Source organism: Sorex fumeus, unplaced genomic scaffold, assembly GCF_029834395.1.
Source record: "Sorex fumeus unplaced genomic scaffold, SorFum_2.1 ptg000030l, whole genome shotgun sequence".
Lineage (NCBI taxonomy): Eukaryota > Metazoa > Chordata > Mammalia > Eulipotyphla > Soricidae > Sorex > Sorex fumeus.
In genome coordinates this window covers 13,399,878-13,471,966 of record NW_026606087.1, presented here as the reverse complement: position 1 = coordinate 13,471,966, position 72,089 = coordinate 13,399,878, and the positions used below count along the sequence as shown (strand labels likewise).

The 72,089-nt window shown below is 38.5% G+C and overlaps 4 protein-coding genes and 1 pseudogene across 4 annotated transcripts; all 5 read left to right on the top strand.

The window, feature by feature from the left end:
- The first annotated feature begins 5,191 nt into the window (after positions 1-5,191).
- Positions 5,192-6,142, top strand: LOC130025283 (olfactory receptor 52H1-like). Its single transcript, XM_056116239.1, has one exon. The coding sequence runs from the start codon at positions 5,192-5,194 to the stop codon at positions 6,140-6,142; it is 951 nt and encodes a 316-aa protein (XP_055972214.1).
- Positions 6,143-23,433: 17,291 nt separating this feature from the next.
- Positions 23,434-24,384, top strand: LOC130025288 (olfactory receptor 52H1-like). Its single transcript, XM_056116243.1, has one exon. The coding sequence runs from the start codon at positions 23,434-23,436 to the stop codon at positions 24,382-24,384; it is 951 nt and encodes a 316-aa protein (XP_055972218.1).
- Positions 24,385-37,013: 12,629 nt separating this feature from the next.
- Positions 37,014-37,859, top strand: LOC130025311 (olfactory receptor 52H1-like). Its single transcript, XM_056116269.1, has one exon. The coding sequence runs from the start codon at positions 37,014-37,016 to the stop codon at positions 37,857-37,859; it is 846 nt and encodes a 281-aa protein (XP_055972244.1).
- An 11,677-nt stretch (positions 37,860-49,536) lies between these two features.
- On the top strand, positions 49,537-50,511 carry LOC130025302 (olfactory receptor 52H1-like). Its single transcript, XM_056116259.1, has one exon. It carries the CDS (start codon positions 49,537-49,539, stop codon positions 50,509-50,511), a length of 975 nt encoding a protein of 324 aa, XP_055972234.1.
- Positions 50,512-65,528: 15,017 nt separating this feature from the next.
- On the top strand, positions 65,529-66,482 carry LOC130025429 (olfactory receptor 52H1-like; annotated as a pseudogene).
- Positions 66,483-72,089: the final 5,607 nt, after the last annotated feature.

The window sequence follows — 72,089 nt, the reverse complement described above, 5'->3', positions numbered from 1 at the left end:
GTGTCTTTGGGGATTTAGACATCATTATGTAGAAATCTATAAACTAGTACATATAAAGTACTTATAACATAGTACCATCAAGTCACAGAAGTGTGAATTATCAGAAAACATCTGACCTGGAATATAGCTGTCTAGTCCTGCCTCTTGCTTGCTAGCTGCTTAACTCTTTCCTTTCCTGTTAAATAAAGTGAAGGGATTAAGATCCTTTTAATTCTGTGATTTTCAAAGGTAATCAAACAGTATTATTTGATAATTATTATGCATTTGTTCTAGATGACAGGGATACACTTTCTGGAGCAAATGATATGGTGAAAATCATTTAAAAACTGATGAGTTCAACAAATGGAGAGGTAAAAACAGAAAAAGCATGAGTAGAAGTTTGGGTAGGAAAATGCTAGATTTGTTTTAGTGTGTAGTACCTAGCTGGAAAAAGGAATTTTTTGTGTTTATAATAGAGAGGTCAGGAAAAGAAGCAATCATTTAAAACCTATCACGTGCTCAACATGTTACATATTACTTTAACACATATGGCCATGCCCTTCGAGATGTTATCTTCATTTTATTTTATTTATTTATTTTTTTTTACTTTGCCCTGACTGGATTATTTTTTTTTTATAATTTATTTATTTATTGAATCACTATGGGAAAAGTTACAGAGCTTTCAGGTTTAGGTCTCAGTCATGTAAATATCAAACACATTTCCCTTTACCAATACTTATTTTTAACCGCGAACCCCAATAGAACCCCACCTCCCACCCCTCCCAATTCCTGTGAGGCAGATAAGTTCTAGTTAACACTCTATCTACTTTGACTAGATTCATTGTTTCGATAAAAGATGCACCATTATTATTTAGAGTTTACAGGCCCCCCGCCCCCAAATCAGACATGCTGAAAAAGCGTTGTGAAATGATTTGCTTTCTACAGCTGGGTTTTAAGAATTAAATGATGTCACCCGGCCACAATAGTGGCTGTGTGGTTTTGGATTTCTGCTATTTTACTTATTAACCCTGGAAGTATTTCTATTAAAAGTTAGATAGTTAAGAGTTTGGTTTCTGTGCTCTGGAGTCATGGCTGTGCTGGAGAGCTGCTCGTGGGGGGCAACTGGTGACCTCGGTAGGGCGTGAAGGACGGACTGGAACGCCCCCCTTCCCATGGGGTCCCTGCCGCCCCCACCCCCGGCTCAAACCTGCTATCCACAAGGCTCCCGTGCGGCCACCATCTTTCTTTCCAGAGAGGAGAGGGCGACTGGGGCAACACCCTTTCCCCTCCAGGCAGGCATGATGGCGTGGTTTAACACATAGTCCAATCGCTTTTCTGCTCCAAACGGCTGGTTTTCTGTGTTAAGTCCTTCCCAAGCTCTAATTTTTAAAAGTATTTAAATATCTCTTCTCTAAAAGGAAAACGAAGGCAAATTTGCTGAAGAACTAATTGTTAGAGAAGTCATAGATGAGAATTTCCCAGAATTTAGAAATCAGGCCTCCCAAAATGTTGTGAAGAGTCCTGAGTTCCTTTTAGTGATTCTAGGCCAACCATCTGTGCTTCAATGTGAAATGGCCCTGAAGATACAAAGCTTCCAGATATTGTAGTGCTAGGGTTTACCCAGAATGGGTGGGATTCAGTGACTGTGGAATATACCTGGCATGCTCTAGGAACCATCTGGTGCCACTGATCAATTCACTGTCAGCTATATGTAGGTGTGTAACTTTGTTCTCTCTGGCCCCTTCCCAGGATTCCGATCTACACTTAGAACCGTATAGGTTTATTCATGAGTGATATGTGATGATTCTCTATAGAGCACTGTTTCAGATATTTGGACAAGATGAAACAGAACCTGCACAAAAAGCACTCTGTTGAGAGCAAGTGGGAGAGGCATGTAGGTCAAATGACTAAGCAAGTTAGGTCATTACTAGCAATTAATGAGATAACTCTGGATCTAAAAGTAATGAGAAACCCATAACACGAGCAATGTAAATGTATAAGCTGTCAAAATATTACTCTGGTTGACTACTTTTTAACTTCCTAAAAAATCAAGGGCCCTGGGACCTGAGTAGCATAGGTCTTTATGGCTCAGAGGCCCTCTGCTACATACTTGTCTCTAGTCTCTGGAGGAAACAAGAGAAGTACATTTAAACCCTCTCTTTTGTGTTCTGTTTTTGTTCTTCCCGGTATGAACAGGAATCCATGTGTGTCTCTTGGTTTTATATCTGTCCTTAGTGACCCTGGACAGCTTCTTTCTTTCTTTGGTCTTTTCCTGATTGCTACGTCTGCACTCTCAGGTTCTTGAATGCACCTTCAACATGTTAACTGAACAAGGACTTTCATGGTATGAGCCTGTTATGTGGTACACAAGGAGCTTTCTAAAAGGCAACACCTGAAAGGAGAAGAGTCAATGAGATATAGAGGTGATAGAGAGGTGAGAAGAAGGTGGGCAAAATGTGAGCTCCAGTAACTGAGACATTTAATGATGAGAACTGTGAGTATCGTTGAAACTGATACTCATGATGTAAATATGGGTAATGTGTAAATGAGGTGTGTCTATTATTAAAGCCTCTCTCATTGCTCTTTACAAAATATTAGTAGTATATCATAGGAAATGTCTAGCAAGATAACCTATAATATTTATAATTTTATGGCAATGCAGGGAAAACTGATTCCTGAGTCCAAAATTATAGTTAAAGCTTCTCTACATTGATTTTTCACTGTAATAAGTTTACATTAAGCACTTTTAAAATGAGACAGACCCTACTGTTCTTGTAGTAGCCATATGATTTTTATGAAGTACCAAACAACCTATTTCTTCTTACTTGGAATTATATATTTGTTTCCCCGTGCCCTCCCTTGGATTAGGTAATAATGCTTCACAAAGTCTTTCTTTAGTTACACAATGAGAATAAGTGCCCTTGAAAAATGAATCTAACTAGAGGTCCTGGTTAAAGATAAAGGCGTGCAGCATAGAACAATCAATGAATTGATAGCTACAAGTGGCTGGAGTAGAGTGATATATAGAAGGTGAATGCCTTAATAAGAGAAGTGTTCGCAACACAGATTGGATGATTGCAAGTGAAGGAGATTTGATAAATGTAAAAAATCTTCTACATTACTATAGACTGAACATGATTGCCACTCAATTCCTGTTTTGCAAATCACAGCACCCAAAAGGAGAGAGAGAACAAAAGGGAGTGCCCTGCCACAGAGGGAGGAGGGGTGAGCGCTGGGATGTGGAGGGATACTGGGATTAGTGGTGGTGGAGAATGGGCACTGGTGGAGGGATGGGCACTAGATCATTGTATAAGTGAAACCCAAGCACAAAATTTGTAAGTCTACAACGGTACCTCATGGTCTCATGGTGTTTCACTAATAATAATTTTAAAAAATCTTCTACTTTAAGAAACTCAGTATGATACACTATTATCAATTGTGTGGAAAACATTTTGGGAGAATTTGTTGGGGAAACGAAATGAGAATTGTGGTATTTTGGGACATGCTAAGTTGGATGCACCTGAATGCGTTCTATGTGAATTTACTAGGCATAAGATGACTAATAACTATATAATTCCAAAGCCAAGAATTGAGGAATATATTCATTACATATATTTCAGAATATTTATAAGGCTATCCAGTGTATGAGGAAAATTAGCATACATGGATGTCTCACTTTCAAACTCAAACATTCATGTGGTTAGAAAGATAAGTGTCTAATGATGTGAGAAAGAATATGAGTATTATATCAAAACACAGAAGAATTATGTTTTAAAAAAGTCTCAAATAGAGTTCTCAAATAGATTAGCCAGTGATAGTCGCTTTTAAAAATGTTAGTTGAACATTGCGTATGCTACTTTTACTGAACTTTATATTTATATGTTAGAGAAGGATCTCATTTCTAAGACTCTGACATAGGAATGATAAAGAATATATTCTTTTTTATTGCTTAGAAGCATCATTTAGTTTACTTACTAATTTTTTAAATATTTGAAACTTTTCTTAAACATCATGATTTACAAAGATTTATCATAATACAGTAAATGTAATATTCAGTGTTGCCACATCAATCCCACTGCCAGTGTGACCGTCCCTGTCCATCAATGACCCATCCCCACACACATCAATGGCTCTCCTTTTAGCAGGCATGACATAATTTTCTGTACATTGCTTGTTAACACATTTCTCACAATGTGCTACTAGAGTCATTTTCTGATGATGTACTATGACTTCTATTTTGTTTTCATCCATTGATCTTAATGGTCGTCTACATACTACCATCTGATTTTCTCTGCTCCCTCTAGGCTGTCAGGACAGTGAAATATAGAGATGTACCAGGAGCTGTGGAACTGGGATCATATGGTAGCTTGGCATGTCTTTAGATTAGTTATGGAATTAGAACATTTATATGCCAACAAAGTCAAAGGTGGGGAGAGCTCTGGGTCTTCCCATCAGGTAAGGGCTCAGCCTACCCCAATTCCTAGAAGATCCAGATATCTCACTCTGGAGACCAGGCCTACATGGAGGACTAACTTTGTACATTTCTCTGAAAATATATTCTTAAAAATAAATCCAACATGGGAAAATCTTAAAGTGTCATCTTTGACAAAAGAGATAAGTATTTCTTTTAGAGAATACCACTGGTATCCTCTTTATGTGAACAATTGTTGTTATTAATAGAGGTAGATGGAGATGAAAAATAAGATGAATGTTATTTTCATTTTTCCTTTTCATACTTCAGCTTTGGTAGTGCTAGAATTAATGTTCTATCCTTGAGACACAAAAAAAACTTAAAAGAAAATGCATGATATGCCTTGATGTTTGAGACTGACCTGTGAAGGCCATGTGATCCCCCAGGTGTCATTTAAAGTTTAAAGTATCTAAAAAGAAAAACTTTGTTCAAAGTTCCTACTTAGTGTTTTGCTGCAAAAATAATTCCATTATTTGGCTTATTAAATTTTTGCCATGATTACTGGGAGCTGGATTAAACACATACATTGGTAAGTTTGATATCGCTGAGAAATCTTTTAATGTGATCATATTTTGTCAGATTCCCCCCAAAATTAAAAAAGGAGCAGTTTGTCATTTTCGAAAGCTGAAATAAATTTATACTGAAGAAGGATAAAAGGCTGAGCCTTTAAATTGTTGCTCATAGTGAACAATGGAGTTTATTTTTTATTTATAGTGAAAGATTTCTCTCTTGCACAAGACCATGATGGCAAACTTCAACTTGAGCAGCTACAATCCAGAAGCCTTCATCCTACTGGGAATCCCAGGGCTGGAGCACTTTCACATCTGGATCAGCATTCCATTCTTCATTATCTACCTTGTGGCTGTCCTGGGCAATGGTGCCCTTATCTATCTTATCTCCACAGAGCGAAGCCTGCATGAGCCCATGTTCTTTTTCCTCTCCATCCTGTCTGCTACAGATCTCGTCCTGTCTAATACATGTGTACCCAAAGCAATGAGCATCTACTGGCTTGGTCCCCAGAAAATTACCTTTCCTGGATGTCTTACTCAGATGTTTTTTCTCCACTGTAGCTTTGGTGTGGAATCTGCCATTCTTTTAGCCATGGCATTTGATCGCTATGTTGCCATTTGCTTCCCTCTCAGGTATACCACTATTCTAACACACCAAATGATTACTAAGATTGTAATAGGCATTCTCAGCAGGAGCTTTGTTATCGTCTTCCCAATGGTGTTTTTATTAAAGAGACTGCCTTACTGCGGAACTCTCCACATGCCCCATACCTACTGTGAGCACATAGGGGTTGCTCGACTCTCCTGTGCAGACATCTCCATCAACAAATGGTATGGGTTTTCAGTTCCTATAATGACTATTCTCTCAGACATGATCCTTATTGGTGTTTCCTACGGTCTCATTCTTCATGCCATTTTTAACCTCCCATCAAAGGATGCCCACCAGAAAGCCCTCAACACTTGTGGTTCTCATGTTTGTGTCATTCTTATATTTTATACTCCTTTCCTGTTTTCTGTCCTTTCTCACCGTTTTGGCCACAATATTCCTCTCTCCTTCCACATTATGGTTGCCAACTTCTACATAGTTATCCCTCCTGCACTCAATCCAATTATCTATGGGGTGAAGACCAAGCAGATTCGGGAAAAATTCATTCACATCTTCCTCCTTAAAGAGATACAATGAGTAGAACTTAAAGCGTGGAAAGGAAAAGAAAGAGGTGATCATGTTGACTTTGGAATTTATTTTATTTTATAATATCTATAATGGTGACAAATCAACATGAACTCCTAGAATTTGTTTCTAAGTTGTAACTCCATGAAATGGATTAAATATTTAGATATAATTTGAAGTGACAAAATCTTCAATGAACATCGATTTTTTTCAATAGATTGTTCAGCGGGAAATTTCATATTATTTTTGAGATAGCCAAGACTTATGGGATAGCAAGGTAAGAATATAAAACATAATCTATGCTTGACAGGTATATAACAAGTCTCAGAGTTTGGGATTCAGTAAATCGAACATGACCAGATGAAAGTTGGTAAAAGTAACAAGAAAATGATTTCTTATTGAAGAGAAACTGAGGGGGGAGTAATGATCCTGGGGTATGAATGGATGTGCCCTCTCCCCACCAAAAAAAGAAAACAAAAACAGAACCTAAAAACATCAACAAAAAAATTAATCACTCATGGTTCAGTAACTCTCTCATCAATAGTGTAAATGTGTCATATATGAGGCTTTAATTCCTTTTCCCTCTTATAAAGGCAGAAAATAGAAAAGATTTCCTTACAAAATTAGTGATCTCTATTTTTTCTAACTGCAAAAGAATTGATAGCTATGAAAATCAATTGGTGACCTGATAAAATGTGCCTTAACTCTCTCGTAATTCAGTTAGTCTCTGTATTCTCTAAAAGGGGCTGGAGCGATAGCACAGTGGGTACGGCGTTTGCCTTGCACGCAGTTGACCTTGGTTCAATTCCTACACCCATCTCGGAAAGCATGGCAAGCTACCAAGAGTAACTTGCCTGCAGAGCAATGTCTGGCAAGCTACCCGTGATGTATTCAATACGCCAAACAGAGTAACAAGTCTCACAATGGAGACGTTACTGGGCCCGCTTGAGCAAATGGGTGAACAATGAGAGGTCAGTTCAGTGCAGTACTATTCTCGAGAAGATAAGTAGGAGATTTAATAAGAAATCTTGGGTTCTTTGTGAAATTTGCTAGTTCTGGAAGCAACATAGCTCTCCCTAAATGGCAGACAAAATGCCTGTTGTATGGTAGATTTATTAATCTTAATCTTAATGTTCCACCAATAAAACCCCACTTTATCAAAATACCTATTTTCTCTAATTATTGTGGCTATTGAAGAATTTTGGTTTTAGTATAAAATTATTTCTGCACATTATTTTGTAAGTTTAATTTTCATAGAAACCAAGTTTTGGGGCAGGAGAAAAGCACAAACTTTAAAGCACTAGTCTTGTATAGGGCAATCAGATTTATCCCTGGTACTGTGTATGGCTCCCAGACTATCACCAGGAGTGACCTATGAGCCCAGAGCTAAGTGTTAGCCCTAAGTACGACTGTCCTACCACTCCAACCACAAACATACTGTATCTCCAACACTATATAAATTTTTTATAATATTTCCCAGAGACCACAACTTAGATAAAATGATCCTGGAAGTAATCTCGATGATATTTTGGGCTATATTTGTGTGTAATGTACAAAATCTTTAAAAAGTAACAAAGAAAACATTCTTTCAGAGAAATCTATTCAGAGGCCCTCATACTTATTTGTTTCACTACTGCTTTTTTCTGGAAAAAAATGCTCAGGTCCTCCTGGAAATCTCTCTTCTTTCAGATGGCAAACAAAACTGCCCTCTAAATGCACTGAGATCTCTACTACGTCTTGAATCACGTCAGTGGATCTTAGTGGGTGATAATGCCATCTTTGGGAGACATTTGGACAGATGTTAACAAATTCCGTTGAAGTAAAAAGAACAGAATCAGTCCAAAATAAAGAGACTTGGCTTGGAGGCCAGCCGCACACTCTAGGGGTAAAGGCAGCGCAGATAGAGAAGGGAGCACCAAATAAACGGTGTTGGGAAGATCCGCCCAGGATGGGAGATGCATGCTGAAAGTAGACTATAGACCGAACATGATTGCCACTCAATTCCTCTTTTGCAAACCAAAGCACCCAAAAGGAGAGAGAGAGAACAAGAGGGACTGCACTGCCACAGAAGCAGGGTGGGATGGAGGATGGGGGGTGGGATTAGTGGTGGTGGAGAATGGGCACTAGTGGAAGGATGGGTACTCGATCATTGTATAAGTAAAACCCAAGCACAAAAATCTGTAAGTCTGCAACTGTACCTCATGGTGTTTCACTAATAAAAATTTTTTAAAAAGGACACTTGGATTTAATCTTATTGTACAGAAAGCTGACTGAAAAGCATGCTCAGTCATTTCTTTTTGAGAAGCAAATAATTATTGTCTGAAAAATATCCGGAACCCCGGGGATTTAATCCCAGAAATCACACTGGGGTTCTAATTTAAAAAACTGTATTATCGCAAGGCATTGAATGCACTCTATTATCCAGGTATGTCGGATATGTGACTGTAGTCTCCAGGCTTCTGGAGTCGGGAATGGGCTCTGCTTTCATCTCCCTGTGTTTTGGTTTTCCTGGCAATCAAGCCCATGAACCACCTTGGGAGCAATTTAAGGGCATTACTGGCCATGATCCAGACCCACAAATGAATCTCAAAAGAGAGCAGCACGGTGCAGAGATTTTTCCAGTCTCCTAAATAACCATCCAGTTGAAAACTTATTTAACCCTATGGAAAATTTGTAGACTACCTTGAGCACAGGACCATTTTTGCGGCTATGTGACATTTCATACAATTACACCACTGATATACCAAGAGAAGTACTCAACCTTGATGAGGTGTAATGAAGAAGAAAACTAATCTTGATAAAAAATATATATACACAATAATGTACATATATGTGTATATATATTCAGCACACAAAACTCAAAGTCTAACCACACTTAATAATCTGTTACTCAGGGGTTTAATTGTTCCAAGATTAGATTCAACCCTTTCCTCTAAGGAAAGAGTTTTGGATAATTTTAGTCAATTATTCATAAGAGGCAATACAAAATAAATTATTTAGCATCTGCCTCTGGGGTAGTCTTGGATGGTGTGGGAAAATTGGAAATAAAGTTAGTATAAAGGTGTAATGATGGTGTTATTGGTGTTGACATATTTAATGTGATCAAATGCTGTGAACCAGTCTTTTAAAATAAAAACAATATGTTCATCTATTTATAAAAAAATCGATGACTTCATTTTCCTGGTGGCTGTGTATTATTCCACTGTGCAGATGTACAATAGTTTCTTTATCTAGTGATCTGTCTCAGGTACTTGGTTGTTTCCAGATTGGACCTATTGTAAATAGTACTTTAATAAACATAAAAGTTCAGATGACTTTTCTCCCTTGTGTTTTGAGGTCCCCAGAATATACTCCTAGAAGTGCTATTGCTCGGTCCTATGGAAGCTCAATTTCTAGCTTTTTGAGAAATGCCCATATTGTTTTCCAAAGACTGCACCAGTTGACATTCTTACTAACAGTAAATGAGGGTCCTTTTCTCCTCAGATAGTCTCTAGGACTGGTTTTTCTTGTTTTTTTGATGTGTGCCAGCCAATGTGGTAAAAGATGATATGTCATTGTTGTTTTAATTTGTATTTCCCTGATGGGCATTTATTCATGTGCCTTTTGGTTGTTTGTTTTTCTTTTTTGAGGAAGTATCTATTGATATCTTCTTCCCATTTTTTGATGGAGTTGAGTATTTTTCTTGTTAAGTTCTACCAGTGCCTTAAATATCTTTGATATTAAACCCTTGTCATATGGGTGTTGTGTAAATAATTTTCCAATAGGGTGGGGTGTTTTCACATCTTGTTCACTTTTTCCTTTGACATGCAGAAGCTTTTTAATGTAAACTTTAAACTTCTTATTTGTTAGTCTTCGCTTTAACATGCTTGTTAGAGGTTGTTTTGTATTTGAAGATGCCTTTAACTCATTGTTGTGGGGGGGGGGGTTCTACCTCCATCTTTTGTTCTATGTAGCTTATGGATTCAGGTCTCATAAGGAGGTATTTAATTCATTTGGATCTGACTTTTGTGCATCGCATTAGAAGGACTTCTGGGCGGGACGGGATCCGAGCCCACCTCCCAGCAACAAAGCTGAATGTCTCTGCGAACTCTCTCCCCTTCCATTCAGTTACAGCCCACCCCCAAGGCCTGGGACTTTCTCTGGGCATGCGCAGCTAGCTCGATCTCATAGGACAGCCGGTTTTTTCCACTGATCTGTGCAGGATGGGAACCGAGCCCACCACCCAGCAACAAAGCTGAAGGTCTTCGCGAACTCTCTCCCCTTCCATTCAGGTACAGCCCTCGCCCAAAGCCTGGGACTTTCTCTGGGCATGCGCAGCTAGCTCAATATCATAGGACAGCCGGTTTTTTCCCCTGATCTGCGCGGGACAGGAACCGAGCCCTCCTCCCAGCAACAAAGCTGAAGATCTCTGGGAACTCTCTCCCCTTCCATTCAGGTACAGCCCGCCCCCAACGCCTGGGACTTTCTCTGGGCATGTGCAGCTAGCTCAATCTCATAGGACAGCCGTTTTTTTCCCCTGATCTGCACGGGACCAGCGCAGGGACCCTTTCCAGAGCCGCGGCTGCTAACATGGCCGCGAAATATTCTCCCACTACATATGCCCTAGGAACCATAAGCTACCTTCTTAGATTGAATCTTCTCTATTTTAGCTCAGCCACTAGAAACTCAGTAGCCAATAGCTCATAAGCCTATCTCAACTCACACTGCATCTCAAGCAGAATAGTAACAGTGAACGTGAAGGATTAAACCACACTTGTCACAATGGTAAAGCAACGCAAAAGCCCACCAAACTTTCTTATTGAAGAGGCTAGCCCAGAAGACATCAACAGTACTGTAGTGTTAGACAACCTCTCTGACAAGGAATTCAGAAGGGAGCTACTTAGGATGCTTAGGGAACTAAAAGAAACAATGGAAAGCAATGCCAATAAAAGACAAGAGGATTTGAAGGCAGAAATGAGGAAAATGCAATAGGAAATGTCAGACCAAAAAAACCTGGTAGGCGAATTGAAAAACTCAGTGGAAGGCCTCAGCAGCAGAGTAACAGCCGCTGAGAACAGAATCAGTGAGCTCGAAGAGGAAGTTCAGAGACTTTCCAGGAAAGAGCAGAAAATGGAAAAGGGACTCACTATTCAGGAAGAGATGGCAAGAGAAGATTGTGACGAAGCCAAGAGGACTAACGTAAGAATTATTGGAGTTCCAGAGGGACAGGAAGAATACCTTGATGAAGAAGAAACTGTCAAAGACATCATTGCTACAACATTTCCAGAGCTGAAGAAAATAGACTGTCTTTGTATTTTGGTCACTGTTTCTTTTGAGGTGCAGAAGCTTTTTAGTTTAAGATAGTCCCATTTATCTATCTCTGTTTTCACTTGCTCGGCCAGTGGTGTGGCATCTTTGAAGATAGAATTAGCTTCAATGTCATGGAGGGTTTTGCCAACTTTGTCTTCAATGTACATAATGGTTTCTGGTCTGTTGTTGAGGTCTTTAATCCACTTTGATCTTACTTTTGTACATGGTGTTAGGCAGAGTTCTGAGCCCATTTATTTGCAAGTAGCCAACCAGTGATGCCAGCACAATTTGTTAAAGAGGCTTTACTTACTCCACTTCACATTGCATGCACCTTTATCAAAGATTAGATGATCATATGATTGAGGGGAGATGTCAGTGTATTCAACCCTGTTCCATTGGTCTGCAGTTCTGCCTTTGTTCCAGTACCATGCTGTTTTAATTATTACTGCTTTGTAGTAGAGTTTGAAGTTAGGGAGGATGATTCCCCCCATTTTCTTTTTCCCAAGAATTGCTTTAGCTATTCGTGGGGGTTTGTTGTTCCATATAAATTTCAGAAGTGTTTGCTCCATTTCTTTGAAGAATGTCATGGGTATCCTTATAGGGATTGCATTGAATTTATACAATGCTTTCGGTAGTTTTGCCATTTTGACAATGTCAAGTCTCCCGACCCATGAGCACGAGATATCTTTCCATTTCCTCATGTACTCTTTTATTTCCTGAAGTAGTGTTTTGTAGTTTTCTTTGTACAGGTCCTTTACTTCCTTAGTTAAGCTGATTCCTAGGTACTTGATTTTCTGGGGCACAATTGTGAACTGGATTGTTTTTTTCATGTAGCTTTCTTCTCTCTCACTGTTTGTGTATAGGAAAGCCATGGACTTTTGGGTATTGATTTTATAGCCTGGAACTTTACTATACAAGTCTATTGTTTATAGGAGTTTTCTAGTGGAGGTTATTGGGTTATTTAGTATAGTATCATATCATCTGCGAATAGTGAGAGCTTGATTTCTTCCTTTCCTACCTGAATACCTTTAATATCTTTTTCTTGCCTAATCGCTATTGCAAGTAGTTCCAGTACTATACTGAATAGCAGTGGAGAGAGTGTGCATCCTTGTCTCATCCCTGATCTTAGAGGGAAGGCTCTCAGTTTTTCCCCATTGAGGATGATGCTTGCTGTAGGCTTGTGGTAGATGGCTTTAACTATGTTGAGGAAGGTTCCCTCTATACCCATTTTGGCTAGTGTTTTCATCATAAAGGGGTGCTGGATCTTGTCAAATGCTTTCTCTACATCTATTGATATGATCATATGCTTTTTATCTTTTCTTTTGTTGATATGATGGATTATGTTGATTGATTTCCGAACGTTAAACCATCCTTGCATCCCTGGGATGAATCCTAGTTGGTCATGGTGTATGATCTTTTTGATGAGTAGTTGGATTCTATTTTCTAGTATTTTTTTGAGGATCTTTGCATCGCATCTGTGTTCATCAGGGATATCGGCCTGTAATTCTCTTTCTTTGTGGTATTCTGTCTGCTTTTGGTATCAGGGTGATATTTGCTTCATAGAAACTGTTCGGAAGTGTTTTTGATATGTCAATTTCGTGAAAAGCTTAAAGAGGATTGGGAGTAAATCCTCTTTAAAGATTTGGAAGAATTCACTAGTGAATCCATCCAGGCCAGGACTTTTGTGCTTGGGGAGACTTTTTATTACCATTTCAATTTCCTTGATGGTGATCGGTATTCCAGGTTCAGGTATTCCAGGTCTTCTTGGTTCAGTCTTGGGAGTCTGTAGGAGTCTAGGAATTCATCCATTTCCTCGAGGTTTTGATGTTCCGTGGCATAAAGCTTCTCAAAGTACTCCCTGAGGATCCTTTGAATTTCTGTAGTTTCTGTTGTAATGACCCCCTTTTCATTTCTGATTCGGTTTATTAGTGTTTTCTCTCTCCCTTTCTTTGTGAGTTTTGCTAGAGGCTTATCGATCTTGTTACTTTTCTCGAAGAACCAGCTCTTGGTTTCATTGATCTTTCGGATTGTTTTTTGGGTTTCCTTCTCATTAATCTCTGCTCTGAGTCCTTTTCTTCCCTTTCTTCCATTTTTCCCTCAGATGAAGTATGTCCTTGCTAAGCTTGAGTCTGGTTGATCTATCAAGAGGTGACAAAGCAGTGTTGAAGTCTCTCACTAGTATTGTGTTGCTATTGATGTCTTTTTCCAAATCTATGAGTAGTTGTTTTAAGTGCTTTGCTGGTCTCTCATTAGGTGGATATACATTAATTATTGTATGTTTTTCCTGTTGTACAGATACTTTGATCAACAAGAGATGCCCTTCACTGTCTCTTGTGACCTTCTTCACTCTGAAATCGATGTATTCTTATATTAGGATGGCTACCCCAGCTTTTTTATGGGAGCTGTTTGCCTGTAGGATTGTTTTCTAGCCTTTGACTCTGAGTCTGTGTTTGCTTTGACTATTGAGGTGTGTTTCTTGCAGTCAGCAGAATGTTGGGTTCAATTTTCTAATCCGTCCTTCCACTCTATGTCTTTTATTTGGTGCGTTTAGCCCATTGACATTGAGCGAAAATATTCTTATGGGATTTTGTCCCATTGTTCTGTTGACATTTAGTGTATTTGAGGGGCCCATCTTGCCTTAAAGTAGCCCATTTAGTTCTTGTAACCATGGTTTTGAGTCTGTGAAGTTCCTGAGCTGTTGTTTGTCTGTGAAACTGTATGTTGTTCCCTCTATTATGAATGAGAGTCTCGCTGGGTAAAGTATTTTTGGAGAGGCATTTATTTCATTGAGTTTTTTCACTATGTCCCACCACTGTTTTCGGGCAATGAGGGTTTCATCAGAAAAATCAGCTTTGAATTTTAAGGATGCTCCTTTGTAGGAGATTTCTTTCTTCGATCTTGCTGCTTTCAGAATTTTGTCTCTGTCGAAGGTTTTGGTCATTTTGATCAGGATGTGTCTTGGGGTATTTTTATTGGGATTTCTTCTAGCTGGTACCCTTCGGGCCTCCTGAATGTGGTCACAAGTTTTCTTCAGCTCTGGAAACGTTGTAGCAATGATGTCTTTTACAGTTTCTTCTTCATCAAGGTTTTCTTCCTGTCCCTCTGGAACTCCAATAATTCTTATGTTACCCCTCTTGGCTTCATCACAATCTTCTCTTGCCATCTGTTTCCGAATTGTGAGTTTCTTTTCCATTTTCTTCTCTTTTCTGGAGAGTCTCTGAACTTCATCTTCGAGATCATTGATTCTGTTCTCAGCAGCTGTTACTCTGCTGCTGAGGCCTTCCACTGAGTTTTTCAATTCGCCTACCAGGTTTTTCAGGTCTGACATTTCCGATTGCATTTTCCTCATTTCTGCCTTCAAATCCTCTTGTCTTTTATTGGCATTGCTTTCCATTGTTTCTTTTAGTTCCCTAAGCATCCTAAGTAGCTCCCTTCTGAATTCCTTGTCAGAGGAGAAAGTACCCCGAGACGTTCAGCTTTGTTGCCAAGAGATGGGGTGGGCTTCAATTCCAGTCCCGCACAGATCAAGTGAGAAAACCGGCTGTTCTAGGGGATCGAGCTAGCTGCTCATGCCCAGAGAGACTCCCAAGTCCTGGGGACAGGCTGTACCTGGTTGGATGAGGACGCTATACCTATTTTATAATGAATTTCTTGGAGACAAAATTTAGGCCCTCTTAAATTTTGCATTTTTACATATTATAAAAATACTTTATAATCCTGTGTTCACAGTAAAGAATTCATACAGAATCAAACTTCATCAAATGTCCCTTTTCAATGCCTTCAACTGTCAACTGCTTCTTTTTTTCCTGCGCTACCTAATTTAGATTCTATAGTAAATTCCTTACAACATTGATTCCTTTATTCTAAACTCAATTTGTATGAACTGAAATATCTTTTTTATATCAGTAAGCAAATAGACTTATTTCAATTGAATCATTTTGTGATACAGGGTTATAAAGTTGTTGATGATTGAGTTTCCTCATACAAAGTTCCATCACCCATACCTTTATCAGTGTATATTTCTCACCAACAGTGCTCCCAGTTTTCCTTCCTCCATCAACCCTTCACCCTTCTTCACTGAAAGGTTTTCATGTATGTCCCTTTACCTCCTTTCAGTACTTGGTTCTTTTCTAGAGTGATGATTTCCAGCTATCATTGTCATAGTGGTCCTTCTCTGTCCTAATTGCCTTCTCCCTGACCCCACCACTGGTGGAAAGTTTCCAACGATGGCCTACAATTCCACTATTGCTAGATATTAGTCTCATACTATGCGGGTTTTTTTTTGTATCCCACAAATGAGTGCACTAAATCTGTATCTGTCTCTTCCCTCTGACTCATTTGCTTATCATGATACTCTCCATGCTCATCTATTTATAAAAAAATTGATGACTTCATTGTCCTGGTGGCTGTGTACTATTCCATTGTGCAGATACACCATAGTTTCTTTATCCAGTGATCAATTCTCAGGTACTTTGTTGTTTCCAGATCCTGGGTATTGTATATAGTCCTTCAATAAACATGAAAGTACAGATGGTTTTTCTTCCTTGTGTCTTGAAGCCAACACAATATATTCCTAGAAGTGCTATTGCTTGGTCTTGTGGAAGCTCAATTTCTACCTTTTTGAGAAATACCCATGTTGTTTACCAAATACTGGACCAGTTGACATTCCCACCAATAGTGAATGATGGTGCCTTTCTCCCCACATCGACTCCAGAACTGGTTGTTATTTTCTTGTTGATGTGTGCCAGTTTTTGTGGTATAAGATGATATCTCACTGTTGTTTTAATTTGTATTTCCCTGATAGAGCATTTTTTTATGTACCTTTTGGCTATTTGTTTTTCTTTTTTGAGGAAGTACCTATTCATTTCTTCTTCCCATTTTTTGATGAAGTTGGGTATTTTTCTTGATAAGTTCTATCATTGCCTTATATATCTTTGATATTAACCCCTTATCATATAGATATTGGGTAAATAAATTTCTAATAGCATGAGATGTTTTCGCATCTTGTTCACTTTTTTCCTTGATATGCAGAAACTTCTTAGTTTAATGTAGTCCCATTTGTTACTCTTTGCTTCAACATGCTTGGTAGGTGTTGTTTTATCTTTGAAGTTGCCTTTGCTTAAATGTCATGGGGAGTTCTGCTTCCATCTTTTGTTCTGTGTACCTTATCGATTCAGGTCTCATATTGAGGAATTTAATCCATTTGGACCTGACTTTTGTGCATTAGAAAGAGGTCTGTGAGTTACATAATCAATAAATAAATATTCAAGGCCTTTTTATACAAGAAATGATAGAGAGAAAGGGGAAACAAACCAATGCAGTTCACAGTTGTGTGTCAGAAAATCAAGTACGTCAAGATCAGCTTACCCCAGGAGGTAAAGGACTAATACAAAGAAAACTACAAGTCCTACAGCAAGAAATTAAAATTTTCTTTTTTCTTCAATTTAATTCTCTGAAAACATTTTAACTACGGTTGGGCCATACGTTATAGGTTAATATACTTAACCAACACTTTATGAGATTGATATGTATTTACCTAGCAGATAGGAATTTATTTAGCTTATTAATATAAGGTGACTTATTAGATATTCAAAGACAGTTGTAGGTTTATGTAGTTTCTGGTTTGTCAGATTCTAAATATTTTTATTTATTTAATTTATTTTTAAGATTTATCAGGGTGGTATTTATTTTAAATTCCTCAGTCAGTTCCTTCCCAGTTAAATATTCACAAACTTCCTTTATCCAGCATGAGCTGGAAAATCAATATTTACCACCATGTAAGTGCTTTTCAATTATTTGTCTTTCTTCATAGTAAATAACTATAGCACAAACATTGCTTCCAAAGCCTATGTGTTTCCAATAAAGAATTTATGCATATTCAAGTGTTATTATAATTACTTGGTTCAATGCTGTTTGCTCTCAGTGGTTCTTTTCTTCCATCTCTAGCCAGTTTAAATACGTTTGTTCAGTCACTGGCAAACTTTATTCTAAACTTAATTCATCTTAAATTTAAATGTCCCTTCTAAAGACATAGAAGAATAGAGCTTTATTGATTTATTTTGTTTGAAGGCCATACCCTGTGGTACTCAGATGGCTTACTTTTCACTCGGCGCTTAAGGGTCAGTCGTGGCAGGTTCAAGAGACCAAATGAGGTGCTTCAGATCAGGACCTAGATTTTCTGTGTAGAGTGCAAAATCCTTATGTACTGTCCATTATCTTTGGACCCCAAAGAATAGAATTTTTATCATATTGAAGATCTAGATAATATTATGACTATGTTTGGGGAACTTGCATAAAAGTTTTCACAAAATTAATGCACTGTTAATAAAAGTAGTACTTGACTTTTTAAAACCAAATTCATACATATTTTATTGAATATGATTCTTGTGTCTTCTGCTTATTGCCTACTTAACAAATAATATTTAGACTTCATTATAAATTTTTTTTTCAGAGTCAAAGAGATAGCTCAGCAGGCAATGCAGTTATATTACAAATAGCAGAGCTGGGTTCAGTTCCCCAAAACACAGAAGCTTGAACATATTTACATTATTATTAATATTATTATTGCTTATTGTGTCACACCCACTTATGCTCAGGATTTCCTCCTACCTCCGTACTCAGGGATCATTCCTGGTGACTTGTGGGACGCTATAGGGTGCAGAAATTGAGCCTCAGAAGTACTTGCTTTGTTCCTTACCCTCTGTACTGTGTCTCTGGCCTCACTAACTTTAATTTTTATAAAATGAGATAACACTGAGTATTATAAAAGGAAAAGAGAACCCCGTGTCAATACTAATCCTTCAGTGTGAGTGGTGTACAAATGAACTAAAATAAGTAGACATGTATGAAAATAAATGGAAATTAAATTCCAAGCTATATATTTTTAAAAGTATTTAAATATTTCTTCTCTACAACAAACACGTAGGCAAATTTGATGAAGAAATAACTGTTAGAGAAATCATAGATAGGAATTTCCCAGATTTTAGAAATTAGACCTTCCAAGTTTGTCAAGAGTCCCTGGATCCCTTCCAGTGATTCTAGAACAACCATCTGAGCATCAACGTGAAACGACCCTGAAGATACAGAGCTGCTGGGTATGTAGTGCTAGGGTTTACCCACAATGGGGGGACACAGTGACCTCAGAATATACCTGGCATGCTCTGGGGACCATCTGGTACCATGTGATCAGTTCAATGTAAGCTATATGTAAGGCATGTACCTTTGTTCTCTCCGGCCCCTCCCAAGGATTCTAATCTACACTTAGAGCCATATATGTTTATTAAAGAGTGATATGCTGATGATTATGCTCTATAGAACACTCTTTCAGATATTTAGAAAACAAGAAATGGAACCTACACAAGAAGCATTCTGTTGAAGGCGAGCAGGAGAGACATGGTAGTTATTACTGAAACCCGAGTTTCTCTATAAAATGACTGAGCAAGTTAAGTCATGATCCTGGAATTAATGAGATAACTCTGGATCTATAAGTAATGAGAAACCAACCCACTAACATGCACTGCACTGTAGCACTGTCCTCCCATTGTTCATCGATTTGCTGGAATGGGCCCAGTAATGTCTGCATCATGAAACTTGTTACTGTGTTTGGCATATAGAATACGTCATGGGTAGCTTGCCAGGCTTTGCAGTGTGGGCGAGATACTCTCGGTATCTTGCCCACCTCTCCAAGAGTGGCAAGGAATCGAATTCGGCTTGGCCAGGTTGTCTTCATGCAAGGCAAATGCCCTACCCTTTGTGCTATTGCTCCAGCCCACCCACTAACATGAGCAATGTAAATGTCTAAGCTGGCAAAATATTAACCTGGTTGAGAACTTTTTCACTTTCTAAACAGTCAAGGGCCCTGGGACCTGAGTTGCATAGGTCTTTCTGGCTCAGAGGCCCTCTGCTATAAATATTCTCTAGTCTCTGGAGAAATCAAGAGAAATACATTTTAACCGGCTCTTCAGTGTCCTGTGTCTGTTCTTCCGAATATGAACATGAATCTATGTATGTCTCTTACTTTTATGTCTGTCCTTAGTGATCCTGGGACAGCTTCTTTCTTTCTTTGGTCCTTCCTGATTGCTGTGTCAGCACTCTCAGGTCCTTGAATGCACCTTCAAAATGCTAACTGAACAAGGGCCTTCAAGGTAGGAGCCTGTGATTTGGTAAACAAAGAGATTTATAAAAGGCGAAACCAGAAAGGAGAAGAGCCAATGAGATATAGAGGTAACAAGAGGTGAGAAGAAGGTGGGGAAAATGTGGGGTCCAGTATATAAGACATTTAATGATAAGAACTATGAATATTGTTGAAACTGATACTCATGGTGTGAATATGAGTATTGTGTAAATGAGGAGTGTCTATTATTTGAGATTCTCTCATTACTCCCAACAAAGCATTTGTAGTATATTATAGGAAATGTGTAGGGAAATAACATAACATTTATAATTTTATGACAATGGCTGGGAACACTAATTCTTGATTCCAAAACTATAAAGCTTCTCTTCACTGATTTTCACTGTAATAATTTTACATTAAACATTTTTAAATGGGATAAACCCTATTGTTCTTTGAGTACTCTTGTTATTTCTATGAAGTAACAAACATTCTATTTCTTCATACTTGGACTTATACATTTGTCCCCCCTCTCCTCTTGGAGTATTTATTAATACTATTCAATGTCTTCTTTTAGTTACTCAATGAGAATAATGAACCTAATTTGAAGTCCTGGTGAACGATAAAAGCATGCAGCATGGAGCAACCAATGCATTGATAGATATAATTGGCTGGAGTAGAGCTATCTATAGAAGGTGAATGTCCTAATAAGAGAATTGTTTGAAGTATTAATTAGATGACTGGAAGTGAAGGAGGTATAATTAAGTTAATATCAAGTTTTGTATTTTAAAAACTGATCATGCTATATTGTTACTAATTGTATTGTAAAACATTTTGGGAGAATTTGTTGGGGAAATGGAAAGATTTTTTTTCAATTCATTTCATCATCCTGTTATTCGTCGATTGCCTCGAGCAGGCCCCAGTAACGTCTCTTTCATGGGACATGCTAAGTTGGATGCACCTGAATGCTTTCATTGTGAATTACTAGGCATAAGATGACAAATAACTATATAATTCCAAAGCCAAAAATTGAGGAATATATTCATTATATATATTCCAGAATATCAGGCTCTCCAGTGTATGATTGAAATAAACATACATCAGTGACCCACTCTAAAACTCAAATATTCAAGTGGTTAGAAATATGTGTTTAATGATGTGAGAAACAATATGAGTATTATGTCACAACACAGAAGAATTATATTTTAATAAAATCTTAATGGATGTGTTCTTAAATAAATTAGCTGATGATACATTCCCTTAAAATATTACAACACCCAATAGGATAGAGAGAACAAAAGGGAATGCCCTGCCACAGAGGTAGGGTGGGAGGGGAGGATGGGGAGTGGGTGAGAAACTGGTATCTGTGGTGGTTGGAAATGGGCACTGATGGAGGGATGGGTATTTGATCATTGTATAATTTAAACCTAAGCACAAAAATTTGTAAATCTACAACTGTACCTCATGGTGTCTCACTAATAAAAATAAAATATATATGTATATATTTTAAGACCAAAAAATATTAATTAATTTGCATAAGAGGCATTGAGTGGCAATCATATTTGCTCTATAGTCTACTTTCAGCATACTTCCCCCATCCTGGGAGGGTCCTCCAAACACCCTTTATTTTGTGCTCTCTTCTCTATCTGAGCTGCCTTTTCCCCTAGCATGTGTGGCTAACCTCCAAGCCATGCCGCAAAATTCCTGGTACTAATCTCGGCCATTCTTGGATGTTAGTCTCCTATTTTGTTACTTCATGTTCCCCAGATGAATGCAATCTTTCTATGTCTATCCCTGTCTTTCTGATTCATTTTTCTTAGCATGATACTTTCCATGTAGTACCACTTGTATGCAAATTTCATAATTTCTGCTTTTCTAACAGCTACGTAGTATTCCATTGTGTAGATGTACCAAAGTTTCTTTAACCAGTCATCTATTCTTGGGCACTCAGTATTTTTCTAGATTCTGGCTATTGTAAAAAGTGATCCAATGAAGAAACAAGTGCAGATGTCACTTCGACGATACTTTTTTGCCTCTCTGGGATATATTCCCAGGAGTGCTATTGCTGCGTCAAATGGGAGCTCAATTTCTAATTTTTGGAGAATCGTCCATACTGTTTTCCAAAACGGCTGAACCAGTTGGCATTCCCACCAGCAGTGGAGAAGGGTCTCTTTCTCACCAAATCCACGCTAGCACCAGTTGCTTTTGTTCTTGTGGATGTGGGCCAGTCCCTGTGGTGTGAAATGATATCTCATTGTGGTTTTGATCTGCATCTCCCTGATGATTACACCCAAAAGGAGAGAGAGAGAGAAGAAAGTAGAATGCCCTGCCACAGAGGCAGGGTGGGATGGGGGGTTTGGGGGGTGGAAGGGATACTGGGATCCATGGTGGTGGGAAATGTGCACTGGTGGAGGGATGGGTATTTGATCATAGTATAATTGAAACCCAAGCACAAAAATTTGTAAGTCTACAACTGTACCTCATGGAGTCTCACTAATAAAAATTTAAAAAAAATTAAAAAAGATCAAAAAAGAAAGATAAAAAAAACGAAAAAAAAGTTAATTGAACAATAGATGTACTAACTTTTACTGCCCATGCTATTTATATACTAGAGACGGATCTCATTTCTAAGACTTACATAGGAATGTATAAAGAATCTATTCTTTTTTTTGCATAGAGACATTCTTGTATTTACTTATTGATTTTTTAAATATTTAAACTTTCATTAACACCATAATACAGTTATTTCAGATATTCACTGTTCCCACGTCAACCCAACCTCCAGTGTGACCTTCTATGCATCAATGACTCAGCCCCCCACAATCCAATGTCTCACCTCTTAGCAGCAAAACATGACTTACTTTATATTGTTTATTAACACATTTCTCACAATTGTGCAGCTAGAGTCATTTTCTGATGATAAACTGAGACTTCTACTTTATTGTTTTCATTCATTGATCTTAATGGTCATATACATATTACCATCCAATTCTCTATGGTTCTTCTGGGTTGTCAGAACTGTGAAATTTAGAGATGTTGTTCAAGGAGCTGTGGAACTGGGACCATTCAGTAGCTTGGCATTTTTTTTTTGAGATTAATGATGGAATTAGGCCATTTATATGCCAGAGAAAGTGGGGCACTCTGCCTTCCCACAGGGTAGGGACTCAGGCAATGCCCATTCCTAGAAGTTAGCATATATCTTAGCCTGGAAACCTGAACAAGCTGGGACAACTAAGTTGCTGTATTTCTCAGAAAATATATTCTTGAAAATAAATCCAACTAGGAAAATCTTGGAGTGTCATCTTTGACAGAAGAAATAGACCTTTCTTTTATAGAATACCACTTCTATCCTCTTTACTTGAGTGATCATTACTATTAATAGTACTGGATGGAGAGGAAAAAGAACATGAATGTCATTTTCATTTTTCCTCTTCATCCTTCAGCATTATTAGAGCTGGAATTAATATTCTAACCTTAAGACAAAAATAAACTAAAAAGAAAATGCATAATACACCTTGATGTTTGAGACTCACTTGTGAATTCCATGTTATCCCCAGTTGGCATTAACATTTAAAATATCTAAAAAGAAAAAACTTCATTCAAAATTCGTACTTAGAATTCTCTCTGGAAAAAATTCCATTAATATGGCTTATTAAAGTTTTGCATTGGTTACTGGTAATTGGACTGAACACAATACATTTGAAAGCTGAGTATCTCTGAGAAATATTTCAATGTCATCACATTTAACCAGATTGCCCCAAAAAAGAGGAGCAGTTTCTTATTTTCCAAATCTGGAATGAATTTAAACTGAAGAAGGATAAAAGGCTGAGCCTTTAAATTATTACTAATAATGAACAATAATTTTTTTTATTTTTAGTGAATGATTTCTCTCTACCACAAGACCATGATGGCAATCTTCAACTTGAGCAGCTACAACCCAGAAGCCTTCATCCTACTGGGAATCCCAGGGCTGGAGCACTTTCACATCTGGATCAGCATTCCATTCTTCATTATCTACCTTGTGGCTATGGGGGGCAATGGCTCCCTTATCTATCTTATCTCCACAGAGCGCAGCCTGCATGAGCCCATGTTCTTTTTCCTTTCCATCCTGTCTGCTACAGATCTCGTCCTGTCTAATACATGTGTACCCAAAGCAATGAGCATCTACTGGCGGGGTCCCCAGAAAATTACCTTTCCTGGATGTCTTACTCAGATGTTTTTTCTCCACTGTAGCTTTGCTATGGAATCTGCCATCCTCTTAGCCATGGCATTTGATCGCTATGTAGCCATTTGCCACCCTCTCAGGTATACCACTATTCTAACACACCAAGTGGTTACTAAGATTGTAATAAGCATTCTCAGCAGGAGCTTTGTTATCATCTTCCCATGTGTGTTTCTATTAAAGAGACTGCCTTACTGTCGAACTCTCCTCATCCCCCATACCTACTGTGAGCACATAGGTGTTGCTCGACTCTCCTGTGCAGACATCTCCATCAACATATGGTACGGATTTGCGGTGCCTCTAATGACTGTTCTCTCAGACATGATCCTTATTGGTGTTTCCTACTGTCTCATTCTTCATGCCATCTTTAACCTCCCATCCCAGGATGCCCGCCAGAAAGCCCTCAACACTTGTGGTTCGCATGTTTGTGTTATTCTGATATTCTATATTCCCTGCCTGTTTTCTGTCCTTTCTCACCGTTTTGGCCACAATATTCCTCTCTCCTTCCACATTATGGTTGCCAACCTCTACATAGTTATCCCTCCTGCACTCAATCCAATTATCTATGGGGTGAAGACCAAGCAGATTCGGGAAAAATTCATTCACATCTTCCTCCTTAAAGAGATACAATGAATAGAACTTAAAATGTGGAAAGGAAAAGAAAGAGGTGATCATGTTGACTTTGGAATTTATTTTATTGTATAATATCTACAATGGTGACTTAAATCAACATGAACTCATAGAATTTGCTTGTAAGTTGTAACTCCGTGACATGGATTAAATATTTAGATATAAAGTGAAGTGACAAAAACTTCGATTCACATCTATTTTGTAATAGATTGTTTAGAGGGAAATCCAATATTATTTTGAGATCAATATCCAAGACTTATGGGATAGCAAGGCAAGAATATAAAACACAATCAAATACTATTTTTGGTAAGCTTGACAGGTATATAACAAGTCTAAGAGTTTGGGATTCAGTAAATGGAACATGACTAGATGAGAGTTGGTAAAAGTAACAAGAAAAGGATTTCTCATTGAAGAGAAATTGAGGGAGGAGGAATAGTCCTGGAGTATTACTGGATGTGTCCTCTTCTCACACAAAAAAAAAAACCCTAAAAAAAGCAACAAACAAATGAATCACTCATGTTACAGTAACTGACTTAGCAATAGAGTATATGTGTCACATATGGGGCCTTTATTCCTTTTTCAACACTATAAAGGTAGAAAAAGAAAAGATTTCCTTACAAAATTAATGATCTCTAGAGGTCTTTTTTTCCTATTTTAAAAATAATTTTATTTATTGAATAACCATGACAGCAGTTACAAAACTTTCGGGTTTAAGTCTCGGTCATACAATGAAACACCTGTCCCTTCACCAGTGCCCATTTTTCACCACCAAAAAGTTCAGTATACCCTCCATTCCACACCCTCCCCCTACATGTGGGGCAGATGATTTCCACATTACTCTCTCTCTAATTTGATTGCATTCAATATTTTGACACCAGACCCACCATTGTTATTTGGGAGTTTACTCCAACACTCAGATCTGCGAAAAGTCAACAGTAGACGATTTGTTTTCTATTGATGGTTATAAATAACATATGATTTTGGAATTCCAAAATTTAACAATTATATCTGGAGGGATTTCTGCCTAAACCTCCTGGGTTCCGAGATTTGTTCCCGAGTCTCTGTGATTATGGCCGTTAAGCAACTTGATCAGGAGCCAGAGAGGCCGTTTGTGGGTGGCAACTCAGGGTCTCACTGGGGCAGGGAGGAAAGGGCCGATTCCACCCCCATGCCATGAGGCCTGGCGTGTGATCAATGAGGGCCCAAACCTGACTGTCCAATAGCCTCTTGAAGATGGTAGCCACAGAGCCGCCAAGGGGAAACAGGCAGAGTGACAACACCCTTTCCCCCTTGGGGTGATCTGGCACCAGTAGCCCATTGCCGACACTGGATGCATCTCTGCCAAAAGCCGCTGGGTTCCAAGATTTGCTTCTGAGTTTCTGGGATCATGGCCATTAAGCAGTTTGATCAAGAACCAGAGAGGCCTTGCCTCCAATTATAGAGCTGAGTCGGAAGTGATTTGTGCGTGTGTCTTGTCTCCCACATACCTGACTTTTGGCCATTTACTTTCTTGATAAACTTTGGCCCAAGTGTTTGGAGTCCGGACAAGAGGAACAACATTAGAATCATTGGAGTAGCAGAAGGACAGGGAGATAACCCCAGTGAAAAAGCTACAGTCAAAGAAATCATTGCTGAAAAGTTCCCAGAGTTAAGGAATAGAGGTCTTTTTTTTTAACTTTAAAACCATTGATATATTGAAAACCAAGCACAAAATTTGTAAGTCTACAACTGTACCTCATGGTGTATCACTAATAAAAATTTAAAAAAATTATAATCAATTCTAAAAAAAAACCATTGATAGCTATAAAGTCAATTGGTGACCTGAAAAAATGCTACGTTGATTTCTCCTAATTCAATGTGTCTCTGTATTCTCTACAAGACCATTAAGAGGTTTAACAAGAAATATTGGATTATTGGTGGAATTTGCTAGTTTTGAAAGTGACATATCTCTCCCCAAGTGCCACACAAAATGCTTTTTGTCTGGTATGTTTATTAATCTTATACCTCCGACCCTATTGGAGAGCCCGGCAAGCTACCGAGATTATCTTGCCCACATGGGAAAGCCTGTCAAGCTACCCGTGATGTATTCATATGCCAAAAACAGTAACAACAAGTCTCACAATTTGTTGTGAGACGTTACTGGTTCCCACTCGAGCTAATTGATGAACAGTGGGAGGGCAGTGCTACAGTGCTACAATGTTCCACAAATGAAACCCCACTTTTTCAAAACTATTTTCTCTAATTATAGTGGCCTTTGAAGAATTTTGGTTTCAGATATAAAATTATTTCTGCATGTTATTTTGTAAGTTTAATTTTCATGATTGGAGTCGAGCATCCTCCACCCAGATCCTCCAAATTCCAGTAGGCGGGGGTCACACCCACCACCTGGCCCCCTGGCGCCGTGTAATCCCATCAACGGCCAAGACTCAGAGGCTATAAAATCCAGCTCCCAGAACCGCGTGGCCGCGAATGCGGCCGCGCGACATCTTATCAGGACATCTTTTTATGACATCTTATTATCTCATTCCTACTTTTGACAAACTTGCAGGCTATCGAATGTAGCCTGCCCACAGGGCAGAGTCTGGCAAACTCCCCGTGGCATACCAAATATGCCAAATACCAGTAACAATGATGGGTCTCTTTCTCGTAAAGAGCCTTGAATATAATCTCAGGGCTAGGATGAAAGAGACGTTACTGGGGCCTGCTCGAGGCAATTGACGAATAACAGGATGATGAAAATGAAAAATGAAAAATTTTCATAGAAACCAAGTTTTGGGGCTGGAGTAAAGTACAAACTTTAAGGCACTTGTCTGATATCAGACAACCTGATTTATCCCTGGTAATGTGTATGGCTCCCAGAATATCACCAGGAGTGACCTATGAGCACAGAGTTAAGAGTTAGCCCTAATTACCACTGTCCAACCACTCCAACCATCAAAAAGGAAAATGAAGTTTTAATTATTTGAGGAGGTACATTCTATTTTTCAAAAGTATACAAGCAATGTATTCTGTTTTTAGTCATCATACACAGTATAAATTTGTTATTACAACATCAAGTGTTGGGGTCTACTTCTACTTCATTTTAGTTGGACTAGATAAGCAATTCTTGACAAAGAATTTGGTGGATTATAATTCTGCAATATTTTATGTTAGGCCATAATAATGTTCATATTTTTACCTGATATTGTTATCATCTCTCTTGGAATCCAACAAGGAGACATGATGACAGAATATTTTCTGGAATATTAAAATTAATATTCTAGCAGGATATCACAGGTGTTCCAAGGATCCTGTCTTAGTGGTCAAATTAAAATCGGTTGCATGCAAGACCAGTACCTTAATCCTTATATTTTATCGTCAACACTATATATATTTTTCTAATATTTCCCAGAGACCATAACATAGATAAAATTATCCAGGAAGTAATCTAAATGATATTTTGCGGTATATTTGTATGTAATGTATTGATCTTAAAAAATAACAAAGAAAACCTTTTTAAGAGAAATGTATTCAGAGGTCCTCATACTTATTTGTTTCACCACTGCTTTTTCTGGAAAAAGTGCTCAGGTCCTCCTGAAAATCTACCTTCTTTCAGATAGCAGACAGAAACTGCCCACTAAATGCACCTGAGATCTCTACTACCTCTTAAATCATGTCAGTGTATCTTAGTGGGTGGTATTGCCAACTTTGGTAAATATTTGACAGATGGTAGTGAAATGTGAGCAGTAAAAAGAAAGGATTAGTCAAAAATAAAGAGATCTTGGATTCAATCTTATTGTACAAAAAGCTGACTGAGAAGCATATTCAGCCATTTCTCTTTGAGAAGCAAAGAATTAATATCTGAAGATTATCCAGAGCCTTGGGGGCTTATTCTCAGAAATCACATTTGGGCTGTAATTTAAAAACCTATAATATCTCATGAGATGAATCCACTGCAAAATTCAGGTATGCAGGCAGGCTTCAGGAGTCGGGAATGGGCTCTGCTTCCATCTCCCTCTGCTATGAATTTCCTGGCATTCATGCCCATGAACTGCCTCTGGGAGTCATTTAAGGGCATTAATGGCCGTGATCCAGAGTCACAAATGAATCTCAAAAGAGAGAAGCATGCTGCAGAAGTTCTTCTGGAGCCCCAAATCACCATCCAGTTAAAAGAATTAACTGCGGTTCTAGCACCCTATGAAAAATTTGTAGTGTTCCAGGAGCACAGGACCACTTTTGTGGCTACGTGACATTTCAATTAATTATCAATTATGCCACTGATATACCAAGAGTAGCACACCACATTTGTTAGGGTACAAGGTAAACAAAATCAATCTTGATAAAAACATACATATGTTTGTGTGTGTGTATATATATATATATATATATATATATATATTAGCACAAAAACTCAAACTCTAACCTCACTTAATAATCTCTTATTCAGGGGCTTAATGGTTCTAAGATGAGATACAACTAGAGATTTTCCTCTAGGGAAATATCTTTGGATAATTTGTAGTCAATTATTAATAACAAGCAATACAAATTAAATTATTTAGTATCTGTGTCTTCGGTAGCCTTGGATGGTGGTGGGAAAACGTGAAATATATCTGGTAGGAAGGTGTAATGGTGGTGGGATTGGTGTTGAAATATTTAATGTAATCAATTATTGTGGACAACCCTTTGAAAATAAAAACAAAATAGTTAAAAAAAAAGAAAAAAAGACAGGTGATAGGATTTTAGAAACAATAGTGGACTAGTGGATCCTCTGCCTGCTCCCAGCAGTCTGGCAGACGTCTATTACCTCCGTCGACACACTCCAGGACGTTTTCTGAACACTCAGGCCAAGACTCACACGCGAGCGAAGCCCCACAGAGCGAGGGAAGCAGAACTCTGTGACCTCAGACTCCAGGCTCAACGGACCCGGGAAGAGAGATCCTCTGCCTGCCCCCAGCAACCCAGCAGACCTCCATACCTCCACTACTTGGCTGCGGACACACTCCAGGATGCTTTCTGGACACTCAGGCAAGACTCACACATGAGTGAAGCCCCACAGAGTGAGGGAAGCAGAACTCTGTGACCTCGGATTTTAGGCTCAACGGACCCAGGAAGAGAGATCCTCTGCTTGCTTCCAGCAGCACGGTAGACCTCCAATTCCTCTACTACCTCCACTACCCAGTCACCGCATGTTCCAGGATGCTTTCCGGACACATCATAAAACACTTAATACAAGTTTATGCACCATATTTGATTGCGTTGAAATATGGTTTGAATCATAGGAACACCAGCAATGACGATTAGAGGCCGCCCTAAACACCCCTATCCCTCTCAGAGAGCCTGGAAAGCTACCGAGAGTGTTCTGCCCACACAGCAGGGCCTAGAAAGCTATCCATGGTGTATTCCATATCCCAAAAACAGTAAATACAATGGGTCTCATTCCCAAGACTCTGAAAGAACCACCAATATGACAGCGTTAAGAAAGATGAGGAAGGAGAGGCTGATAAAATCTCAAGGTCGAACTTGGCTGCCTAAACAAAGAAAGACAAAAATGACGTCTTTACTTCTAATGCACAGACACAGGCATCCATCAGATGCATCCATCGAGGACCTGATGGTAAAAGCGTGAAAGATCAAGTACGACATCATTGGTCTGACCGAGACAAGAAAGCATCAATCAAACCACTCCATTTTCGATACTGGGGAAGAACTCTTTCTCGGAACATGCGACAAAAGAGGCATCGGTGGAGTCGGTGTCCTTGTCAACACGAACTTGGCCATAAACATTAATTCATTTGAATGCCTAACAACCTGAATCGTATCATTACACTTGAATAGAGGTGGCTCACTGCCAGCAGTTTCTATCTTCGTTGTCTACGCACCAACATACAATTATGATGAATGAGAAATTGAGAAGTTCTACATGGAGCTGGAGAAGTTCTATAAAGAAGACCACACCTTCTACAAGATCATTGTCAGTGATTTTCATGCCAAGATAGGATGGAGAAGATCAGCCGAATAACTCCACATAGGCAACCATGGCCTAGAATGGAACAAACAGTGTGAGAGACTGTTCTATTTCAACATGTCGACCAAGACCAGCTATAGTAACTCACAATTCCAGAAGGCCGAATCTAAATGGTAGACATGGGAGTCTTCTGGTGGACAGTTCCACAATGAAATCGACCACATCATATTCAATCGATGGTCTTGCCTGACCAATGTCGTTGTTGTCCCAAAATTCCAAAGGAGATCAGACCACCGCCTCCTTCGTGCAAAATTCTACTTCACAGAGCGAGGAGAAAGGGCTGCAAAGTTGAAGAAGAGAATTCCCAGAAAGACCACCAACTGTGAGCTCTTTGGCACTATTGCGAAAACATGGGAAGATGCATCATTGACAACATTGATGAGGAATATGATCGACTGGTTTAGCACCTCCATGATTGTGCAAAGAACGTGAGAGAGAGATAGCCACAAAAAGACACCTGTCTTCAAAAACTCTCGAGCTCATTTGCCAACATGGCTTGGCACAAGCCTCAGGCAACCATAAGCGAATTCCCAAGATCGCAAAGCAGTTCAGAGAAGTGATAAAGGAAGGCTTCAAAGAGAGAAGAGCGGCAATGCTGGCAGATGTAGCAGAAGCTGTGAAAAGCATTAGCAATGCCCCCCTGTCCTTTGCCAACTACAAGACCAAGATGACTGCCCTCTGGCATCCTGATGAATCTACCACATCTTCCAGAAGGGCAATGGAGAAGATTATCCATGACTTCTACTTAGATCTCTTCAATAACCACATCCACCTGCCCACATACCAAATTCTGCAGGATGGATAGGTCATTCCCAAAGTTCTCCCTTCCAAAATCCGACACGCCATTTCCTCGGTAAAGAAGCAAACAGCACCCAGTCCATACAAGGTTTGACCTGAACACCTGAAGAACATGCCATCAGTACTCATCAATACATTGGCTCAGCTCTTCATGCACTACCTGTCTGAATGCAAGCTTCCGTCCCAATGGAAAAACAACAGGACTGTACTACTGTACAAGAAGGGAGACAAACACGACATTGGCAACTATTGCTCGATCTGCGTGTTGTCTGTTGTCTACAAGCTGTTCACTCAAGTCATCCTGAATAGGATTGTCAGAACACTAGATGAAGGAAAACCATGCAAGCAAGCCGGTTTCCAAAAAGTATTCAGCACAATCGACAATATCCACACAATAACCAATCTCATTAAGGTTTCTCAGGAGCTAGAGATGCCACTCTGTCTAACATTCATTGGTTTAAAGAAGGCATTTGATTCTGTTGAGACTGAAGCAGTCATTGACGCCATAGCCAAACAGGAGTTCAAACTCAGTACATCAGGATCCTCCATGAGCTGTATTGCAGATTCACTACCAGGATCTTACCGTTCTACAAGGAGGTGATCATTGACGTCAACAGAGGGGTTCGGCAGGGTGATACCATTTCACCGAAACTCTTCAGTGCCACCCTTGAGAACGTCATGCGATGACTGGAATGGCAAGGAATGGGGGTGAAGATAGACAGTTGGCAACTACACCACCTCTCCTTTGCCTATGACATTGATTTTATAATACCAAACATCAGCCAAGCGGCACAAACTCTGGTCGACTTCGACTGTGCGTGTGGAAAGGTCGAACTACAACTGAATCTTCACAAGGACAATGGTTATGAAAAATGGTCTCGTTCCTGATATTCCATTCGCTCTCAAGGGGAAGAATATATCTGAATGCAACAATTATGTATACCTGGTTCGAGAACTCAACATGATGAATGATCTGGCACCTGAGTTGCACAGGAGGAAGAGAGCAGCTTGGAACTCATTCAGGAACGTCAAAGAAATAGCTAAGAGGATGAAGAAACTCCGGCTATGGGCAAATCTTTTTGATTCCAGTTTTCTTTCTGCATTAACATACACCTCAGAGAACTGGGTCCTACGAAAACAAGAATGAGAATGCTGTATTTGGGTCTCCAAAAGAGGAATCGAAAGAGCTATGCTTGGAATATCATGCTTTACTCAAATGAGAGAAAGAATTCAGAATTCCAAAAGCAACCGGTGTTGGAGTGGATGTGGGGAGGAAGGGACTTTCCTTCACTGCCAGTGGGAAGGCCGACTGGTTCAGCCCTTTCTATAGATGACTCTAAAAAAATTGGAAACTGAACTCCCATTTGACCTAGCAATACCACTACTGGGAATATAATTCAGTGAGGCAAAAAGTACAGTTGAAATGACATCTGCACTTCTATGTTCATTGCGGCACTATTCACAATAGCCAAAATCTGGAAAATACCCGACTGCCCGAGAACAAATGACTGGTTAAGAAACTTTGGTACATCTACACAATGGAGTACTATGCAGCTGTTAGAAAAGATGAAGTCATGAAATTTACATACAAGTGGTACTATACAGAAAGTATCATGCTACTTGAAATGAGTCAGAAAGAGAGGGACAGACATAGAAACATTGCATTCATCTAGGGAATATAAAGTGAAAAATTGGGAGACTGATACCGAAGAATAGCCGAGATAATTACCAGGAGGTTCACTCCATGGCTTGGAGGCCAGTCGCACATGCTGAGGGAAAGGAAGCTCAGATAGAGAGGGGATCATCAAATAAAGGGTGTTGGGAGGACACTCCCAGGATGAGAGATGCATGCTGAAAATAGACTATAGACCAAAAATGAGAGCCACTAAATGACTCTTTTGCGAACCACAGCACCCAAAAGGAGAGAGAGAACAAAAGAAAATACCTTCCACAGGGGTGCTGTGGGATGGGAGGAAGGGGGTGGGAGGGATGATGGGAGCATTGAAGGTGGGGAATGGGCACTGGTGGAGACATGGGTACTCAATCATTGTATAACTGAAACCCAAGCAAAAAATTTTCTAAGTCTACAACTGTAACTCATGGTGTTTTACTAAAGAGGTAAAGACCCTCCCATTGATCGTCGATTTGGTCGAGCGGGCCCAGTAACGTCTCCATTGGAGACTTTGTTGTTACTGTGTCTGGCATATCGAATACTCTCGGTAGCTTGCCGGGCTCTCCGAGAGGGGCGGAGGAATCGAACTCGGGTCGGCCATGTTGGCCGCTTGTAAGGCGAACGCCCTACCGCTGTGCTATCGCTCCAGCCCTATTGGGTGTTTTACTAATAAAAATTAAAAAAAAAGAATTCGGAGTTCCAAATTCCATCAATGGTTAAGAACCAGGGAAGCTGTCTCGTTTCCCAAGGCATTGAAAATCAGATGGGCTGGACACGTAATGAGATTTGGAGATGACCGCTGGACTAGAGCCATTACTGAATGGATTCCACAGGAAGTCAAAAGATCACATGGCCACCCACCTAATAGATTGTCAGACTTCTTCATCAAGACCCTGAATGATCAGTTTGAGTCGCTTTGTGTTTCTAGAACAAGCAGATGCCATTGGGCTACATTAGCACATGACAGGGATGCATGGAGACGTTACTGGCGCCTGTTCAAGCACATTGATGAGTAATGAGATGTCAAGTGATCAAGTGGACTAGTGAAAACATAATGTATCACCCACTTTAATAGATAAGAATGTTTCACAATTATCTGTCTACAATCATTTTCACTTCTTCACTGTGTGGATAGCAGATTTCTTTTTAATTTTTAACTTCACAGGTCATTCATGCCATTAGGAACTGTTTTTAAGGAGTCTGAATTCTGTACTCAAAAACCTAACCCAAAGAAATCAATTCACAATTGTTGTGATTTGGAAACTGAGATCTTAGTCTTAGAAATAATTGCAAAATGAGATGACTTTTATAATTATCTTATGTATTAATCTATGTACATTTACAATATATTTTTTGGAGACTAAACTTATGTCCTCTTGAATTTTACATTTTAACATGTCATAAAAATACTTTATAATCCTTGCGTTGAAAGTAAAGAATTCATACAGAATCAAACTTCATCAATTGTCCCTTTTCAATGCCTTTAACTGTCAACTGCTTGTTTTTCTCCTTCTCTACCTAACTTTTATTCTACAGTTTTGATTCTACAGTTCATTCCTTAAGACATTGACTCCTTTATTCTAAACTCAATTTGTATGAACAGAAATATCTCTTCTTTATATCAGTAAGCAAATAGACTTATTTTAATTGAATCATTGTGTGATACAGGGTTATAAAGTTGTTGATGATTGAGTTTCCTCATACAATGTTCCATCACCCATACCTTTACCAGTGTATATTTCTCACCAACAGTGTCCCCAGTTTTCCTCCCTCCATCAACCCTCCACCCTTCTTCACTGAAAGGTTTTCATGTATGTCCCTTTACCTCCTTTCAGTACTTGGTTCTTTTCTAGAGTGATGATTTCCAGCTATCATTGTCATAGTGGTCCTTCTCTGTCCTAATTGCCTTCTCCCTGACCCCACCACTGGTGGAAAGTTTCCAACCATGGCCTACGATTCCACTATCGCTGGATATTAGTCTCATACTATGCGGTTTTTTTTTTGTATCCCACAAATGAGTGCAATAAATCTATATCTGTCTCTTCCTTCTAACTCACTTCGCTTATCATGATACTCTCCATATTCATCTATTTATAAAAAATTGATGGCTTCATTTTCCTCGTGGCTGTGTACTGTTCCATTGTGCAGATATACCATAGTTTATTTTATCCAGTGATCAATTCTCAGGTACTTTGTTGTTTCCAGATTCTAGGTACTGTAAATAGTGCTTCAATAAACATGAAAGTGCAGATGGCTTTTCTGCATTGTGTCTTGGGGCCCTCAGATTATATGACTAGAAGAGCTATTGCTCGGTCGTGTGGAAGCTCAATTTCTAGCTTTTTGAGAAATACCCATGTGGTTTTCCAAAGACTGGCAAGTTGGCATTCCCACCAACAGTAATAGAGGATGCCTTTTTCCCCACATCCATTCTAGCACTTCTTGTTCTTATTTTTTTTAATGTGTGTCAGTTTTTGTTATATGAGATAATATCTCATTGCTGTTTTGATCTGTATTTCCGTGATAGAGCATTTTCCATGCGCTTTTTGGCTATTTGTTTTTCTGTTTTGAGGAAGTATCTGTTTATCTCCACCCCCCCCGCTTCTTTTTATGGAGTTGAGTATTTTTCTTGTTAAGTTCTACCAGTACCTTAAGTATCTTTGATATTAATCCCTTATCATTTTGGTGTTGGGTAAATAATTTTCCAATAGAATGAGCTATTTTCACATCTTGTTCACTTTTTCATTTGAGATGCAGAAGCTTCTTAGTTTAATGTAGTCCCATTTGTGTTTCTTTTCTTCAAAATACTTGTAGGTGGTTCTTTATCTTTGGTGATGCCTTTAATTCAATGCCGTGGGTGGCTCTATTTTCCTGTATACCTTATGGATTCATGTCTCATATTGAGGTCTTTTGTGCATGGCATTAGATAGAGGTCTGTAGGTTACATAATCAATATGTAAAAATTCATGGCTTTTTTTATACCAGTAATGATAGAGAGAAAGCGGAAATAAGCCAATGCAGTTCACAGTTGTGTGTCAGAAAATCAAGTACCTCAAGATCAGCTTACTCAAGGAGGTAAAGGACCAATACAAAGAAAACTACAAATCCTACAGCAATAAATTAAAATTTTTTCTTCAATTTAATAATCTGAAAACATTTTAACTACAGTTGAGCCATATGTTATAGCTTAATACATTTACTCAACATTTTATGAGATTAATATGTATTTGCATAGCAAATTTGAATTTATTCAGCTTATTAATATAAAGTGACTTATTAGATATTCAAAGACAGTAGTAAGTTTATGTAGTTTCTGGTTTGTCTGATTCTAAATATTTTTATTTATTTAACTTATTTTTAAGATTTATCAGGGTGGTATTTATTCTAAATTCCGAGTCAGTTCCTTCCCATTTAAATATTCACAATCTCCACAAACTTACTTTATCCAGAATCAGCTGGAAAATCACTATTTACCACCATGTAAGTGTTCTTCAATTATTTGTCTTTCTTCATAGTAAATAACAATAGCACAAACATTGCTTCCAAAGCCTATGTGCTTCCAATAAAGAATTTATGCATATTCAAGTGTTATTATAATTACTTCATTCAATGTTATTAGCTCTCAGTGGCTCTTTTCTTCCAACTCTAGCCAGTGTAAATACGTTTCTTCAGTCACTGACAAAGTTTATTCTAAACTCAATTCATCTTGAATTTAGATTTCCCTTCTAAAGACATAGAAGAATAGGGCTTTATTGATTTATTTATTTTGTTTGAAGGCAATACCCTGTGGAGCTCAGATGGCTTACTTTTCGCTCTGCACTCAAGGATCAATACTGGATGACTCAGAGTACCAAATGGGGTGCCAGAGATCAATACCTAGATTGTCCGTGTAGAGGGCAAATCCCTTATGCACTGTCCATTCTCTTTGTACCCCAAAGAATAGAACTTTTATCATACTCGAGAAATATGAATAATGTTATGACTATGTTTGGGGGAACTTGCGCAAAAATTCTCACAAGATTAATGTAACTGTTAATAAAAATAATACTTGCCTTTTTAAATCAAATGCATACATACTCTATTGTATAAGATTCTTGTGTCTTCTCTCTAGCACAAGATTCTTGTGTCTTCTCTAGCACGATTTCTCTCTAGCACAAGACCATGATGACAATCTTCAACTTGAGCAGCTACAATCCAGAAGCCTTCATCCTACTGGGAATCCCAGGGCTGGAGCACTTTCACATCAGCATTCCATTCTTCATTATCTACCTTCTGGATTTCCTGGGCAATGCTGCCATTATCTATCTTATCTCCACAGAGCGTAGCCTGCATGAGCCCATGTTCTTTTTCCTCTTCATCCTGTCAGCTACAGATCTTGTCCTGTCTAATACATGTATACCCAAAGCAATGAGCATCTACTGGCGGGGTCCCCAGAAAATTACCTTTCCAGGATACCTTACTCAGATGTTTTTTCTCCACTGTAACTTTGCTGTGGATTCTGCCATTCTTCTAGCCATGGGGTTCGATCACTATGTTACCATTTGCTTCCCTCTCAGGTATACCACTATTCTAACACACCAAAGGATTACTAACATTGTAATAGGCATTCTCAGCAGGAGTGTTGTTATTATCTTCCCATGTGTGGTTCTATTAAAGAGACTGCCTTCCTGTGGAACTCTCCACATGCCCCATTCCTACTGTGAGCACATAGGTGTTACTCAGCTCTCCTGTGCAGACATCTCAATCAACATATGGTATGGGTTTTCAGTTCCTATAATGACTGTTCTCTCTGAAATGATCCTTATTGGTGTTTCCTACTGTCTCATTTTTCATGCCATTTTTAACCTCCCATCCCTGGGTGCCCACAAGAAAGCCCTTAACACTTGTGGTTCTCATGTTTGTGTCATTCTTATATTCTATACTCCTTTCCTATTTTCTGTCCTTTCTCACCGTTTTGGCCACAATAATACTCTCTCCTTCCACATTATGGTTGCCACCTCTACATAGTTATCCCTCCTGCACTCAATCCAATGATCTATGGGGTGAAGACCAAGCAGATTCGTGAAAAATTCATTCACATCTTCCTCCTTAAAGAGACACAATGAATAGAACTTAAAGTGTGGAAAGGAAAAGAAAGAGGCGATTATGTTGATTTTGGAATTTATTTTATTGTATAACATCTACAATGGTGACTTAAATCTACATGAACTCCTAGAATTTGCTTCAAGTTGCAACTCCATGACGTGGATTAAATATTTAGATATAAATGTGAAGTGACAAAAACTTCAATGAACATCAATTTTTTTCAATAGATTGTTCAGCGGGCAATTTCATATTATTTTTGAGATAGCTAAGACTTATAGGATAGCAAGGTAAGAATATAAAACACAATCAAATACTATTTTTTGATAAACTTGACAGGTATATAACAAGTCTAAGAGTTTGGGATTCAGTAAATTGAGCATGACCAGATGAGAGTAACAAGAAAATAATTTCTTATTGAAGAGAAACTGAGGGAGAAGGAATAATCCTGGAGTATTACTGGATGTGCCCTCTCCCCACCAAAAAAAAAACACAACCTAAAAACACCAACCAACAAATGAATCACTCATGGTTCAGTAACTCCCTCAGCAATAGAGTATATGTTTCATATATGGGGCATTAATTCCTTTCCAACCTTATAACGGCAGAAAAAAGAATAGATTTCCTTACAAAATTAATAATCACTAGTATTTTTTAACTGTAAAAGAATTGATAGCTATCAAAATCAATTGGTGACCTGATAAAATATACCTTGAGTCTCTCGTAATTCAGTTAGTCTCTGAATTCTCTAAAAGGGGCTGGAGCGATAGCACACTGGGTAGGGCATTTGCTTTGCACGCAGCTGACCTGGGTTCAATTCCTCCACCCCTCTCAGAAAGTGTGGCAAGCAACCGAGAGTATCTTGCCTGCAGAGAAATGTCTGGCAAGCTACCCGTGACGTATTCAATACGCCAAACAGAGTAACAAGCCTCACAATGGAGACGCTACTGGGCCCGCTTGAGCAAATCGATGAACAATGGGAGGATGGTGCAGTGCCGTACTATTCTCTAGAAGACAATTAGGAGGTTCAATAAGAAATCTTGCGTTCTTGGTGAAATTTGCTAGTTCTGGAAGCAACATAGCTCTCTCTAAATTTCAGACAAAATGCTTGTTGTATGGTAGATTTATTAATCTTAATGTTCCACAAATAAAACTGACTTTATCAAAATTACCTATTTTCTCTAATTATTGTGGCTGTTGAAGAATTTTGGTTTTAGGTATAAAATTATTTCTGCACATTATTTTGTAAGATTAATTTTCATAGAAATCAAGTTTTGGGGCAGGAGTAAAGCACAAACTTTAAAGCACTTGTCTTGCATAGGGCAATCTGCTTTATCCCTGTTACTGTGTATGGCTCCCAGAATATCACCAGGAGTGACCTATGAGCTCAGAGCTAAGTGTTAGCCCTACGTACCACTGTCCTACCACTCTAACCACAAAAATACTGTATCTCCAACACTATATAAATTTTATAATATTTCCCAGAGACCATAAATTAGATAAAATTATCCTGGAAGTTATCTCGATAATAGTTTGGGCTATATTTGTATGTAATGAACAAAATATTTAAAAAGTAACAAAGAAAACATTCTTTAAGAGAAACTATTCAGAGGCCCTCATACCTATTTGTTTCACCACTGCTTTTTCTGGAAAAAAATGCTCAGGTCCTCCTGGAAGTCTCCCTTCTTTCAGATGGCAAACAAAACTGCCCACTAAATGCACCTGAGATCTCTACATCTTGAATCACGTCAGTAGATCTTAGTGGGTGATAATGCCATCTTTGGGAAACATTTGGACAGATGTTAACAAATTCTGTTGAAGTAAAAAGAACAGAATCAGTCCAAAATAAAGAGACTTGGCTTGGAGGCCAGCCGCACACTCTAGGGGTAAAGGCAGCTCAGATAGAGAAGGGAGCACCAAATAAAGGGTGTTGGGAAGATCCGCCCAGGATGGGAGATGCATGCTGAAAGTAGACTATAGACCGAACATGATTGCCACTCAATTCCTCTTTTGCAAACGACAGCACCCAAAAGGAGAAAGAGAACAAGAGGGAGTGCCCTGCCACAGAGGCAGGGTGGAATGGGGAATGGGGGGTGGGATTAGTGGTGGTGGAGATTGGGCACTGGTGGAGGGATGGGTACTCAATCATTGTATAAGTAAAACCGAAGCACAAAAATCTGTAAGTTTACAATTGTACCTCATGGTGTATCACTAATAAAAATTTTAAAATAATCAGACTTGGATTTAAACTTATTTTACAAAAAGCTGACTGAAAAGCATACTCAGTTATTTCTCATTGAGAAGCAAATAATTATTATCTGAAAAGTATCCAGAACCCTGGGGACTTAATCCCAGAAATCAGATTGGGGTTCTAATATAAAAACCTATATTTTCGCATGGGATTGAATCCACTGAATTATCTGGGTATGTGGGATATGTGACTGAAATCTCCAGGCTTCTGGAGTCAGGAATAGGTTCTGCTTTCATCTCCCTGTGTTTAGGCTTTCCTGGCAATTAAGCCCATGAACCACCTCTGGGAGCCATTTAAGAGCATTACCGGACATGATCCAGACCCACAAATGAACCTTGAAAGAGAACAGCACGGTTCAGAGATTTTTCCATTTCCCTAAATCACCATCCACTTGAAAAATTATTTAACCCTATGAAAAATTTGTAGAATACCTTAAGCACAGGACTCCTTCTGCGGCTATGTGACATTTCATACAATTTTGCCACTGGCATACCAAGAGAAATACTCAACATTGATGGGGTGCAATGAAGAAGAAAACTGATCTTGATAAAAAAATATATATATACACAATAATGTACATATATGTGTATATATATTCAGCACACAAAACTCAAAGTCTAACCACACTTAATAATCTGTAACTCAGGGGCTTAATCGTTCCAAGATGAGATACAACCCTTTTCTCTAAGGAAACAGTTTTGGATAATTTTTAGTCAATTATTCATAACAAGCAACACAAAATAAATTATTTAGCATCTATCTCTTGGGTAGTCTTTAATGGTGTGAGAAAACTGGAAATAAAGCTGGTAGAAAGGTGTAATGATGGTGCGATTATTGTTGAAATATTTAATGTAATCAAATACTGTGAACATCTCTTTTAAAATAAAAACAAAATGTTCATCCATTTATAAAAAAATCGATGACTTCATTTTCCTGGGTGCTGTGTACTATTCCATTGTGCAGATATACCATAGTTTCTTTATCCGGTGATCAATTCTCAGGTATTTGGTTGTTTCCAAATTCTGGGTATTGTATATAGTGCTTCAATAAGCATGAAAGTGCAGATGACTTTTCTGCCTTGTGTTTTGAGGTCCCCAGAATATACTCTTAGAAGTGCTTGGTCATGTGGAAGCTCAATTTCTACCTTTTTGAGAAATACCCATATTGTTTTCCAAAGACTGGACCAGTTGGCATTCCCACCAACTGTAAATGAGGGTCCTTTTCTCCCCACATTGACTCTAGGACTGGTTGTTCTTGTTTTTTTTTTATATGTGCCAGTCTATATTGTAAAAGATGATATCTCATTATTGTTTTAATTTGTATTTCCCTGATGGAGCATTTTTTCATGTGCCTTTTGGCTCTTTGTTTTTCTTTTTTTGAGGAAGTACCTATTTATTTCTTCTTCCCAGTTTTTGATGGAGTTGAGTATTTTCCTTGTTAAGTTCTACCAGTGCCTTAAATATCTTTGATATTAACCCGTTATCATATGGGTATTGGGTAAATCAATTTCTAATAGCATGAGATGTTTTCGCATCTTGTTCACTTTTTTCTTTGATATGCAGAAACTTCTTAGTTTAATGTAGTCCCATTTGTTACTCTTTGCTTCAACATGCTTGGTTAGTGTTGTTTTATCTTTGAAGATGCCTTTAATTAAATGTCATGGGGAGTTCTGCTTCTATCTTTTGTTCTGTGTACCTTATCAATTCAGGTCTCATATTGAGGTATTTAATACTTTTTGGATCATACTTTTTTGCATTAGAAAGAGATCTGAGAGTTACATAATCAATAAGTAAATATTCATGGCTTTTTTTATACAAGTAATGATAGAGAGAGGGGAAACAAACCAATGAAGTTCACAGCTGTGTGTCAGAAAATCAAGTACCTCAAGATCAGCTTACCCAAGGAGGTAATGGACTAATACAAAGAAAACTACAAGTCCTACAGCAAGAAATTAAAATTTTCTTTTTTCCCAGAGTTCGATTCCTCCGCCCCTCTCGGAGAGCCCGGCAAGCTACCGAGTATTCGATATGCCAGACACAGTAACAACAAAGTCTCCAATGGAGACGTTACTGGGCCCGCTCGAGCAAATCGATGATCAACGGGAGGGCCTTCAATTTAATTCTCTAGAAACATTTTTTTTTGTAGGAGTACTGCTACTTGGGGCGTACCTCATGACCTCAGTAGGAAGTGAAGAATGTGCTGGTACCGCCCCCCTTCCCATGAGACTGCAGTTGCCCCGTCACCCCCGGCTTGTACCTGGCTTTCCTATAAGCTCCGAAGTGGTGGCCACCTTGCTGCCAGGGGGGAAAAAGGCGGAAGGGAGCAACACCCTTTCCCTCCTGGGGAGGCATGACGCTGTAATTTAACGCATGGCCCATTCACTTTTCTTCTCCAAGCTGCTGGGCTCTTCACTAAGTCCTCTTGCCTCTGGAGCCATGGCCTTGCCAGAAAGCCGCTTGTGGGGGGCAACTCATGACCTCGATAGGGCGTGAAGGACGAGCTGGTACCATCCCCCTTCCCATGAGACTGCAGTTGCCCCGTCACCGCTGTCTCATAGCTGTCTTTCCTATAAGCTCTGAGGTGGCGGCCACCTTGCTGTCAGGGGGAAAAAGGCAGAAGGGAGCAATACCCTTTCCCTCCCGAGGAGGCATGGTGCTGTAGTTTAACGCATGATCCATTCACTTTTCTTCTGCAAGCTTCTGGGCTCTTGACTAAGTCCTTTTGCCTCTGGAGCCATGGCAGTGCCAGAGAGTCACTTGTGGGGGGCAACTCGTGACCTTGGTAGGGCGTGAAGGACGAGCCAGTACCGCCCTCCTTCCCATGAGACTGCAGTTGCCCCCGTCACTGCCGGCTCATACCTGGATTTCCAATAAGCTCTGAGCTGGTGGCCACCTTGCTGCCAGGGGGGAAAAGGTGGAAGGGAGCAATACCCTTTCCCTCCTGAGGAGGCATGGCGCCGTAGTTTAACCCATGGTCCATTCACTTTTCTGCCACAAGCTTCCGGGCTCTGGATTAAGTCCTTTTGCCTCTGGAGCCATGGCGATGCCAGAGAGCCGCTTGTGGGGGGCAACTCGTGACCTCGGTAGGGCATGAAGGATGAGCCCGTACTGCCCCCCCCTTCCCATGAGACTGCAGTTGCCCTGTCACCACTGGCTCATACCTGGCTTTCCAATATGCTCTGAGCTGGCGGCCCTCTTTTATGCAGACCAGAAGCATTTCTTGCAAAAGTCGCTGGGTTTCAAGATTCTTTTCTGAGTCTCCGGTATCCTGGCTATTAATCAGCTTGTTCAGGAGCCAGAGAGGCCGTTTGTAGATGGTGATTCGGGGTCTTGTTGGGATGGGGAGAAAGAGTCGGTTCCACCCCCATGTGGTGAGGCCCCTGTGTCTCGTCACTGCAGGCCCAAACCTGTCAGTGGCCTCTGGAGGAGGGTTGTCACCAGGGCACTAGGGGGAAGAGACCAAGGCACAAAAACTATTCCCACCTGGAGTGGCCCATTGTCAGTAACCTACTGCAGGAACAGGTCGCATTTCTGCCAAAAGCTTTTGGGTTCCGAGATTTGTTTCTGAGATTCTGGGATCATGGCCATTAAGCAGTTCAATCAGGAACTAGAGAGACTATGCCTCCAATTATATAGCTGAGCCGGAGGTGGTTTGTGGGTGTTTCTCCCACATACCTAACTTTTGGCCGTTAACTTTCTTGGTAAACTTTGCCCCAAGTTTTTTGGGGTCTGGCCAAAGGCACAACAGCAGTTTTGGGGTATCTGAAAGTCCGACGTTGCCATCAGTCTGCTGATGCCCTCACCTCGCAGGTACAGATTGACTTGATGACAGCACCATACCCCAATCTGAAAACATTTTAATTACAGTTAGGCCATACGTTATAGGTTAATATACTTAATCAACACTTTATGAGATTAATATGTATTTACCTAGCAGATAGGAATTTATTTAGCTTATTAATTTAAAGTGACTTATTAGATATTCAAAGACAGTTGTAGGTTTATGTAGTTTCTGGTTTGTCTGTCACTGTCACTGTCCTCCAGTTGTTCATCGTTTTCCTTGAGTGGGCTCAATAATGTCTCCTTTGGAGACTTTGTTGTTACACTGTTTGGCATATCGAATACATCACAGGTAGCTTGCCAGGCTCTGCGGGGCGGGCAGGAAACTCTCGGTAGCTTGCCGGGCTCTCCGAGAGGGGCAGAGCAATCGAACTCGGGTCGACCATGTTGGCTGCATGCAAGGCAAACATCCAACCTCTGTGCTATCGCTCCAGCTGGTTTGTCAGACTCTAAATATTTTTATTTATTTAACTTATTTTTAAGATTTATCAGGGTGGTATTTATTCTAAATTCCTCAGTCAGTTCCTTCCCAGTTAAATATTCACAATCTCCACAAACTTACTTTATCCAGCATGAGCTGGAAAATCACTATTTACCACCATGCAAGCGCCTTTCAATTATTTGTCTTTCCCAAGAAAAAATAACAATAGCACAAACATTGCTTCCAAAGCCTATGTGTTTTCAATAAAGAATTTATGCATATTCAAGTATTATAAATACTTTATTCAATGCTGTTATCTCTCAGTGGTTCTTTTCTTCCATCTCTAGCCAGTTAAATTCGTTTCATCAGCCACTGACAAACTTTATTCTAAACTCAATTCATCTTGAATTTAAATGTCCCTTCTAAAGACATAGAAGAATAGAGCTTTATTGATTTATTTTGTTTGAAGGCTGTACCCTGTGGTACTCAGATGGCTTACTTTTCACTCGGCGTTTAAGGATCAGTCATGGCAGGTTCAAGAGACCAAATGAGGTGCTTAAGATCAGGACCTAGATTTTCTGTGTAGAGTGCAAAATCCTTATGTACTGTCCATTATCTTTGGACCCCAAAGAATAGAATTTTTATCATATTGAAGATCTAGCTAATATTATGACCATATTTGGGCAACTTGCATAAAAGGTTTAACAAAATTAATGCCACTTTTAATAAAAGTAGGACTTGACTTTTTAAAACCAAATGCATACATATTTTACTGAATACGATTCTTGTGTCTTCTGCTTATTACTTTCTTAACAAATAATATTTAGGCTTCATTATAAATTTTTTTTCAGAGTCAAAGAGATAGCTCATCAGGCAATGCAGTTATATTACAAAGAGCAGAGCTGGGTTCAGTTCCCAACAACACAGAAACTGCAACCTATTTACACAAAATATACACTTGCTTACTGCAATTTTTATTATTATTAATATTATTATTGCTTATTGTGTCACACCCACCTATGCTCAGGATTTCCTCCTACCTCCGTACTCAGGGATCACTCCTGGTGACTTGGGGGATGCTATAGGGTGCAGAAATTGAGCCTCAGAAGTACTTGCTTTGTTCCTTACCCTCTGTACTGTGTCTCTGGCCTCACTAACTTTAATTTTTATAAAATGAGATAACACTGAGTATTATAAAAGGAAAAGAGAACCCCGTGTCAATACTAATCCTTCAGTGTGAGTGGTGTACAAATGAACTAAAATAAGTAGACATGTATGTAAATAAATGGAAATTAAATTCCAAGCTATATATTTTTTAAAGTATTTAAATATTTCTTCTCTACAACAAACACGTAGGCAAATTTGATGAAGAAATAACTGTTAGAGAAGTCATAGATAGGAATTTCCCAGATTTTAGAAATCAGGCCTTCCAAGTTTGTCAAGAGTCCCTGGATCCCTTCCAGTGATTCTAGGACAACCATCTGAGCATCAACGTGAAACGGCCTTGAAGATACAGAGCTGCCAGGTATTGTAGTGCTAGAGTTTACCCACAATGGTGGGACACAGTGACCTCAGAATATACCTGGCATGCTCTGGGGACCATCTGGTGCCAGTGATCAATTCAATGTAAGCTATATGTAAGGCATGTACCTTTGTTCTCTCCAGCCCCTCCCAAGGATTCTCATCTACACTTAGAGCCATATATTTTTATTAAAGAGTGATATGCTGATGATGATGCTCTATAGAACACTCTTTCAGATATTTAGAAAACAAGAAATGGAACCTACACAAGAAGCATTCTGTTGAAGGCGAGCAGGAGAGACATGGTAGTAATTACTGAAACCGGAGTTTCTCTATAAAATGACTGAGCAAATTAAGTCATGATCCTGGAATTAATGAGATAACTCTGGATCTATAAGTAATGAGAAACCAACCCACTAACATGCACTGCACTGTAGCACTGTCCTCCCATTGTTCATTGATTTGCTGGAGCGGGCCCAGTAATGTCTGCATCATGAAACTTGTTACTGTGTTTGGCATATAGAATACGTCATGGGTAGCTTGCCAGGCTTTGCAGTGTGGGCGAGATACTCTCGGTATCTTGCCCACCTCTCCAAGAGTGGCAAGGAATCGAATTCGGCTTGGCCAGGTTGTCCTCATGCAAGGCAAATGCCCTACCCTCTGTGCTATTGCTCCAGCCCACCCACTAACATGAGCAATGTAAATGTCTAAGCTGGCAAAATATTAACCTGGTTGAGCATTTTTTCACTTTCTAAACAGTCAAGGGCCCTGGGACCTGAGTTGCATAGGTCTTTCTGGCTCAGAGGCCCTCTGCTATAAATAGTCTCTAGTCTCTGGAGAAATCAAGAGAAGTACATTTTAACCGGCTCTTCAGTGTCCTGTGTCTGTTCTTCCAAATATGAACATGAATCTATGTATGTCTCTTACTTTTATGTCTGTCCTTAGTGATCCTGGGACAGCTTCTTTCTTTCTTTGGTCCTTCCTGATTGCTGTGTCAGCACTCTCAGGTCCTTGAATGCACCTTCAAAATGCTAACTGAACAAGGGCCTTCAAGGTAGGAGCCTGTGATTTGGTAACAAAGAGATTTATAAAAGGCAAAACCAGAAAGGAGAAGAGCCAATGAGATATAGAGGTAACAGAGAGGTGAGAAGAAGGTGGGGAAAATGTGGGGTCCAGTAAATAAGACATTTAATGATAAGAACTATGAATATTGTTGAAACTGATACTCATGGTGTGAATATGAGTATTGTGTAAATGAGAAGTGTCTATTATTTGAGATTCTCTCATTACTCTCAACAAAGCATTTGTAGTATATTATAGGAAATGTGTAGGGAAATAACTTATAACATTTATAATTTTATGACAGTGGCTGGGAACACTGATTCTTGATTCCAAAACTATAAAGCTTCTCTTCACTGATTTTCACTGTAATAATTTTACATTAAACATTTTTAAATGGGATAGACCCTATTGTTCTTTGAGTATCCATGTTTTTTCTATGAAGTAACAAACATTCTATTTCTTCATACTTGGACTTATACACTTGTCCCCCCTCTCCTCTTGGAGTATTTATTAATACTATACAATGTCTTCCTTTAGTTACTCAATGAGAATAATGAATCTAATTAGAAGTCCTGGTGAACGATAAAGGCATGCAGCATGGAGCAACCAATGCATTGATAGATGTAATTGGCTGGAGTAGAGCTATCTATAGAAGGTGAATGTCCTAATAAGAGAATTGTTTGAAGTATTAATTAGATGACTGGAAGTGAAGGAGGTATAATTAAGTTAATATCAAGTTTTGTATTTTAAAAACTGATCATGATATATTGTTACTAATTGTATTGTAAAACATTTTGAGAGAATTTGTTGGGGAAATTACAAGAGAACTGTGGTATTTTTGGACATGCTAAGTTGGATGCACCTGAATGCTTTCCATGTGAATTTACTAGGCATAAGATAACTATATAATTACAAAGCCAATAATTGAGGAATATATTCATTACATATATTCCAGAATATTTAACAGGCTGTCCAGTGCATGATCAATATTAGCACACATCAGGGACCCACTGTAAAACTCAAATATTCAAGTGGTTAGAAAGATAAGTATTTAATGATGTGAGAAACAATATGAGTATTATGTCACAATACAGAAGAATTATATTTTAATAAAATCTCAATGGATGTGTTCTTAAATAGATTGGCCAATGATAAAAGCCCTTAAAAATGTTAATTGAACAATAGATGTACTTACTTTTACTGCCCGTGCTGTTTATATACTAGAGATGGATCTCATTTCTAAGACTGACATAGGAATGTATAAAGAATCTATTCTTTTTTTTTTTTTTTGCAGAGAGGCATTCTTAAATTTACTTATTGATATTTTAAATATTTTAAACTTTTCAAAAACACCATAATACAGTTATTTCAGATATTCATTGTTCCTACATCAATCCCACTGCCAGTGTGACCTTCCATCTATCAATGCCCCAGCCCCCCACACCCCAATGTCTCACCTCTTAGCAGCAAAACATGATTTACTTTATATTGTTTGTTAACACATTTCTAACAATTGTGCTGCTAGAGTCATTTTCTGATGATAAACTGAGACCTCTATTTTATTGTTTTCATTCATTGATCTTAATGGTCGTATACATATTACTATCAAATTTTCTATGCTTCTTCTGGGTTGTCAGAACTGTGAAATTTAGAGATATTGTTCAAGGAGCTGTGGAACTAGGACCATTCAGTAGCTTGGCATGTCTTTGAGATTAATCATGGAATTAGGCCATTTATATCCAGAGAACGTGGGGCACTCGCCTTACCACAGGGTAGGGACTCAGTCAATCCCCATTCCGAGAAGTTTGCAGATATCTTAGCCTGGAAACCTGAACAAGCTGGGACAACTAAGTTGCTGTATTTCTAAGAAAATATATTCTTGAAAATAAATCCAACTAGGAAAATCTTGTAGTGTCATCTTTGACAAAAGAGATAGACCTTGCTTTTATAGAATACCACTTCTATCCGCTTTATGTGAGTGATCATTACTATTAATAGTACTGGATGGAGAGGAAAAAGAACATGGATGTTATTTTCATTTTTTCTTCTTCATCCTTCAGCATTGTTAGAGCTAGAATTAATGTTCTAACCTTGAGACAAAAATAAACTAAAAAGAAAATGCATGATATACCTTGATGTTTGAGGCTCACTTGTGAATGCCATGTTATTCCCCAGTTGTCAATAAACGTTTAAAGTATCTAAAAAGAAAAAAAAACTTCATTCAAAATTCTTACTTAGTATTTTGTCTGCAAAAAATTTCATTAATATGGCTTATTAATTTTTTGCCTTGATTACTGGTAACTGGACCGAACACAATACATTTGAAAGCTGAGTATCTCTGAGAAATATTTCTGTGTGATCCCATTTACTGAGATTGCTCAAGAAATTAAAAAAAGAGGAGCAGTTTCTTATTTTCCAAATCTGGAATGAATTTAAACTGAAGAAGGATAAAAGGCTGAGCCTTCAAATTATTACTAATAATGAACAATATTTTTTTATTTTTAGTGAATGATTTCTCTCAAGCACAAAATGATAATGGCAATCTTCAATTTGAGCAGTTACAACCCAGAAGCCTTCATCCTACTGGGAATCCCAGGGCTGGAGCACTTTCACATCTGGATCAGCATTCCATTCTTCATTATCTACCTTGTGGCTCTCCTGGGCAATGGCTCCCTTATCTATCTTATCTCCACAGAGCGCAGCCTGCATGAGCCCATGTTCTTTTTCCTCTCCATCCTGTCAGCTACAGATCTCGTCCTGTCTAATACATGTGTACCCAAAGCTATGAGCATCTACTGGCTTGGTCCCCAGAAAATTACCTTTCCTGGATGCCTTACTCAGATGTTTTTTCTCCATTGTACCTTTGCTGTGGAATCTGCCATCCTTCTAGCCATGGCATTTGATCGCTATGTTGCCATTTGCTTCCCTCTCAGGTATACCACTATTCTAACACACCAATTGATTACTAAGATTGTAATAGGCATTCTCAGCAGGAGCTTTGTTATCATCTTCCCATGTGTGTTTCTATTAAAGAGACTGCCTTATTGCCGGACTCTCTTCATCCCCCATACCTACTGTGAGCACATAGGTGTTGCTCGACTCTCCTGTGCAGACATCTCCATCAACATATGGTATGGATTTGCGGTGCCTCTAATGACTGGTCTGTCAGACATAATCCTTATTGGTGTTTCCTACTGTCTCATTCTTCATGCCATCTTTAACCTCCCATCCCAGGATGCCCGCCAGAAAGCCCTCAACACTTGTGGTTCGCATGTTTGTGTTATTCTGATATTCTATATTCCCTGCCTGTTTTCTGTCCTTTCTCACCGTTTTGGCCACAATATTCCTCTCTCCTTCCACATTATGGTTGCCAACCTCTACATAGTTATCCCTCCTGCACTCAATCCAATTATCTATGGGGTGAAGACCAAGCAGATTAGGGAAAAATTCATTCACATCTTTCTCCTTAAAGAGATACAATGAGTAGAACTTAAAGTGTGGAAAGGAAAAGAAAGAGGTGATCATGTTGACTTTGGAATTTATTTTATTTTATAATATCTATAATGGTGACTTAAATCAACATGAACTCCTAGAATTTGCTTCTAAGTTGTAACTTCATGACATAGATTAAATATTTAGATATAATGTGAAGTGACTAAAACTTCGATTAACATCTATTTTGTAATAGATTGTTCAGAGGGAAATTCAATATTATTTTGTGATCAATATCCAAGACTTATGGGATAGCAAGGTAAGAATATAAAACACAATGAAATACTATTTTTGATAAGCTTGACGGGTATATAACAAGTCTAAGAGTTCTGGATTCAGTAAATTGAACATGACCAGGTGAGAGTTGGTAAAAGTAACAAGAAAATGATTTCTTCTTGAAGAGAAACTGAGGTAATGCGGAATAATCCTGGAGTATTACTGGATGTGTCCTCTTCCCACAAAAAAAACACAACCTAACAACACCAACAAACAAATAATCACTTATGTTCCAGTAACTGACTTAGCAAGAGAGTATATGTATTACATATAGGGCCTTAATTCCTTTTCCAACACTATTAAAGTAAAAAAAGAAAAGACTTTCTTACAAAATTAATGATCTCTAGAGGTCTTTTTTTTATACTTTAAAAGCATTGATAGCTATCAAAGTCAATTGGTGACCTGAAAAAATGCTAGCTTGATTGTCTCCTAATTCAATGAGTCTCTGTATTCTCTAGAAGACCGTTGACAGTTTTAACAAGAAATATTGGATTCTTGGTAAAATTTGCTAATTTTGGAAGTAACATATCTCTCCCCAAGTGCCACACAAAATGCTTGTTTTCTGGTATGTTTATTAATCTTATCCTCTGACCCTCTTGGAGAGCCCGGCAAACTACCGAGATTATCTTGCCTGCACGGGAAAGCCTGGCAAGCTACCTGTGACATATTGATATGCCGAAAACAGTAACAAAAAGTCTCACAATTTGTTGTGAGACGTTACTGGTGCCCACTTAAGCTAATCAAAGAACAACGGGAGAACAGTGCTACAGTGCTAAAATGTTCCACAAATGAAACCCTACTTTTTCAAAATTCCCCATTTTCTCTAATGATAGTGGTCTTTGAAGAATTTTGGTTTCAGATATAAAATTGTTTCTGCATGGTATTTTGTAAGTTTAATTTTCATAGAAACCAAGTTTTGAAACTGGAGTAAAGTACAAACTTTAAGGCACTTGTCTGATATCAGACAACCTGATTTATCCCTTGTAATGTGTATGGCTCCCAGAATATCACCAGGAGTGACCTATGAGCACAGAGCTAAGAGTTAGCCCTAAATATAACTGTCCAACCACTCCAACCATCAAAAAGGGAAATGAAGTTTTAATTATTTGAGGAGGTACATTCTATTTTTCAAAAGTATACAAGCAGTGTATTCCGTCTTTAGTCATCATTCACAGGATAAATTTGTCATTACAACACCAAGTGTTGGGGTCTACTTCTACTTCATTTGAGTTGGGCTAGTTAAGCAATTCTTGACAAACAATTTGGTGGATTATAATTCTGCAATATTTTATTTTAGACCATTAAAATGTTCATATTTTTTACCTGATATTGTTATCATCTCTCTTGGAATCCAACAAGGAGACATGATTTCAGAATATTTTTTGGAATATTAAAATTAAAATTCTAGCAGGATATCACAGGTGTTCCAAGGATCCTGTCCTTGTGGTCAAACTAAAATCATTTGATGCAAGACCAGTACCTTATTTCTTATATTTTATCTCCAACACTATATATATTTTTCTAATATTTCCCAGAGACCATAACTTAGATAAAATTATCAAGGAAGTAATCTGGATGATATTTTGGGGTATATTTGTATGTAATGTACTAAATCTTAAAAAATAACAAAGAAAACCTTTTTAAGAGAAATCTATTCAAAGGCCCTCATACTTATTTGTTTCACCACTGCTTTTTCTGGAAAAAATGCTCAGGTCCTCCTTGAAATCTATCTTCTTTCAGATGGCAAACAGAAATTGTCCACTAAATGCATCTGAGATCTCTACTACCTCTTGAATCATGTCAGTGTATCTTAGTGGGTGGTATTGCCATCTTTGGGAAATATTTGACAGATGTTAGCATAATGTGCGGAGTAAAAAGAACAGATTAGTAAAAAATAAAGAGATCTTGGATTCAATCTTATTGTACAAAAAGCTGACTGGGAAGCGTATTCAGCCATTTCTCTTTGAGAAGCAAAGAATTAATATCTGAAGAATATCCAGAGCCTTGGGGGCTTATTCTCAGAAATCACATTTGGGCTCTAATTTAAAAACCTATAATATCGCATGAGATGCATCCACTGAAAAATTCAGGTATGCAGGCAGGCTTCAGGAATCGGGAATGGGCTCTGCTTCCATCTCCCTGTGCTACGAATTTCCTGGCATTCACGCCCATGAACTGCCTCTGGGAGCCATTTAAGGGCATTAATGGCCATGATCCAGAGTCACAAATGAATCTCAAAAGAGAGAAGCATGCTGCAGAAATTCTTCTGAGCCCCAAATCACCATCCAGTTAAAAAAATTAACTGCGGTTCTAGCACCCTATGAAAAATTTGTAGTGTTCCAGGAGCGCAGGACCACTTTTGTGGCTATGTGACATTTCAATCAATTATCAATTATGCCACCGATATACCAAGAGTAGCACACCATATTTTTTAGGTTACAAGTTAGACGAATATCAATCTTGATAAAAATATACATACATATATATATATATATATATATTTACTCCGCAAAAACTCAAACTTTAACCTCACTTAATAATCTCTTATTCAGGGGCTTAATGTTCCAAGATGAGATACATCACTTTCCTCTAAGGAAATATCTTTGGATAATTTGTAGTCAATTATTCATAACAAGCAATACAAATTAAATTATTTAGTATCTGTGTCTTCGGTAGCCTTGAATGGTGGTGGGAAAACGTGAAATATATCTGGTAGAAAGGTGTAAAGGTGGTGGGATTGGTGTTGAAATATTTAATGTAACCAATTATTGTGGACAACTCTTTGAAAATAAAAACAAAATGGTGAAAAATAAAGAAAAAAGACAGGTGATAGGATTTTAGAAACAATAGTGGACGAGTGGATTCTCTCCCTGCTCCCAGCAGCCCGGCAGACCTCTATTACCTCCATTACCTCCACTACCCAGCCGCCGACACACTCCAGGACACATTCTGGACACTCAGGCCAAGACTCACGCACGAGTGAAGGCTCACAGAGCGAGGGAAGTGGAACTCTGTGACCTTGGACTCCAGGCTCAACAGACCTGGGAAGAGAGATCCTCTGCCTACTCCCAGCAATCCGGCAGACCTCCATACCTCCACTACCCAGCCTCTGACACACTCCAGGATGCTTTCTGGACACTCAGGCCAAGACTTACACACGAGTGAAGCCTCATATAGTGAGGGAAGTGGAACTCTGTGACCTTGAACTCCAGGCTCAACAGACCCAGGAAGAGAGATCCTCTGCTTACTACCAGGAGCCCAGTAGACCTCCATTACCTCTACTACCTCCACTACCCAGTCGCTGTCATGCTCCAGGACACTTTCTGGATACATCATAAAATACTTAAAACAAGTTTACCACACCATATTTGATTGTGTTGAAATATGGTTTGAACCGTGTGAACACCTGCAAGGACGATTAGAGGCAGCCCTAAAAGCCTCTATGTCTCTCAGAGAGCCTGGAAGCTACTGAGAGTGTTCTGCCCACATGGCAGAGCCTGGCAAGCTATCTGTGGTGTATTTCATATGCCAAAACCAGCAAAATACAATGGTTCTCATTCCCATGACTCTGCCACCATTATGACAGCGTTAAGAAGGATGAGGAAGGAGAGGCTGGTAAAATCTCAAGGTCGAACTAGGCTGCCCAAACAAAAAAAAGACAAAAATGACTGTCTGTACTTTTAATGCATGTACGCAGGCATCAGATGCATCCATTGGGGACCTGATGATACAAGCGCGAAAGATCAAGTATGACATCATTGTTCTTACCAAGACAAGAAAGCATCAATCAAACCACGCCATTTTCGACACTAGGGAAGAACTGTTTCTCGGAACATGCAACAAAAGAGGCGTCGGTGGTGTCAGTGTCCTGTCAACACGAACTTGGCCATAAACATTGATTCATTCGAATGCCTAAAAAACCTGAATCGGAAGATTACACTTGAATAGAGGTGACTCACTGCCAGAGTTTCTATCTTCATTGTCTACACACCAACATCCAATTATTATAAAAGAGAAATTGAGAAGTTATACACAGAGCTGGAGTTCTGTAAAGAAAACCACACCTTCTACAAGATCATTGTCAGTGATTTTAATGCCAAGATAGTACCGAGAAGATCAGCTGATGAACTCCACATAGGGATCCATGGCCTAGAATGGAACAAACAGGCTGAGGGACTGTTCAGGTTCATCATGTAGACCAAGACCATCCAAGGTAAATCACAATTCCAGAAGGCCAAATCTAAACGGTGGACATGGGAGTCTCCCGGTGGACAGTTCCACAACGAAATTGACCAGATCATATTCAATCGATGGTCTTGCCTGACTTATGTCGCTGTTGTCCCAAAATTCCAAAGGGGATCAGACCACCGTCTCCTTCATGCAAAATTCTACTTCACAGAGTGGGGAGGAAGGGCTGCAAAGTTTAAGAAGAGAACTCCCAGAACAACCACCAACTGGGAACTCTTTGGCACTATTGCGGCAACATGGGAAGATGTGCCATTGACAACAGTGATTAAAAATACGATCGACTGGTTTAGCAACTCCATGATTGTGCAAAGAATGCCAGAGAGAAATAATCATAAAAAACACCTGTCTTAAAAAGCTCTCGAGCTCATTTGCCAAAATGGCTTGGTGCAAGCCACAGGCAACCATAAGCGAATGTCTGTGCTCGCAAAGCAGTTCAGAGAAGCGATAAAGGAAGGCCTCAAAGAGAGAAGAGCAGCAGTGCTGGCAGATGTGGCAGAAGCTGGGAAAAGCATTCACAATGCCCGCCTGTCTTTGCCAACTACAAGACCAAGATGACTGCCCTCCAATGTCCTGATGAATCTACCACATCTTCCAGAAGGGCAATGGAAAAGATTATCCATGACTTCTACTCAGATCTCTTCAATAGCCACGTCCACCTGCCAACATACCAAATTCTGCAGGATGGATATGTCATTCCCAAAGTTCTCCCTTCCAAAATACAACACGCCATTTCGTTGGTAAAGAAGTGAACAGCACCCAGTCCAGACAAGGTCAGACCTGAACACCTGAAGAACATGCCATCAGTACTCACCAATATATTTGCTCAGTTCTTCACGCACTACCTGTCTGAATACAATGGAAAAACAGCAGGACTCTACTACTGTACAAGAAGGGAGACAAACATGAAATTGGCAACTATTGCTCGATCTGCATGTTGTCTGTCATCTCCAAGCTGTTAACTCGACTCATCGTTAATAGGATTGCCAGAACACTAGATGAAGGACAACCATGCAAGCAACCTCGGTTCTGCAAAGGATTCAGCACAATGGAACATATCCACATGATAACCAAGATCATTGAGGTTTCTCAGGAGTTCAAGATGCCTCTCTGTCTAATGTTCATTGATTTAAAGAAGGCCTTTGATTCTGTTGAGACTGAAGTGTTCATCGAGGTCCTAGCCAAACAGGGCGTTCAATGTAATTACATCAGAATCCTCCATGAGCTCTATTGCGGATTCACTACCAGGATCTTACCATTCTACAGGGAGGTGATCATTGACATCAAGAGAGGGGTTCGGCAGGGTGATACCATTTCACCGAAACTCTTCAGTGCCACCCTTGAGAAGGTCATGCGATGACTGGAATGGGAAGGAATGGGGGTGAAGATAGATGGTTGGCAACTACACCACCTCCGCTTCGCTGATGACATTGTTCTTATTACATCAGTCAAGTGGCACAAATGTTGGCCGATTTACACCGTGAGTGTGGAGAGGTAGAACTACAGCTGAATCTCACAAGGACAATGTTTATGAGAAACAGTCTCGTTCCTGACATTCCATTCGCTCTCAATGGGATGAATATCTCTGAATGCAACAGTTATATGTACCTAGTTTGAGAACTCAACATGACGAATGACCTGGCACCCGAGTTGCACAGGAGGAAGAGAGTGGCTTGAAACTCCTTCAAGAATGTCAAAGAAATAGCTAAGAGGATGAAGAACCTCCTGATCTGGGCACAATTCTTCGATTCCAGTTTTCTTCCTGCATTAACATACACTGCAGAGACTGGGCCCTACGAAAACAAGGATGAGAATGCTGTATTTGGGTCTCCAAAAGAGGAATCGAAAGAGCTATACTTGGAGTACTATGTGTCAATCAAATAAGAGAAAGAATCCAGAATTCCAAAAGCAACTGGTGTTGGTGTGGATGTGGGGAGGAAGGGATTTTCCTTCACTGCCGGTGGGAAGGCCGACTGGTTCAGCCCTTTTGGAAAATAGTATAGATGATTCTAAAAAAATTGGAAATTGAACTCCCATTTGACCTAGCAATATCACTACTGGGAATATATCTCAGCGAGGCAAAAAAGTACAGTTGAAATGACATCTGCACTTCTATGTTCATTGCTGCACTATTCACAATAGCCACAATCTGGAAAATACCCGACTGCCTGAGAACAAATGACTGGTTAAGAAACTTTGGTACATCTACACAATGGAGTACTATGCGGTTGTTAGAAAAGATGAAGTCATGAAATTTACATACAAGTGGCACTACACAGAAAGTATCATGCTACTTGAAATGAGTCAGAAAGAGAGGGACAGACATAGAAACATTGCATTCATCTGGGGAATATAAAGTAAAAAATTGGGAGACTAATACCCAAGAATAGTCGAGATAATTACCAGGAGGTTCACTCCATGGCTTGGAGGTCAGCCGCACATGCTGAGGGAAAGGAAGCTCAGATAGAGAGGGGATCACCAAGTAAAGGGTGCTGGGAGGACACCCCCAGGATGAGAAATGCATGCTGAAAATAGACTATAGATCAAAAATGATAGCCACTAAATGACTCTTTTGCGAACCACAGCACCTAAAAGGAGAGAGAGAACAAAAGAAAATACCTTCCACAGGGGTGCTGTGGGATGGAGGGAAGGGGGTGGGAGGGATGATGGGAGCACTGGAGGTGGGGAATGGGCACTGGTGGAGACATGGGCACTCAATCATTGTATAACTGAAACCCAAGCAAAAACTTTTCTAAGTCTACAACTGTACCTCATGGTGTTTTACTAATAAAAATTAAAAAAAAAAGAATTCGGAGTTCCAACTTTCATCGATGGTTAAGAATCAGGGAAGCTGTCTCGTTTCCCAAGGCATTGAAAATCAGATGGGTTGGACACATAATGAGATTTGGAGATGACTGCTGGACTAGAGCCATTACTGACTGGATTCCATAGGACGTCAAAAGATCACATGGCCATCCACCTTATAGATTGTCAGATTTCTTCATCAAGACTCTGAATGATCAGTTTGAGGCGTTTTGTGTTTCTAGAACAAGCAGATGCCATTGGGCTACATTAGCACATGACAGGGATGCATGGAGACGTTACTGGCACCCACTTGAGCACATCTATGAGTAATGGGATGTCAAGTGATCAAGTGGACTAGTGAAAACATGATGTATCACCCACTTTAATAAGATAAGAATGTTTCACATTATCTGTCTACAATCATTTTCACTTCTTCACTGTGTGGATAGCAGATTTCTTTATCAATTTTTAACTTCACAGGTCATTCATGCCATTAGGAACTGTTTTTAAGGAGTCTGAATTCTGTACTCAAAAACCTAACCCAAAGAAATCAATTCACAATTGTTGTGATTTGGAAGCTGAGATCTTAGTCTTAGAAATAATTGCAAAATGAGATGACTTTTATAATTATCTTATGTATTAATCTATGTACACTTACAATATATTTTTTGGAGACTAAACTTATGTCCTCTTGAATTTTACATTTTAACATATTATAAAAATACTTTATAATCCTTGTGTTGAAAGTAAAGAATTTATACAGAATCAAACTTCATCAATTGTCCCTTTTCAATGCCTTTAACTGTCAACTGCTTGTTTTTCTCCTTCTCTACCTAACTTTTATTCTACAGTTTTGATTCTACAGTTCATTCCTTAAGACATTGATTCCTTTATTCTAAACTCAATTTCTATGAACAGAAATATCTCTTCTTTATATCAGTAAGCAAATAGACTTATTTTAATTGAATCATTGTGTGATACAGGGTTATAAAGTTGTTAATGATTGAGTTTCCTCATACAATGTTCCATCACCCATACCTTTACCAGTGTATATTTCTCACCAACACTGTCCCCAGTTTTCCTCCCTCCAACAACCCTCCACCCTTCTTCACTGAAAGGTTTTCATGTATGTCCCTTTACCTCCTTTCAGTACTTGGTTCTTTTCTAGAGTGATGATTTCCAGCCATCATTGTCATTGTGGTCCTTCTCTGTCCTAATTGCCTTCTCCCTGACCCCACCACTGGTGGAAAGTTTCCAATGATGGCCTACAATTCCACTATTGTTGAATATTAGTCTCATACTATGCGGTTTTTTTTGTATCCCACAAATGAGTGCAATAAATCTATATCTGTCTCTTCCTTCTAACTCACTTCGCTTATCATGATACTCTCCATATTCATCTATTTATAAAAAAATTGATGCCTTTATTTTCCTGGTGACTGTGTACTGTTCCATTGTGCAGATATACCATAGTTTATTTTATCCAGTGATCAATTCTCAGGTACTTGAGGTATTTGGTTGTTTCCAGATTCTGAGTATTGTAAATAGTGCTTCAATAAACATGAAAGTGCAGATGGCTTTTCTGCATTGTGTCTTGGGACCCTCAGAGTATATTCCTAGAAGTGCTATTGCTGGGTCATGTGGAAGCTCAATTTCTAGCTTTTTGAGAAATACCCATGTTGTTTACCAAAGACTGGACCAGTTGGCATTCCCACCAACAGTGAATGATGGTGCCTTTCTCCCCACATCAACTCTAGAACTGGTTGTTCTTGTCTTTTTGATGTGTGCCAGTTTTTGTGGTATAAGGTGATATCTCACTATTGTTTTAATTTGTATTTCCCTGATAGAGCATTTTTTCACGTACCCTTTGCCTATTTGTTTTTCTTTTTTGAGGAAGTACCTATTCATTTCTTCTTCCCATTTTTTGATGAAGTTGGGTATTTTTCTTAAGTTCTACCATTACCTTATATATCTTTGATATTAACCCCTTATCATATAGATATTGGGTAAATAAATTTCTAATAGCATGAGATGTTTTCGCATCTTGTTCACTTTTTTCCTTGATATGCAGAAACTTCTTAGTTTAATGTAGTCCCATTTGTTACTCTTTGCTTCAACATGCTTGGTAGGTGTTGTTTTATCTTTGAAGTTGCCTTTGCTTAAATGTCATGGGGAGTTCTGCTTTCATCTTTTGTTCTGTGCACCTTATCGATTCAGGTCTCATATTGAGGAATTTAATCCATTTGGATCTGACTTTTGTGCATTAGAAAGAGGTCTGTGAGTTACATAATCAATAAATAAATATTCAAGGCCTTTTTATACAAGAAATGATAGAGAGAAAGGGGAAACAAACCAATGAAGTTCACAGTTGTGTGTCAGAAAATCAAGTACCTCAAGATCAGCTTACCCAAGGAGATAAAAGACAAATACAAAGAAAACTACAAATCCTACAGCAAGAAATTAAAATTTTCTTTTTTCTTCAATTTAATTCTCTGAAAACATTTTAACTATGGTTGGGCCATACGTTATAGGTTAATATACTTAATCAACACTTTATGAGATTAATATGTATTTACCTAGCAGATAGGAATTTATTTAGCTTATTAATACAAAGTGACTTATTAAATATTCAAAGACAGTTGTAGGTTTATGTAGTTTCTGGTTTTCTGACTCTAAATATTTTTATTTATTTAACTTATTTTTAAGATTTATCAGGGTGGTATTTATTCTAAATTCAGACTCAGTTTCTTCCCATTTAAATATTCACAATCTCCACAAACTTACTTTATCCAGCATGAGCTGGAAAATCACTATTTACCACCATGTAACTGCTCTTCAAATATCTGTCTTTCCTCATAGTAAATATCAATAGCACAAACATTGCTTCCAAAGCCTATGTGTTTTCAATAAAGAATTTATGCATATTCAAGTGTTATTATAAATACTTTATTCAATGCTGTTAGCTCCCAGTGGTTCTTTTCTTCCATTTCTAGCCAGTTTAAATATGTTTCTTCAGTCACTGACAAAGTTTATTCTAAACTCAATTCATCTTGAATTTAAATTTCCCTTCTAAAGACATAGAAAAATAGAGTTTTATTGATTTATTTATTTTGTTTGAAGGCCATACTCTGTGGTGCTCAGATGGCTTACTTTTCGCTCTGCACTCAAGGATCAATCCTGGCAGGCTCAGGGTACCAAATCAGGTGCCAGAGATCAATACCTAGATTGTCCGTGTAGAGGGCAAAACCCTTATGCACTGTCCATTATCTTTGTACCCCAAAGAATAGAACTTTTATCATACTCAAGAAATATGAATAATGTTATGACTATATTTGGGGGAACTTGCACAAAAAATCTCACAAGATTAATGTAACTGTTAATAAAAATAATACTTGCTTTTTAAAATCAAATGCATACATAGACTATTATATATGATTCTTGTGTCTTCTGTTTATTGCTAACATAACAATTAATATTTGGGCTTCATTAAAAATATTTTTTTCAGAATCGAAGAGGTAGCACAGAAGGCAATGCAGTTACATTTCATATAGCAGAACCCGATTCAATTCCCAGCAACACACAATCTCCAACTTATGTAAATAAAATATATACATGCTTACACCAACTTATATAATAATTATTAATATTAATATTTCTTTTTGTGCCACACACATCTGTGCTCTGGGCTTCCTCCGACTTCCATAATCAGGGATCATTCCTGGTAAGCTTGGGCACATTATTGGGTGTAAAAATTGAGCTTGTTAGGTATTTTCTTTGTGCTTTACCCACTGTACTGTCTTTATGACCCCACCAAGTTCAATTTTATAAAATAAAAGACCACTGATTATTATAAAAGGAAAGGAGAGCATCGTATCTATACTCCTGCTTGTGTGTCAGCGGTATGCAAATAAATTAAAATAAGTAGACATGAAGTGTGAATAAATGGAAATTATATGCCAAGCTATAATTTTTAAAGTGTTTAAATATTTCTTCTCTACAAGAAAAAGAAAGGTGAATTTTATGAAGAATTAATTGTTAAAGAAATCATAGGTAGGAATTTCCCAGAATTTAGAAATCAGGCCTCCCAAGAGGTTGTCAAGTGTCCCTGGGGCCCTTTCATTGAATCTAGGACAACCGTCTGTACATCAATGTGAAGCCTTGAAGATACAGAGCTGAAGGGTATTATGATGCTAGGGTTTACCCAAAATGGGTGGGAGTCAGTGGCCTCAGAATATACCGGGGATGCTCCGGGGACCATCTGGTGCCAGTGATCAATTCACTGTAAGATATATGTAAGGCATGTACCTTTGTTCTCTCTAGCCCTTCTGCAGGATTCTAATCTACACTTCAAACTGTATATGTTTATTCAAGAGCGATATACTAATGATTATTCATAGAACACTCTTTCAGATATTTAGACCACAAAAAATGGAGCATAAACAAAAAGCATTCTGTTGAAGGCAATCAGGAGAGACATGGTAGGTCTTACTGAAACCAGAGTTTCTATATAACATTACTGAGAAAGTTAGATCATGACACTGCAATTAATGAGATATCTCTGGATCTGTAAGTAATGAGAAACCACTAACATGAGCAATGGTGTATATGTCTAAGCTGGCAAAATGTTAACCTGGTTGATCACTTTTTCACTTTCTAAACAGTCGAGAACCCTGGGACCTAAATTGCTAGGTCTTTCTGGCTCAGAGGCCCTATGCTGCAACTTGTCTCTAGTCTCTGGAGAAATCAAGAGAAGTACATTTGAACCGTCTCTTCAGTAATCTGTGTTTGTTCTTCCCAATATGAACATGAATCTTTGTATGTCTCTTAGTTTTATGTCTGTTCTTAGTGACAGTTTCCTTTGTTCTTTTCCTGATTGCTATGTCTGCACTCTCAGGTTCTTGAATGAACCTTCAAAATGTTAACTGAACAAGGACCTGCAAGGTAGGAGCCTGTGATGTGGTAAACAAGAGCTTTCTAAAAGGCAAAAGAGAAAGGAGAAGTGCCTATGAGATATAGAGGTGATAGAGAGGTTAGAAGAAGGTGGGCAAAATGTGGGCTCCAGTAAACAAGACATTTAATGAAAAGAACTGTGAATATAGTTTAAAACTGATACTCATGATGTGAATGAGTATTGGTATAAATAAAAACTGTCCATTATTTGAGCCTCTCTCATTGCTCTCTACAAAATATTTGCTCACTGCAAAATATTTGTAGAATACTATAGGAAATGTATAGGGAAATAACTATAATATTTATAATTTTATGGCAATAGGAGGGAATACTGATTCCTGATTCCAAAATTATAGTTAAAACCTTTGTTCATTTATTTTCACTTTAATAATTTTACATTAAACACTTTAAAAATGAGACAGACCCAGTTGTTCTTTAAATAGTTATATGATTTTTATGAAGTGCCAAACATTTTATTTCTTCATACTTAGAATTATATGTTTATTTCCCCTGCCCCCCTTGGAGTAGAGAATAATGCTGCAAAATGTCTTCCATTAGTTATTCAATGAGAAAAAGTGCCTTTGAAAAATAGAGGTCCTGGTTAAAGATAAGAGCCTGCGGCATGGAGCAATCAATGTATTGATAGCTACAAGTTGCTGGAGCAGAGTGATGTATAGAAGGTGAATGCCCTAATAAGAGGATTGTTCAAAGCATGAATTGGATGATTGCAGTGAAGGATATTTGATTAATATAATGAGTCTTCTACTTTAAGAAGCTCATTATGAAATACTATTATTAATTGAGTTGGAAAACATTTTGGGAGAACTTGTTGGGGTAATGGAAAGAGAATTGTGGTATTTTGGAACATCCTATATTAGATGTTGCTGAATGCTTTCTATGTGAAGTTAAGGTATAAGATGACTAATTCCAAAGTCAAGAATTGAGGATTATATTCACTACAAGTATTTCAGAATACTATAAAGTGTCCAGTGTATGATTAAAATGAGCATACATGAATGACTCACTGTAAAACTCAAACAGTCATGTGGTTAGAAAGATAAGTGTCTAATAATGTAGGAAGAATATGAGTATTATGTCACAACACAGAAGAATGATGTTTTAACAAAGTCTGAAATAGAAGAGTTCTTGAATAAATTAGCTAGTGAACAATGCCCTTAAAAATGTTAATTGGGGGCTGGAGCAATAGCACAGCGGGGAGGGCGGCTGCCTTGCACGCTGCCAACCCGGGTTCGATTCCCAGCATCCCATATGGTCCGCTGAGCACCGCCAGGAGTAACTCCTGAGTGCAGAGCCAGGAGGAACCTCTGTGCATCGCCAGGTGTGACCCAAAAATCAAAAAAAATGTTAATTGAACATTACATGTGCTACTTCTACTGCACTTTATGTTTACATGTTATAGAAGGATCTCATTTCTAAGACTCCAACATAGGATGCTTTTTCTTCATTCCACAGAGGCATCATTTAGTTTACTTACTATTTTTTTAAATGTTTAAAACTTTTCTTAAACACCATGATTTTCAAATATTTATTATAATACAACTATTTCAAATATTCATTGTTCACACATCTATCCCACTACTAGTGTGACCTTCCCTCTCCATCAATGCCCCAGCCCCACACACACCAATGGCTTGCCTTTTAGCAGGCATGACATAATTTATTTTATTTTGCTTGTTAACACATTTCTCACAATTATGCTACTATAGTCATTTTCTGATGACATATTGAGCCTTCTATTTTATTGTTTTCATTCATTGATCTTAATGGTCGTCTACATATTACCATCTAATTTTCTATTCTCCTTCTGTGCTGTTAGGGCCGTGAAATTTATAGATGCTGTTGCAGGAGCTCTAGAAGTGGGATCACTTATTAGCTTGGCATGTCTTTGAGATTACTAATGTAGTTATGCCATTTTTATGCCAAAGTCAAGTGTGGGTGGGGCACTGGGCCTTCCGATCTGGTAGTGACTCAGTCCACACCCATTCCTAGAAGGTTCCAGAGATCTCATCCTCGAGACCAGGCCTCCATGGAGGACTCAGTTCATGTATTTCTCTGAAGGTATATTCTTGAAAATAAATCAAACATGGGAAAATTTAGATGTGTTAGCTTTGACAAAAGAGACAGATATTGCTTTTAGAGAATACCACTTGAATTTATGTGAACAATCATTATTATTAATAGAGCTAGATGGTGAGGAAAAAGAAGATGAATGTTATTTTCATTTTTCCTCTTCATCCTTTGGCATTGATAGAGCTAGAACTAATGTTCTACTTGAGACACAAATAAACTAAAAAGAAAATGCATGATATACCTTGATGTTTGCAACTGACTTGTGAATGCCATGTTATCCTCCAGCTGTCATTAAAGGTTTAAAGTATCTAAAAATAAAAACTTCATTCAAGGATCCTACTTAGTATCTTGTATGCAAAAATAATTCCATTCATATGTCTTATGAAATTTTGGCCTTGATTACTAGTTGCTGGACTGAACACAATACATCTGTAAGTTTGGTATCTCTGAAAAATATTTCAATGTGATCATATTTTGTCAGATTCCCTAAAAAATAAAAAATAGGAGTAGTTTGTCATTTTCAAATGCTGAAATGAATTTATCCTGAAGAAGGATAAAAGGCTGAGCCTTTAAATTATTGCTAATAATGAACGATGAAATTTATTTTTTAATTTTTTTTTGTGATTGATTTCTCTCTACCACAGACAATGATGGCAATCTTCAACTTGAACAGCTACAATCCAGAAGCCTTCATCCTACTGGGAATCCCAGGGCTGGAGCACGTTCACATCTGGATCAGCATTCCATTCTTCATTATCTACCTTGTGGCTCTCCTGGGCAATGGCGCCCTTATCTATCTTATCTCCACAGAGCGAAGCCTGCATGAGCCCATGTTCTTTTTCCTCTCCATCCTGTCTGCTACAGATCTCGTCCTGTCTAATACATGTGTACCCAAAGCAATGAGCATCTACTGGCGGGGTCCCCAGAAAATTACCTTTCCTGGATGTCTTACTCAGATGTTTTTTCTGCACTGTAGCTTTGCCGTGGAATCTGTCATCCTTCTAGCCATGGCATTTGATCGCTATGTTGCCATTTGCTTCCCTCTCAGGTATACCACTATTCTAACACACCAATTGATTACTAAGATTGTAATAGGCATTCTCAGCAGGAGCTTTGTTATCGTCTTCCCAATGGTGTTTCTATTAAAGAGACTGCCTTACTGCCGAACTCTCCTCATTCCCCATACCTACTGTGAGCACATAGGTGTTGCTCGACTCTCATGTGCAGACATCTCCATCAACATCTGATATAGGTTTTCAGTGCCTCTAATGACTGGTCTGTCAGACATGATCCTTATTGGTGTTTCCTACTGTCTCATTCTTCATGCCATCTTTAACCTCCCATCCCAGGATGCCCGCCAGAAAGCCCTCAACACCTGTGGTTCTCATGTTTGTGTCATTCTGATATTCTATATTCCCTGCCTGTTTTCTGTCCTTTATCACCGTTTTGGCCACAATATTCCTCTATCCTTCCACATTATGGTTGCCAATCTCTACATAGTTATCCCTCCTGCACTCAATCCAATTATCTATGGGGTGAAGACCAAGCAGATTCGGAAAAAATTCGTTCACAATTTCTTCCTTAAAGAAATCTAATGAGTAAAACTTAAGGTGTGGAAAGGAAAAGAAAGAAGTGATCATGTTGGTTTTAGAATTTATTTTATTCTATATTATCTATAATAGTGACTGGAGTGATAGCACAGCGGGTAGGGCGTCTGCCTTGCATGCAGCCAACATGGCCGACCCGAGTTCGATTCCTCCGCCCCTCTCGGAGAGCCCGGCAAGCTACCGAGAGTATTCGATATGCCAGACACAGTAACAACAAAGTCTCCAATGGAGACGTTACTGGGCCCGCTCGAGCAAATCGACGATCAACGGGAGGGCCTTTACCTTTACCTTTTAGTGACTTAAGCCTACATTAACTCCTAGAAATTGTTTCTAGTTGTGAATCCATGAGATGGATTAAATATGTAGATATAAAATAAAGTGACAAAAACTTTGATTAACATCCATTTATTTCAGTACATTGTTCAGAGGAAAATTCCATATTATTTTGAGATAGATATCCAAAACTTATGGGATAACAACATAAAATTATAAAACACAATCAAATACTATTTTATTGATGAGTTATTGAAGGTACAACATTTTTGGATTCCCTGTTGAACATGTCCATATAAGAGTTGTACAAGTAACAAGTAATTAATCTCTTAATAAGAAACACTGAGCTAGAAATATTAACCCTGGAGACTTGCTGGGTGTACCACCTCCCTCCAAAAACAAAAAAAAAAAACCAAACAAATGAAAGAATCATTAAGGATCCATTAACTGGCTCACACACATCTTTACCAGCACTATAAATAAAGAAATGGATTTCATTAGAAAATTAATGATCTCTAGAAGTTGTTTTTTTTTTGTTTTAAACCATTGATTGCTGTCAAAGTCAATGGTGATAGAATGCTGCCTTGTCTCTCTCCTAATTCAATGAGTCTCTATATTCTCTACAAGATCATTAGGAGATTTAACAAGAAATCTTGGATTCTTGGTGGAATTTTCTCCTTCTGGAAGTAACATAGTTCTCCCCAGATGCCACATAAAATGCTTGTTGTCTGATGCATTTGTCCTCTTAAAGTTCCACATATTGAAGCCCCACTTTATCAAAATTACCTATTTTCTCTAATTATTGTAATCTTTGAAGAATTTTGGATTAATGTATAAAATTATTTCTGTATTTATTTTGTAAGTTTAATTTTTGCAGAAACCAAGTTTGGGGCTGGAGTAAAGTACAAACTTTAAGGCACTTGTCTTGTATAGGGTAACCAGATTTATCCCTGGTATTGCATGTGGCTCCCAGAATATCACCACGATTAACCTATGAGTACAGAGATAAGAGTTAGCCCTGAGTACTACTGTCCAACCATTCCAACCACCAAAAAGAAAAATGAAGTTTTTATGGTTTGAGTAGGTACATTCTATTTTCCAGAAGTATCCAGGCAATATATTTTGTCTTCAGTCATTATTCACAGTATAAATTTGTCATTACAACATCAAGTGTTGGGGTCAATTTCTACTTCATTTAAGTTGGACTAGATAAACTATTCTTGACAGGAGAAGGAGACTCTCCTTCTTTGCTGGTGGGGATGCCGACTGATTCAGCCTTTTTGCAAACAATATGAACGTTTCTCAAAAAATTAGTAATTGAGCTCACATTTGACCCAACAATACCTCTTCTGAGAATATATCCTGGATATTCAAAAAAATACAGTAGAAATAACATCTGCACTTGTAAGTTTATTGCACTTCATCACACTTGTATGTTTATTATTTACAATCGCTAGAATCTGGAAAAAATATGAGTGCCCGAGAACAGACGACTGGTTAAAGAAACTTTGGTACATATACACAATGGAATACTATGAAGCTGTTAGAAAAGATGAAATAATGAAATTTGCATATAAGTGGATCAACATGGGGAGTGTCATGCTCAGTGAAATGAGTCAGAGAGGGACAAATATAGAATGACTGCACTCACTTGTGGAATATAAGGTAACAGAATGTGAGACTAACACCCAAGGAAAATAAAGATAAGGGCAAGGAGGGTCACTCCATGGCTTTGAAGCCAGCCTCACATGCTGGGGAAATGGCAGCTGAGATAGAGGAGGACCACTGAATGAATGATGCATGGAGGGCTCTCTCTGGATGGTAGATGCATGCTGAGAGTAAACTATAGATCAAACATGATGGCAGTTAGTCAATCTGGGTTCGATTCCTCTGCCTCTCTTGGAGAACCTGGCAAGCTATCAAGAGTATCCCGCCTGTATGGCAAAGTCAGGCAAGCTACCCGTGACATATTTGATATGTTAAAAACAGTAACAAGAAGTCTCACAATGGAGATGTTACTGGTGCCCAATTGAGCAAATCTATGAACAATGGGAGGACAGTGCTACATGCTACCATCCAGAGAGAGAGAGAGAGAGAGAGAGAGAGAGAGAGAGAGTAAAAAGAAATGTGCCTGTCACAGAGGCGGGGAGGAAGGGATGAGGTGGGAGTGGCGGGAGAAATACTGGGAACATTGGTAGTGGAGAATGGCCACTGGTGGAGGGATGGGTACTCGATCATTGTATGACTGAAAGGTAGTCGTGAAAGTTTGTAAGTCTGTAACATATCTCATGGTGATTCATTTAAAAATATATAAAAATTATTGACAAATAATAGTAGATTATAATTCTGAAATATTTTATGTTAGGTCATAAAAGTCTTAATGTTTTTAACCTGATATTACTATCATCTCTCTTGGAATCCAACATGGAGGCATGATATCTGCATATTTGCTGAAACATTAAAATTAATATTCTAGTAGGATATCCAGGGATCATGTCTCTGTGGTCAAACTAAAATCGGTTCCATGCAAGACAAGTACCTTAATCCTCATATTTATCTCCAATACTATATAAATTTTTCTAATTTTTCAAAGAGACCATATTTTAGATAAAATTACATAGGAAGAAATATGGATGACATTTTGGCATATATTTGTATGTAATGTACTAAACCTTAAAAAATAACAGAGAAAACCTTTTTTAAGAGAAATCTACTCAGAGGCCCTCATACTTAATTGTTTCACCACTGCTTTTTCTGGAAAAAATGCTCAGGTCCTCCTGGAAATCTTCCTTCTTTCAGATGGCAAACAGAAACTTCCCACTAAATGCACCTGAGGTCTCTACTACCTCTTGAATCATGTCAGTGTATCTTAGTGGGTTGTATTTCCATCTTTGGGAGACATTTGGACAGATGTTAATGAAATCTGCTGGAGTAAAAAGAATAGAATCAGTCAAAAATAAAGAGACCTTTGATCCACTCATTGTACAAAAAGCTACCTGAGAAGTGTACTCAGTTATTTCTCTTTGAGAAGCAAAGAATTAATATCTGAAGAATATCCAGAGTGATGGGTACTTATTCCCAGAACTCAAATTGGGATTCTAATTTTAAAACAGATGGTATAAATTTTTTGCTATATTTTAGAAACAATAGTGCACTAGTGAAATCATGGTGAAGCTCCCATTTTATATATAAGAATGTTTCACAATTATCCTTCCTCTATCATCATGTGGAATGTGTAGGTAGCAGATTTCTTTATCAATTTTTAACTTCACTGGTCATCAAGCAGTTATGAACTTTAAGGAGTCTAAATTCTGTGCTCAAGAACCTAAACCAAAGAGATTTATTCACAATTATGAGTTGGAGGTTGAGATCATAGATTTAGAACTAATCACATAATGAAATGACTTTAATTAGCTTATGTATTTATCTATGTACACCTATGTTATTATAAATTTCTTGAAGATAAAAATTATGCCCTCTGGCATTTTTTACATATTATAAAATAATTTATAATCTTTGTGTTCACAGTAAATAATTCATACACAATCAGACTTCATCAGGGGTCTCTTTTCAATGTTTTAACTGTCAACTCTTTCTCTTTTTCCTTCCAATCTCACTTAAATACTATCGTAAATTCCTTAAAACATTGACTGGTTTATTCTAAAATTTATTCAATTTATTCAATTTTTATGAATATACATATATCTTTAACACATCTATAGACAAATAGTAGGCTGAGGTCTCCAAGCCTACTCGGATTGTGACTGGGCCTTCTCCACTTAGACCCCTCCCATCTTCCAGTAGGTAGGCGTCACACCCACCAGCTGCCGTCAGCGCCAGGTTGGTTCCATCAACTGGCCAAGATGCAGAGACTATAAAACTCAGCTCCCGGAAGTGCGCAGCTGCATTTGCAGACACGTGACATCTTATTATCTTATTTTTCCTTTGGAGAACCTGGCAGGCTACCAAAAGAATCCTGCCCGCACGGCAGAGTCTGGCAAACTTCTCAAGTCGTACTCAATATGCCAAATACCAGTAACAATGATGAGTCTCATTCCCCTAATCCTGACAGAGCATTGAAATGGCTCTTTTAAAATCTCAGGGCTAGGAAGAAGGAGATGTTACTGGTGCCTGCTCGAGGAAATCAATGAACAACAGGATGATTGTGATCGTGATTTCATTATAAACGGGTGCTAGATCTTGTCAAATGCTTTCTCTGCATCTATTGATATGATCATATGCTTTTTATCTTTTCTTTTATTGATATGATGGATTATGTTGATTGATTTCCGAATGTTAAAGCATCCTTGCATCCCCGGGATGAATCCCACTTGGTCATGGTGTATGATCTTTTTGATGAGTTGTTGAATTCTATTTGCTAGTATTTTGTTGAGAATCTTCGCATCTGTGTTCATCAGGGATATTGGCATGTAGTTTTCTTTTCTTGTGGTGTCTTTGTTTCCTTTTGGTATTAGAGAGATATGGGCTTCGTAGAAACTGTTTGGGAGTGTTTCTGTTTTTTCAGTTTCCTGGAAAATCTTGAGATGAACTGGCAATAGGTCTCTTTAAATGTTTGGAAAAATTTGGTAGTGAATCCATCTGGACCTGGGTTTTTGTTTTTGGGAACACTTTAGATTACAGTTTCAATTTCCTTGATGTTAATACGTCTATTCAGGTACTCTAGATCTTCTTGATTCAGCTTTGGGAGATTATTGGAATCCCAGAATTTATCCATTTCTTCTAGGTTCTCTTGTTTTGTGGCATACAGACTTTCAAAGTAGTCTCTGATGATCCTTTGAATTTCCTTGGTTTCTGTTGTGATATTCCCATTCTATTTCTGATTCGATTTATTAGGGTTCTCTCTCTGTTTCCTTGTGAGTATTGCTAGTGGTTTATCTATCTTATTTATTTTCTCGAAGAACCAGCTCTTGGTTTCATTGATCTTTCAGATTGTTCTTGGTTTCCATGTCATTGATTTCTGCTCTAAGTTTTATGATCTCTTTCCTTCTGCCTGGTGTGGTCTCCTTCTGTTGATCCTTTTCTAGGCTATTGAGCTGTGAAATCAAGTTGTTTAAGTGCATCCTTTCTTCCGTCCTGTGAAATGCTTGCAGAGCTATAAATTTTCCCCTTAATATGGCTTTAGCTGCATCCCAGAAGTTCTGGTATCTCATGTCTTAATTCTTATTTGTTTGGTACCTTTTGATTTCATCCTTGACTTCCTTCCTGACTCACTCATTGTCCAACATTGAGTTGTTTAGTTTCCAGTGTTTGATTGGTCCTCCATGTCTTTGTGTGATTCACTTCTATTCTCAGTGCATCGTT

What these genes read in the sequence shown, in the direction of transcription:
- LOC130025283 (XM_056116239.1), top strand. Translation starts at nt 5,192, where the DNA reads ATGATGGCAAACTTCAACTTGAGCAGCTACAATCCAGAAGCCTTCATC.
- LOC130025311 (XM_056116269.1), top strand. Translation starts at nt 37,014, where the DNA reads ATGATGACAATCTTCAACTTGAGCAGCTACAATCCAGAAGCCTTCATC.
- LOC130025302 (XM_056116259.1), top strand. Translation starts at nt 49,537, where the DNA reads ATGATTTCTCTCAAGCACAAAATGATAATGGCAATCTTCAATTTGAGC.
- LOC130025288 (XM_056116243.1), top strand. Translation starts at nt 23,434, where the DNA reads ATGATGGCAATCTTCAACTTGAGCAGCTACAACCCAGAAGCCTTCATC.